Source organism: Oryzias latipes, chromosome 5 (genome assembly GCF_002234675.1).
Source record: "Oryzias latipes chromosome 5, ASM223467v1".
Lineage (NCBI taxonomy): Eukaryota > Metazoa > Chordata > Actinopteri > Beloniformes > Adrianichthyidae > Oryzias > Oryzias latipes.
Window position 1 is genome coordinate 5,570,823 of NC_019863.2, and position 72,089 is coordinate 5,642,911.

Here is a 72,089-nt window from a genome sequence, read left to right on the forward strand (position 1 = left end):
CTTAACTCATCTTATTGTCCTAGTCTCCTTCTGGGTTACAGCATCTGGGTCACTCTGAACTTTTGACAAACCATGACAGAACGAACTGGCCAAACTCCTGACCCAGCTGACCCGGAAGGGCTCCAACATGCCTTATCCATACAAGAAAATCTTCTTACTCATCAAGCGGAGGCCATCACTCTCCTGTCCTCGGCTCAGTGGGATCTTTTCCGTCGCCTCGACAGCATCACGCAATTCCTCAGTGCATCTACTAGCCAACATGCTAATTCCGCAGCCGCTGCTCAAGATCCCGATTCCGTCAACAAAGCCACTTCCGTTTCCGCCGACATCCCAGAAAATGTCCGCCTTCAGCCGGAACCTTTCTACGGCAATGTAGAGGCCTTTGGAGGGTTCCTACTACAGTGCCAACTCATTTTCCAGCAGGCTCCAAGGTATTACCATTCCGACCACAGCAAAATCTCATTGATTGTTAACTCTCTCCGCAGTAAGGCGCTACAATGGGCCCAAGCTTTTCTAGCCTCGCATCCTATCGCTCATCTCCCATACGACAGTTTCATTGGAGAATTCCGGCTCGTCTTCGATCAGCCCCGAAAGCAGGAAGAAGCAGTCCGGCGGTTACAAAGTCTCAAACAAGGTAACCGCCCGGTAAGCGACCATCTGATTGACTTCCGCATTCTAGCGGTCGAAGCTGGTTGGCCTGACTCTGCTCTAAAAGGGATATTTTATCAGTCACTTAACGAACGTATCAAGGATCATTTATGTTCTCAGCCAGAGGCGGACTCTTTTGAAGACCTGGTCACCGCAGCCCTAAGGTCAGACATCAGGTTACGGGAACGGTTCGCAGAACAAAAACGTAAGTCTCCGGTCAATCCATCTCCTCCTATGCATGCGGTTCAACCTTCTAACCGTGAAACTCTTGACAATGTTCCCCATGAACCTATGCAGATCGGTCACTCAAAACTATCCCCCGAGGAACGTGATAAACGACGGGACGAGGGCTTATGTTTCTATTGTGGCCAAGCCGGTCATATGGTCTCCGATTGCCGCGCACGTTTAAAACTCCCGAGCCCCCCGTTAGATAACAGGCCACGGGGAGGAGATGCTGAACTCATTCACAGTTCCAAGTTTTTATGTGTTCCAGTCAAGCTCAGTCACAAGAATCTGGTTTTCGAACTCGAGGCTCTCATAGACTCTGGGGCTGAACATAGCCTTATCGATCAACGTCTCGTTCAAGAACTCTCTCTTCCTGTTGAACCTCTCGCTAATCCTGTTAAAGCTGCCGGCCTAGGAGGCAAACAACTCACTCGCATTACTAAGCGCACTGGTCCCGTACTCCTTCTCACCTCGGGAAATCACCGGGAATACCTTCAGTTTTTCATTACTCACTGTCCTCAGACCCCGATAATCCTGGGGTTCTCCTGGCTCCAGATTCATAATCCACACATTGACTGGAGCTCGCCCCGTATTGCTAATTGGAGTACCTACTGTTTGGCTAATTGTCTCCATTCCGCCTTGCCCATTACTAACGTACCTGATTCAGCTCAAGAGGATATCGACCTGTCAAACGTTCCTGCCTGTTATCACGATCTTCGTACGGTCTTCAGTAAAGTTAAAGCTAGTTCACTTCCGCCTCACCGACCTTATGATTGTTCCATCGAGCTATTAAATGGCGCCCCCCTTCCCAAGGGGAAACTATATAAACTTTCGGATCCAGAAAAGACTGCCATGGAGAATTATATTCAGGAAGCTCTGTCCCAAGGTCACATTCGCCCCTCATCATCTCCTGTCGGTGCAGGTTTTTTCTTTGTAGAAAAGAAAGACAAGACTCTACGTCCCTGCATTGATTTCCGTGAGTTAAATCAGATCACGGTTAAGGACAAATATTCTCTCCCTTTAATCGATTCCGTATTTGAATCTGTCCAGCAAGCCAAAATCTTTACAAAACTAGATCTTCGTAATGCTTACCACCTCGTGCGAATCCGTGAGGGGGATGAATGGAAGACCGCATTCACTACGCCATTAGGTCATTACGAATATCTTGTTATGCCGTTCAGCCTCACTAACGCCCCCGCAGTATTTCAACGCCTTGTAAATGATGTTCTGCGGGATTTCCTTAACAGATTTGTCTTCATATATTTGGATGACATCCTCATCTACTCTTCCGATTCCTCCCAGCATAAACATCATGTTCGCCTAGTTCTAGAAAGATTATTGGCTAATCAGCTGTTTGTTAAAGCCGAAAAGTGCGAATTCCATGTTTCCACCGTTCCATTCTTGGGATACATCATCGAAGCAGGCAACATACGTCCGGATCCAGCTAAGATTGAGGCCGTTGCCCAGTGGGAAATACCCCAGACCAGGAAAAAGCTCCAACAGTTTTTGGGTTTCGCAAATTTCTACCGCCGCTTTATCCGTAACTACAGTAGTATTGCAGCGCCTCTCACTCAACTCACCTCCATCAATAAAACTTACTCCTGGAACCCTGCTGCCGATTCCGCATTCAAAAAACTTAAGTCCCTTTTTGTTTCAGCTCCCATCCTCATTCAACCTGATGTCACGAAGCAATTTATCGTTGAGGTGGACGCCTCTGATTCCGGCGTGGGGGCGGTTCTGTCACAACGGGAGGAAAGCTCTGGGAAGCTTAAACCGTGTGCTTTTTTTTCCCGCAAACTAAGCCAGGCGGAGCAAAACTATGATGTGGGCAACCGTGAGTTATTGGCTATAAAACTAGCCTTGGAAGAATGGCGCCACTGGCTGGAGGGAGCAGAAAAACCATTCATAGTCTGGACAGATCATAAGAACCTCGCCTATCTCCGCAGCGCGAAACGCTTAAACTCCCGCCAGGCCAGGTGGTGTTTGTTTTTCGATCGTTTTCACTTTACGATCTCCTACCGGCCTGGCAGCCGAAATGTTAAGCCTGATGCTTTGTCCTGCAAATACTCCTCCTCTGATTCCTCCTCTGACTCATCCATTCTCCCCATGTCCTGTTTCGTTGGAAGCCTCACCTGGGAGATCGAGAGCAAAGTCCAGCAAGCTCAAGGTGAGATTCCTGCCGGCACCTCCTGTCCTTCTGGTACACTGTATGTCCCCGAATCCCTCAGGTCAGAAGTCATTGCCTGGGGACACACGTCCCGCATCGCCTGCCACGGGGGAGTTTACAGGACCATCCGCCTCCTAAAGCGGCGTTTTTTCTGGCCCTCCCTGGAACGGGATGTCAGGGAATATATCTCAGCCTGCAGTATCTGCGCCCGTTCCAAGGCTTCCAACAGGCCCCCCTCAGGTCATCTCCTGCCTCTATCCACGCCTAGCCGTCCCTGGTCTCATATTGCGGTGGATTTTGTTACTGGGCTTCCTCCGTCTCAAGGCCATACGGTAATCCTTACAGTCATTGATCGTTTTTCAAAAGCCGCTCAATTCATTCCTCTGCCTCAGTTGCCCTCTGCCATGGAAACGGCCGATGCCCTCATCCATCACGTTTTCAGACACCATGGGATACCCAGTGACATCGTGTCCGACCGCGGACCTCAATTTACATCTCAAGTATGGAAGGCCTTCTGCTCCGCCCTCGGAGCCACAGTCAGCCTTACCTCCGGGTACCACCCACAGGCCAATGGACAAGCTGAACGGGCTAACCAGGAGCTGGAGGCGGCTCTCAGGTGTCTGGCGGCTCAGAATCAGGAGGACTGGTCCAAATACCTGGTGTGGGTAGAGTATGCCCACAATTCCCATTCGTCCACTGCCACCGGGATATCACCTTTTGAGGCCTCCTTGGGTTACTCACCCCCTTTGTTTCCTTCCCGGGAATTGGATCTGGCAGTGCCCTCGGTCCAGCTCCACCTTCAGCGGTGTCGTGACATCTGGCTGCAGACCAGGGCGGCTCTCCTCCGCACCAAGGAGAGCAACTGCCAGATAGCCAACCGTCATAGGGTGGTGAGTCCCAACTACCAACCTGGCCAGAAGGTTTGGTTATCGTCTCGTAACATTCCTCTACAGGCCTCGTCCCGGAAACTGGCTCCCAAGTTCATTGGACCCTACACCATTGACCGGGTCATAAATCCTGTTTGTGTCAAGCTACGTCTCCCTGCTGCCCTCAAGGTGAATCCCACGTTCCACGTCTCACAGGTCAAGCCAGTCACTGAGAGTCCGCTTTGCCCGCCGTCCGCTTCCCCGCCACCCGCCCGTACCATCGACGGCGCCCCGGCCTTTACGGTTAGTAGGATCTTGGATGTCCGGCGCCGTGGGCGGGGGGTGCAGTTCTTGGTGGACTGGGAAGGGTATGGTCCAGAGGAACGTTCATGGATTTCCCGCTCCCTCATTCTGGACCATACCCTCATCGACGACTTTTACCGGGCCCATCCTGACCGTCGTCTTGGACCGCCTGGTGGCGGTCGTTGAGGGGGGGGTACTGACATGGTGCCTCTGCCAGCTGCTCTCCCCCTCCCCTGCCTGCTCTGCTCCGGACGCGACCAGCTGTCTCCACTTACCCTCATCACCGCCATGGCCTCTTAAGGAGTTCCTGGACCTCCACTCGACGCCAGTTCGTTTTCCTCCCACGGAATAATCTACTCTGGATCTCACCTGGTCGCTGTCCCCTGGTTCCACGCTGTCCCTCGTCTGGAATCCTGCTGCTGCTCTCCTCCAGCCAGCTGCTGCGCCCCTGTTGGAAAGAAGCCTAAGACTCACCTTTCTATATAAAGACTTCTTAACTCATCTTATTGTCCTAGTCTCCTTCTGGGTTACAGCATCTGGGTCACTCTGAACTTTTGACAAACCATGACAATAAGTTTAATAAAACTTCATAAAGCCACTTTTTAGTTGTATTTTGATATTTTAATTTGCTACAATGTCACAAGTTTCAATGAAAATACCTAAAAAATTAAGCTTTTTACAGCAATTATGAGGTCAGATTAAAAACAGATTAATTTGATCAAGTACTTACAAGTCATAATGAAATATTTGCACAAAAATAATTGATTGCATGACAGCACTGGGTGAAACATTAGTTTATGTTTTGCCTTAACTCTCCAGATGTCAACTCACATAGCATCGTCAAGTACAGATTATTCTTGTCCCTGGGTGCAGTTTAAGAAACAAGTCCATCACTGCAGGACCCCTGCATGCCTAAAGTATTAAGAAAAGAAAAAAACACTTCTTCCAAAATAAATATCAGCAGACAAATAGAGTAGAATGTGCATCTGCTAGTATTTGCAACAGCCTACAGCACCTCTATAATACCCTAAAGTAGATGTGCATTATCAGCCATGTGAGGGTCTTTTGCATGATTGCAAACAGCAGTGTGAAGTCAGGATTTAGGATATAGGATGATCCACAGCAGCAAGGCTGAAAGACGGACAACCCTTAGGTGTCAGGACTTTTAGTTCATCTAATTTAAGAAAGTCCAAACTGGTGACAAATTCTGAATCCATTTTGTAATTTTGTTGCACAACACATGGAAACTGCATGAAGTTCTGTGAGTTCTGTTCTACCTGGTCATGTGACAGAAAAGCTTCAAATACTATCTGAGAAGTGTGATCCAGCAAAGTTTAAAGATTGATTTGAGAGCAGATCTGGACGTTTGGACTGCTACTTAAGGTTAAATCAATGTACTGTATTTGAATTCTGAACCACAACATATTTAGATGTAACTTCCATGCAGCTAAAGTCAGTAGCTTTTGTCCACCCATCCAAAGAATCACAGATGCATGCTAAACAGGGAAACCGGTTTTACACAGAATCTGTGCATGTGTGTGTGTGTGTGTGTGTGTGTGTACCTACACTGATTTCAGTGTGTGGGTTGTATTAGAGCTTTTACTGCAGCTAAACACTTCTGGGGTATGAATGCCTCAGAAATGTCCAAAGGATGCAGAAATGTAACATCAACACGCAACTATGTTCAATATCTTTTTTTAAGTGTTGTCAGTGGGTCAGATCCGTAGATCCATCAAAATGTTTGTTACTGGGGTCAAGCAGACATTCACATCTGAAAAGAGCTGGTTTGTTACCATAAATGAAGACCCCGACTTTGTGTCTGCTTGAAAGAAATAAACAAAGATTCACCTACAAGAAGATACAAGCCACCAATCACAAACTTGTGTGCACGTTGGACTGAACTTTTAAATAAAAATTCCCCTTGTGAAGAAAAGGCAGATTCTGACTCCTCCTTCACTGGTAAAGAAATGAACCAATTTTTATTCATTACAGAATCCTGAGAAATGGCAGACACACATGGAAAATGTCCACAATAGTTAAGTGTGTTGCTTATTGTGTGGGCTGAAAGTAAAAGGATTACATCTCACTGAATTCTGTTTCTTCTGCTGTAGATAGGTCTAGTTTGACTTGCAGGTGTGTGTGCTGAAGAATGTATCTGCGTGTATGTTTGTAAATGTGAGTGTACATGTAGTTGTGTGTTTGTGTCCACTTGGGGGAATGCACGTTTTCTGTAGATGTGTGCATTTTTTTGTGAGTGTGTATGTGCGTGGGGGTTTAGCTGGACTGCTGTTCGACGTGAGCGTCAGGTTGCAGTGATACAGCTGCTGTTTCCATGCTAATGTTAAGGCAGAGCTGAAGGACGTGGGAGGGGAGGGGAACAGGCCAAAGCCCACCCACACAATCACTCACACACAATTGCAAAATCCCAAAGTGGCGTTTCACACCTCTGCCAGTGCAGCATCAGAGCATCCCGGATGTGTCGATGCTTCTCTGCAGAGACTCTGGAGAATCAAACCCACAAAAGCAGACGACTGGTAAGCATTGCAAGATGTGGTAATATAATGCTTGGCATTTTCCACAGAATGGTTTTGAAAGTGGTTCTTTTTCAAGTGTCTGTGAACCACAAACTGCAGATCCCTTTTTCAAGGGTCCAGATGTGCCAGCTGACGGGAAGAGCACAAAAAAATAATGACTTTAATTTGATTCTATGATCCTTTTTCGAAGACAAACTTAGAAAAATCAAATTATGAATTTGCCTCTGGGGATTTGTAGCCTGTACAACAGACAGACACCACATTTATTCTGTCTATTCTTAGCATCCTAATTTCAATAACCACTGAAAGGCACCTCGACTGGAGCCACGGGAAGAATTTTTTTATTTTTTTTAGCACCAACCAACATGCATTTCGTTTGAAAAACAGTAAAACAAAAACCCAAGAATGTCACCAAAGAACCAGAATCGGAGGGGTTCCATGCAGCACAGCTGCATGATGTCACAGTCATGGTGCTGCACCAAAGACATCAAACTGTTAGCGGTTAGTGTTCAACCATACTCTTTGGCACATGGAGTTTCTTTTGTGCTAACTGTTTACTTCTCGCCGCTGATACCCCTCACCACAAACATGGTCAGGCTATGATCTAATGGGAGTGGTGAGACTCTGAGAGACTGTACGGACTGGGAGGAACTTTGTATCCTGTATTAAAGGAGATTTATTTGTCATTGTCAGTGAAACAACGGAAATGTGTTTGGAGCATCAACAACAAGAACCACTCAGTTCAATTCACCAAATAAATACCCAATAAATAAATAAGTAGATAAATAAATAAAGTACAGCATCAGTACAAAAGGGAACACAGCAAGGACTAAACATGAAAAAACAGTATAACAATATAACAATAAGTAAATAAGACATTCAGTGTACACAAGATCTTAAATTAGTAGCAGCAATGCAAAGTTCAGTTTGACAGTGTGCTCAGATGAGGAGATGGGGGGGGGGCAGTTCTGGGAGGGACTGTTCAGCAGCCGCACAGCCTGTGGATAAAGGCTGTTGCTCAGTCTGGTTGTTCTGGCCTTAATAGACCTGGACCTCCTTCCTGAGGGCAGCAGATGGAAGAGGTGGTGGGCTGGATGGTCCTGGTCGCGCAGGATGTTGTGGACTCTCTTTAGACAGCGGGTGGTGTAGAGGCTGCTCATCTCTGGGAGAGTGGTCCCAATGATTTTCCCAGCTGTTTTTACCAGTCTTTGCTGATCAGCCTTTGTGCAGCTGTTAAACCACACTAGGAAACCAAATGTCAGAACACTGCTGATGGCACAGTTGTAAAAATTCACCATTAGCTGCCTGGAGATTTTAGCCGTGTTTAGTTTCCTCAGGTGGTACAAGCGTTGTTGGGCCTTGCCCACCACTGAGGCAGTGTGTAGACCCCAGGATAGGTCCTCAGTCATTGTGACCCCCAGAAATGTAAAACTGGTCACCCTCTCCACCATCTCCGTGCCAATGGAAAGTGGCTGGTGGTTCTTACTGCATCTCCGGAAGTCAACAATAATTTCCTTGGTTTTTGTGATGTTTAGGACCAGGTTGTTATTGTTGTACCATGACGCCAAGTGTTGCACTTCTTTCCTGTAGTCCATTTCATTATTGATGTTAATTAGTCCAAGCACTGTAGTGTCGTCAGCAAATTTAACGATGAGGTTGGATGAAGATGATGAGCAGCAGTCATAAGTGAACAGAGAGTAGAGTAGAGGGCTCAGCACACACCCTTGGGGGGCCCCCGTATTGATTAAAACAGTGGATGAAGTGTACTTTCCCACTCTAACACTCTGTCTGCGGTTGGTTAAGAAATCTGTAGTCCAGTTGCACAGTGCGGTGTCCAAGGTGGTGTAGCTTGGCTCGAAGCTTGAATGGCCGAATTATGTGGAAAGCTGAACTGTAGTCGACAAAAAGAAGCCGTGCATAGGTGTTCTTATGCTCCAGATGCTCCAATAACCTATGGAGCACAATGGCGATGGCATCTTCAGTTGACCTGTTCTTCTTGTAAGTGAATTGATATCTGTCCAATGATGGTGGTATTGCAGCTTTGATGTGTTTTATGACCAGTTTTTCCAGGCACTTTGCAGTGATGGAAGCCAGCACCACGGGTCTGTAGTCATTTAAACATGTGACCTTCGATTGCTTAGGAATGGTGATTATTGTAGCAGATTTGAAGCTGGTGGGGACGCACGCTGTGGAGAGCAACAAGTTGAAGATGGTGGTAAAGATGTCAGTCAGCTCCGCTGCACACTCCTTCAGCACCCGGCCCGAAAGCCATCTGGCCCGGCTGCTTTCCTGGTGTTGATGTTTTGCAAAACACACCTCACCTCGTGTGTACTCAGGACTGGGGGGGTGTGGGTAGGATGGAAGGGGGGCAGGATGTGATCTGTATTTTCTCTGTCAAAACGGGCATAGAAGAGGTTTAAGTCCTCAGCCAGTGTAGGAGAGTCCACTGGGGGTGGTGGTGATTTCCTCTTATAGTCCGCGATTGCCCTTATGCCCTCCCAGACCTGTCTGGGGTTTGTGGGGGAGTCGAAGCTGGCTTCAATGCGCCTCTTGTATTGCTGTTTTGCAGTGTTGATGCCTTTCTTTAAAGCAGTCCTGGCTTTGCTGTATGCTTCCTCATCCCCAGCTTTGAGTGCGCAGTTCCTCGCTTGAATCAGTTGTTGCACTCTGTATGTCATCCAAGGTTGTTGATTTGGAAACACACAAAGCTGTCTCCAGTGTGTTACTTTATCCACGCAGAAACAGATGTAATCCAAAACAGTGGAGGTGTAATTATCCAGAGTTTGACGGGTTTTTCACCTTTTTGATTATGGGTGTATAAACTGGATGTAACAGAAGAGAAAGGTGGTCAGATTGTCCGAGGTGAGGATAAACTTGGGCTTTGTATGCTTTTGCTATGTTAGTGTACACCTGGTCTAGTGTCTTGTCTCCTCTGGTAGCACATTTCACATTTTGGTGGAAATTATGAAGGAGTGATTTTAAGTCAGCATGAGTAAAGTCCCCAGCTGCAATAAAAATACAGTCTGGATGTGCTACTAGGCCGTTGTTGATGCTGCTGTGTAGCTGTGCTAGCGCAGCTTAGCATTAGTGTCCGGTGGAATATACACAGCACAGATGTAAACACCAGAAAATTCCCTCGGGAGGTAAAACGGTCGACATTTTAGTAGCAGGAGTTCCACCTCCGGGCTACACAGCTTATCCACTACGGTGACGTTGGTGCACCAAGAGTTGTTTATGTAGATGCATAGCCCTCCGCAGCTCTTCTTACCTGAGTCCGCAGTCCTGTCGGGCCGGTAGGTGCGACAGGACGGTGCGGCTCTCCAGCTCTATAACCGCGTCTGGGATGGTGCTGTCCAGCCACATTTCCGAGAGAATCATGCAGCAGCAGTTGTTAAAAGTCCTTTGTGTAGCTGTCAGCAGTCGGATCTCATCCATCTTATTCCGGATTGATCGCACATTGGAGAGAAAGATGGTAGGAAGGGGCGGTTTAAACAGGTTAGCCTTTAGCCAAACCCCTATGCCCGCTGTCTTGCCTCTCTTCTATCTGCACACGCAGCGTCTCCTTCTCCGGCCTTCTGTTGTGAGTATATGGTCTATGGTATATGGTGAGTATAGGGGATGGTCTGGCGATCTTTGGGGGGAAGAGATACTCGGCTGACAAGTGACGTTCTCCTGTGTTTAGTTGTAGGAGTTCCGTACGACTGTACTTAAGTGATAGCGTTCTTGATATGTGCAAAGAGATGCAAATCACCAGAGTTAAAGTGCAAAAAAAAGAATTGACTGTGTGAGCTCCAAGCCACTGCGTCTGTACGCGCCGCCATCTTGGATCCAATTCCAATCATAAGCATCATGTATGCATCATGTATCTGTATGCATCATTGATCACATCAACTTCTGTGTGGAGAACACTGTTCCAAACAAGAAGGTACAGTGCTTCTCTAATAAAAAGTCATGGGTTACCATAGAACTGAAGGCCCTGCTAAACGAGAAGAAAAGAGCTTTCCCATCCGGTAACCGAGATCAGTTAAAGCAAAAAGATCTTAAATTTAAGCTCTGGGGATGCCAATCGCGCTGAAGGATGAAGATGGACGAAGAGCTTAAGCAGAGCAATGTCAAAGAAGTCTGGAGATACATGACAAAGATCTCTGGCAACTTCAAGGACAAGAGAGGATCAACAGTGTCTGTTGACCGAACATGGGCAAACGACTTGAATCTGTTTTTGACTCAGAGTCGGTAGTTAGCCCACACATGCCCCATGAAACATCAGCTCTCCGGCTCCTTCAAAGGTTGCCATATCAAAGCTGGTCTTAAGTGTGTTACCTAAGACACATGGGGAAGAGCAATTTCAAAGTTGGTATCTGTGATGCAACGTGAGTGTGCATCTTACTCTTATTGCTCTGTTTCCCCTCAGCTCTCTTAATGTTTCTTCAAGATGTAGTTGGAAAACGTTTGGATTCCAATGCAAAACCAAAAATGACAGAACTTTTGTGACCCCTCATTATCAAAGGACCTAAGACCCAAACAACAGTGTTCCTTGTGCAGTAAAAACAGAAGGTTGTGTCTGTTTACGCTCAAAGTGTTTACATTGTGATCCCTTTTGACTGAAGTAAGGTGGACCAACAAAGAGACTTCAACGAAACTCCCGCTTTACTTTGTCCTGTCAAGGGAGTAAACTTTTGTCAATTTGCCTGTCCCACTTCAGGCTGTGTTTTCCCTCTTTAGAATCATATTCACGTCGTAAGAGCTGAAGAAAAGCAAAACAACAAACTGACAATTATTCCCTTTTGGTTTTACAATGATTTTTTTTACCTTAGCTAGTAGCGTTAGCTTGTTGGATAACTTCAAAAGTATTTCGTTCTTTAACACAAAACACGTTACAAACATTAACACTTTTCTTAGAATGTTCTCTTACATCTTAAACATTACCTCCTATGAAATTACAGGCATCTTCAATGAAAGGAAATGTTAAACTATAATAAGAAAACCAGTAAATTGGTTCATTTACACTCTCACCAAACAATTGGTTTTAAATAACAGGTTGATAACAATAGAGGGAGCAAACACAAATGATTTCTAAATAAAATGACCAATGACCAGAAACATGTTCATTAAAGGGAATATTATAAATAAAGAGGTGTACACTCAGGACTTGTTAAGCATGTGTGCCTTGCTGCAATCTAATCACCTTCTAGCCATAAAACCAGTTTCTGAACTGGACGTTCAAGCAGCAAATGCTTGCTAATATGTTCACCCTTCTTGCTAAGTTTTCTGTCACCCAAACATGTCTTCGCTCTTCTAACACATCCATTTTTATCTGTTGTGGTCTCTAAAACTCAACCCAACCTCCATTCAGTCCTAGGCAGGTCATCATCTTTTATCATCACTACATCTCTGATCTGCAGATATCTTTTTGGAGTGTGCCAGAATTGTCTGATGGCGATACTCCAAAACGACTCTGCTAGGTATTGTACATGATGTCATCTCTTTAAAAAGAAAATTAAGCCTAAAACTGCATTTCTGAATACCTTTTAAAATCGTTATGAATTCGAAGAAGATGAAAAAATGTCTTTGGAATAAGCTTGTAACTTTGATGTACAAGTTACTACGGCAAGCTCCCTGCTCCGCTCCATTCTGATGAATCCACCTGCAGACAAATAGATTCATGTATGTCTTTGTTTTCCTCGTCTGGAATCTGAATCTACACTGTACGGCTGGATGGCTCTGATAATGCTCGCCATTTTTGTTGGAGCGGTAATGTTAGGTTGCTAACAGGACAGAGTAAAAGTAAAATGATGATGGAAAAAAATGCAGGCTTACTCCTCGCCAACATTCAGACAACTCGGAGGTGAATTTCAGAGGTGAATTTCTAACGAATTCCTGCTTCTCTGCAGAAAATATGTCCTAGAAAACAACACTGTTTTTATTTTCTCCTGTCTGAAAATGGCATGAACAGAATTTAAAGATTACTGGGAACACTTGTTTACAGTTCCTGGGTTCCTCAAATTAACATCACCCTACTGAGCTCCAAATAAACCTTATTCTCTGTTGTGTTGACGTGTCATTTTATGGACAGTGACACTGAAGTCCAGTAAGCTTCCCAGCTGGTGATGCCCTGACTCTGTTTTCAAATATACTTGAATAAATGTTGGACATTGTGGAAATTGCATAGGAAAAATACTTCTTACAAAAAGATTTGTGACCAGATTTTTATTTTATTATAATATATTAATATTTTCATGTGTCACAGCCAACTGCAAGCCACCACTGAATTTGGTCTGAAATATGTCCTAAATTTCTCCTGATGTTCACATATTTGTGTTCACATCTACTTGCAAACCCAAAATTTGACTCTGGTCATTTGCCTTTTGGTTTGTCATCAACCATCACAAAGCCTCTACATGTGAAAATGTGAATTGTGAAAGCTCTGCATCAGTTGAAGATCGGCTAATGGGCCCTCAACAATTGGTCGTTTCTTTTCAGCTGTAAACATTTCAGATGCAATAGAGTAAGGCCCTGCAGCTCACACCTGCAATTTGTGGGGATCCCCGGTGTTTTTGAGGTGTATACTTAATGTCGTAGCAGCGTTTCTTAATTCCTAAAAGCACATCTACCAGCACATCAAATGAAACATGTAAAAATGTGTTTCAACACAAAAGCACTCCTTAGACAACAGAGCTTCTGTCCTTCTGAAACAAGAATAGCCTAAACTCATCAGGTCCCACAGTCCCACAGTCTTCCGTTTCTGCAGTCGCCAGCCTTTCCTTAGTAAACTAAAGCTTTCTTTCTCTTCTGCACAGCTTTATGTCCACAAAGTGGAGCTCTTTTCACTTGTTTTATGAAAAAACGATTGTAAGTCTCATTTAAAGGATAAAGTGCATCTTCACAGTTTATCCATAAAGGTCCATTTCTGATGACATTGGACCAAACAGTATCTCATGTTGCTGTGGACTATGTTGCTTGAAAATATTTCTTTAAACCTTTACTTTGCAGAGAAAAGTTTTTCGACGTGTTTTCTTTTTACCAGTGCAGCAACCACACGACCGATCACCTCCTACTCTCTGCCCTGAAAAGCATGTCCCTGTTTCAGAGAAGGATTAGCCACATAAAAAAGCTCTAGTTCTTCATCTATTACCCACAAAAATCATTTCACCCATTTATAAACTCCAAACAGTCTCTTAGCAGAGTTATTGAGCCTCTCTGACTTTATTTTCTTGACATACAAAGCTGAACCTGTGCATTTCACCAACATGTTTGCATAAAGCTCAGGAGGAGAAAGAAGAGAGAAAGGATTTTGTGATAAAAATAATGCAGACTACGTGAGAAGGTAGTCATGGATACAGCATCCAGTCACCCTTCTCAGTGCATATATGGAGGGATTTATGTTTCCACCTCAAGTACTCGTCTAAATGCTGCGTGTTGTCAGAGAGCTGCAGTGTAGGAGGATACTGACCCCAGGAAGTCACAGTGTTACATAAGCCTGATGGATCTGAATCACCGCCTCATAATTAACAATAATGCTAAAAGTTCCTCCAGAAAACTGTTTTAGTTCATGTGATTTCTGCTCAGGGATTCATGCTGTTGCATATTCTGACAGAAAACTCTCCCACAGGAGACCTTATGGAAAGCCAATGAGTAGTTATTAAAGAATACCTCAACTGAGGTGTCAGACACTTGAGCCACCACCCTGACATCCTCCCTCAAGAACAATCGTCAGAACTGACAGAAAATCCAAACTTGATTTTGAACTTATTTGGCTCTTTTACAGGAGAATAAAGTCGAAAAAGGTTAGTCTCAATCAAAAAGTGAGACAGGATCAAAAGCATTGTGGATCAATCTTATACATACAAAAAGGTAAAGACTTATGCATTAGCAAAGATAACTTGGCTAAAGAAAAATAAAGTGACTTGAACAATAACTCTATGGGCTAACCTATGTGTGACCAAGGTGCCGCCATTGCAGAGTGGAGCCACCCAAAAAAATGGCTGGGAAAATAAAAACGTATAAAATTTTAATTTATCAACAATTTAAAATTTCCATTGTTGCAATTTTACTCTGACGATCTATACACAGACAAAACGATCATAATAAAAGGAAAAGAAGAAAAAAACCTGGAAGGCCGAGTCGACCGCCCATGCAGGAGGGGAGGGGAAGAGAGGGGCCGTGGACTAAGCCAGTACGAGACAGCGCACCTCACTCCACTTCATGCTGAAAACAAAACAATCCCACGCATACACAGTGAGAAACGTGCCAACGAAGCTTCCACTATGCATTGAAAAGGAATAGAAACAAATACAGTGAGGGAACTGGAGTGAGGAAAACGCTGCCAGCAGGGGCCCCCCTCACCAACACCGCACGCACCGGTGCCCAACCCAGACCTGTACAACAAGACAAATCAGAGTCATCCACACAGCAATGCAACTTTGCTCTAAAAACACATTAAAAATGTTTCAAAAAAAGGGTAGGTAAAGGACATGCAGTGGCTCATAACATCTGCAACACTTCCAGCCACTTCCAGCATCACCATTTAGGCAGGCAGGTGCTGTCTATCCACTCAATTCCTCTTCCTTATATAGGGACAGACACAGCTGAACCAAATCCCTAATCTAGCAGGCATGCACCTGTCACAGGCAGACCTGCAAGGTACATTCGCAACCATCTGTTAAAATCTACAAAGAATGTCTATTTCTTTGGGACAAAAGAAACAGGTAAGTATGCACTTTGTCCTGTCAGTCCACTCACATCTCCTTTATTCCATCATATGCTTCTCAAACAGGACAGCCTAAATAAAAGTGCTGAATCAACAGAAAATTAAAGGTGACCTTGACCAGAACAGAAATGTTTGTGCTTCTGCTCCAGAACCTCAAAAAATTCTGCCATCTATGAGCAAACCACAGAAACTCAGAACAGCGCACCTGTGTGGTAGTGTATGTGTTTTTGTGTTTGTATCTGTTGGTGTTAGTGTGTGTGTGGTTGTGTTTGTGGCTTCTTTTCCTTTGTGAGTGTGCACTTGCCTGTGTGTTATTTAACCCTTGTGCTATCCAAGGCACTTTTGTGGTCTTCACTGGTGTCCATGGATTACATGAAATCTTTCCACCTTTGTCCACCTTTGTCCACCTTTGTCATGGTAGGGAGAACACGTCAATGTAAGGGAGGGGTCATCTAAGATAGGACAAGGGTTAATGTGTCCCTGGGGGTGTAGTTTCTTGTGTGTTTTTGTTTCTGTTCATGTATTTGTGGGTGTGTATGCATTCCTGCTTTTGCGCCTGTGCGTTCACAAACAGCTGTAAACTCCTCTAACACCTTTTACAGGAACCATCAAATCAGGTTTCTCCGGCAAAACCATTGTACCGCCTGCCACTTGGTCCTGTCTTGGTCTACGAAGGACCAGGATTTCTTGTTTGGATCAATCATCTGACGCGATGGCACCAAGATAATCAAAACTATCAAAAGCTTCCAGTTTCTGACGCCCCACTTTGACGTTCTGTTGGATGCCATTTGAGTTGTTGGTCATGAGCTTTATGTTTTCTGCATTAATCTTCATGCCCTAGACCTGTGATGTTTTGTCAAGGAGCTCCATCAGAGTGGACAGTCCATCCTCTCTGCCCGCCAAGCCGTCAACATCATGAGCAAAGTGTAGATTGGTGACGGTTCTGCCACCAATGCCGACTGATCCTTCATGGTCTTCTAGTGCATCAGTTATCAGCCTTTCCAGGAAAATGTTGAAGAGGGATGGTAAGACAAGACAGGCTTGTCTGACTCTGAGAGTTGTCTGGAACCATTCACCTGTATTGCTATTCAATAATACAGCATTTGTGGCATGGTCATAGAGATGTTTTACTACTTTGAAAGGTTGGCATTGATTTTATACTTCCTCATGCTAACCCACAATGCAGTGTTCCATATCATATCATATCATTACAGATCTTGTTGGCAATAGATATTTTTCCCAGAGGATTCTAAGATTGAAGAGCTGTTCTTTTGTACTTCTTCCTGACCTAAAACAATCCTGTTCTTCTGCAATGATGGTCTCTGCCTTTGGTTTCAGCTTGTTCAGTTGCACCCTCAGCATGACTTTGCTGGCATGGCTTATGAGACTTACGGTGCAGTAGTTCTGGCACTTTTAAAAGTTCCCACTTTAGCAGGTTGGCCATTTTTATATGTGCCAGATCTTGTTGCAGATGTTGTAAGGGCATCAATCATGGCTTTTACACCTGCTTGGATCAGCTATGCTGGAACGTTGTCAACTCCAGGACACTTAAGAAGGCCCTGTTTCAATTCCCAGCTCAGTCCTGTCTGTATGACACTTGCATGTCACCGTTGTGCATGTATCGATTTCTTCTGAGCATTCTGGCTTCCTCCCACACCCCCGCCCTGCAATAGACTGGCGAGCTGCACAGGTGTTCCCATCCATTACCTTGAAGTAGGAGGATTTTGCACAATCAACTCCCATGACTCTGCAAAGGACACAGCAGGAACACAAGGTAAAAGGATGGACCTGTTTTCATCACACCTACATCATTATTCTCTCACCATCCTGTCTTCCTCAAAACATAAATCTTCACTTTGACCGTTGTTGTTACTATTTTTTCTACATTGTTGGTAAGGCTGCTCTCCTTTCTTTCCACCTCTTTGTGCCTTTGTGTCAGAAGTCAGTGCTCTGTCTCCCCCTCTGGTCACCAGTGGGAACCGTCTCCAGAGTTCCTGACGCACTACATCTCCCAGCAATCCCAGCATGCAGTTTCTGAGTACTGCACACCTGACTCTCATTCACCAAATCAATCACAGCATACGTAAACACTGCACTGAGCCTCACTCAGTGCAATGCAAAGAATTGTTTGTTCCACTCTGCTTTCTTTAGCAAGCGTTATATCTGGATCTGATCTTCTGTTTCCTGACCCTGTTCCTGACTCAGTTTGCCTGCGACCTGCCCTGAATCTCACCTGGATCCTGACTACTCCTGTTTCTGTCATAATTTTCTATGACTAGAACAGACCCAGTCGCTGGAACCCAGAAAGATCATGCAAACAGGAGTGGATTTATGGAGAGCTTTATTTTCCAAAGCTGATGATGGAGCCGGAGATCTGTGGAAGTTGAGACGAGGACCAGATGGTGAGCGAAATCTTCCTTGAGCTAGAGTGAGGCAGGGAACGTGAAACCTTGTGAAGGTGATGCGACTGCGTGGCGTGGATTTGTGGTGAGGCGGGGATTCTGGGCTTGGCTGGAGGCTTTGGATGAGAGGTGGAACTTGATGGAAAGGCTTGAGAGTAGACCCAGGTTGGCACTCGTAGATGATGATAGTCCTGATTATGAGGAATAATACTTGGTTACTGAATATTCGTGGGACATGAAATAACCTAAACATGGGACCAGGTAACTGCACCATGGAGGGCAAAGAACTGGCGAATAATGCTGGGGAAGGTCCACCATAAATAGGAGCAGGAAGGCTGATGAGGAGAGTGCCAACAGCCATGTCCAATCTGGGGAGGAAAAGCAGAGAAAGGGAAAAGGAAAGGAGAGGGCTCCCGGAGGTACCATGACAGTTTCTCCTTTAATGCTCACATGCATAGTATTGACCTTTGTCTGCCTGACCCTAATTTAGCGTTTTGGACCTTTAGGTGAGCCTATAAACCTGCTGCAATTGAAACCAGCCGTCTGCCTGTTTTGTGACAGAATTCTTCGGCAAACATGGATTCAGCAGCAGGAATTCCTAGCCTGGCAAACCAGCAGAGTTGAACCCACTCCAGGCATGTTGGTCCCTGTTCTCACGCTTTCAGTTTCAGATCACATATCGCCCAGGCTCCAAGAATGGAAAGGCTGATGCACTGTCTTGTCTATAAGACACCACTGCGGAAGGATCAGTCACACCAGTACCCGTCATGCCCTCTTCACTGATCCTAGCTCCTGTTCAGTGGGACATGATGACAAAGTTGTCAGAAATGAATTCTACGAAGGCTCCACAGCCATCCTGTCCAGCTGATAGGGTGTAAGTCCCTCCATCCAATCGGAAGCGGGTTCTCCACCTTGTACAAAACTTGCCAGGCATGGACAGCACACAACCGTAAACTCTTTTTGGTGGCCCACGCTTCAGGGAGACATGGCCCAGTATATAACCTGATGTGCATCCTGCCAAATGGCCAAGACTTCCAGACAGCATTTGCAGCATTTCCGAATGAAGCAACAAACTCCCTGTTTTGTGACACTGTGATTACCATGTTTTATTTTGTTAGTGCATTTACACTAAAGGTCCTTTCTGCATGAACACCATGTAACAATCCTGGGCTTGAGTCCAGCGCTTGAAGGGTGCTGGTTTTTCATCTCTTGAGACTGGTTTATTTCACGTCACCCTAGTTATTTTCTGTCATCTGAAGATAAATAGATAAAATGGACTCAAACTGTTTTGACACACAAAAGTAGTTAAGATGGCCGGGATACTCACAAGATTGTAACTGATTTTGTTTTTGATTCAGACAAAAAAGGGGGCTGTCACTGACCGGCTTTATCTGGAAAACGTGGAATGTTGGTTCAATCTTGAGTGCTACAGGGAAGTGAAGACGGAAGCAGGTAGGATTGATGACCTTCTCGATCTCATAGGGACCAATAACCGGGGTGCAAGTTTGCGTGACGTGGACTGGATGGAATGTTCCTGGAAGAGAGCCATACCTTTTGACTGGGCTGGTACATGGGTCCTAACACCCTGTGTCGATTAGCGACTCTACAGTAGTTTTTCTTGGTTTGGAGGAGTGTGTTCCTGGTCTGCCTCCAGGTGCACCTGCATCGGTGAAGGTGATTTTGGGCCGAGGGAACTGCCCCATTGACTTCCTGGGATGGAAACAGAGGTGGTAGGTACCCAAGGCGGGCCTCAAATGGAGAAATTCCTGTGACGGAAGAGGGAAGTGAGTTATTAGCATATTCAATCCAGACCAGACCAGGTGAGTAGACCAATCAGAAGCATTCTGGGCAGCAACACAACATATAGCCACTTTCAACTCTTGGTTAGCCCATTCAGCTTGCCCGTTGGACAGCGGATGGTAGCCTGAGGAAAGGCTAGTAGTAGCCCCCAACGCAGAATAGAAGGCTTTCCACACTTGAGAGATGAATTGGGGTCCTCTGTCAGATACTATGTTGGTAGGGTGGAAGGGGGTATACCGGTACGAAGTCCAGGGCGATATGTGACCAAGGCCTACTAGGAGTGGACAAAGGATGGAGGAGACCGGAGGGGGAAGAGGTAGAAGACTTGGACCGAGCGCAGGTAGAGCGGGCTCCGATATATTCATGGACATCTTTGTCCACAGTGGGCCAAAAGAAGCGATGACGAATTAGGGCTAATGTTCGGTGGACGCCCGCGTGACAGGAGATCCTGGATGAGTGACGCCAAGTAATGACGTCAGATCTCAGGGACGTGGGGACGTACAGAATTCCAGGTGGGTATGGTGCATGATTAGATTCCTCATCCTGGGCTTGTAACACACGGGTCTCAATCTCCAAAGTGAGGGTCCCTACTATATAGGTGGCGAGAATGATTCGGGAATAAGTGTCGCTTTCGTTGGTGCAGAATTTACGAGACAGGGCATCGGCCTTGATGTTACGGCTGCCAGGTCTATAGGTAATGGTGAAAGCTAACCAATCAAATAATAGGCACCAACAAGCCTGACGGGAATTTAGTCATTTGGAGGATCGTAAATAAGCCAAATTCTTATGGTCAGTCCAAATGATAAAAGGGTGAGTAGGTCCCACCAGCCAATGGCGCCATTCTTCCAGCGCAAGTTTAATGGCTCACAGTTCACGATACGCAATATCATAATTCTGTTCTGCAGATGACAGTTTCTTAGAAAAGAAAGCCCATGGTTTTAATTTTCCCGACCTTTCCGCTTTCTGCGATAGTACAGCACCCACACCAGAATCAGACGCTTCTACCTCGACAACGAACTGACGAGAGGGATCAGGTAGAATTAGTATAGGAACTGAAACAAATAGACTTTTGAGTTTATCAAAAGCTTCTTGAGCAGCAGAATCCCAACAGAAGGGTTTTAAATGAGAATTGAGTTTTATGAGAGCAGAAGGGATTTGACAAAAATCGCGGATGAACCACCGGTAGAAATTGGCAAATCCTAGAAACTGTTAAAGCGTCTTTCTATTGTTAGGAGCTTACCAATTGAGGACCGCTTCGATTTTTGTAGAGTCTGGGTGAATACTACCGGCCTCTAGTATGTAGCCCAGAAATGGAATGTCAGAGACATGGAACTCACACTTCTCGGCTTTGACAAAAAGTCTAATCTCCAAAAGACATTACAAAACACAATGAACATGAATCTTATGTTGGTCAGGATCAGGAGAATAAATGAGAATGTTGTCAAGATACACAAAGACGAAGCAATTTAAAAAGTCCCGGAGGACATCATTGACTAAACGTTGAAAAACAGCCGGAGTGTTGGTTAAACCAAAGGGCATGACGAGGTACTCAAAATGTCCTAGGGGGGTGTTAAACGCGGTTTTCCATTAGTCTCCTTCCTTGATACGGATGAGGTGATAAGCATTACGAAGGTCGAGCTCGGAAAAAACGCGAGCCCCTTGGACAGAATCGAAAACCTAGAATTTAGTACGGGCAAAGAATGTTTATCTTTTATGGTGATTTGATTGAGTTCCCGATAGTCCACACAAGGACGTAGTGTTTTGTCTTTTTTCTCAACAAAGAAAAATCCAGCCCCGACAGGGAAGGAAGATGGACAGATATGCCCATTAGCGAGAGCTTCCTGAATGTACTTTTCCATAGCCTCCTTTTCGGGTACAGACAAGTTAAATAATCTGCCCTTAGGTAAACTAGTCCCCGCAAGAAGGTCGATAGAACAGTCGTAGGGTCTATGGGGTGGCAATGAGTTGGCTTTAGTTTTACTAAGAATGGCTTGAAGATCGTGATAACAGGTGGGAACTTTAGACAAGTCTACCTCTTCCTGGTGGTGGGAAGAGGAAACAACGGAGGGAACTGCAGATTGGAGACAGTTAGACATACAGAAAAAACTCCAGTCATCAATGTGGCATTGAGTCCAGTCTAATTGTGGGTTGTGTAATTTAAGCCAGGGGAAACCCAAAACAATGGGGTTCTGGGGATTATTAGTGATGAATAGTTTTAGATGTTCATGATGGTTACCGGAAATAATGAGATGGATGGTCCTGGTGCGATGGGTGATACGGGAAATGAGTTGACCACCCAGTCCAGCAGCTTTAGCTCGGTAGGGATAGTTGATTGACCAGGTCTTGTCTTAATCGATGAAACTCTGTTCAGCTCCAGAATTCACCAGGGCCTGCATTTCATTAACTTCAGTCTGTAGGTTTAATTTGACAGGTAAATAAAAAAAGTTCTTGTGAGAAGAGTCCCCCACCCCCCGCGGCCTGTGCTCTAGCGGGGGGTTCTGCAGTTTAAACGAAGTTGGCATTGTGAGATAAAGTGATCCTTGTTTCTGCAGTAAAAACAAGCCCGTTCCTCCCTCCTCTTCTGACATTCCTCCCGAGTCAACTTGGAGTGACCGATCTGCATGGGTTCCTCAGGAACTTTTCAGGAGGTATCCTGTACTGGCGTGGAGGGAGGAATATTAGGCAAGGTTGAAAAATCTTACTTAAAAATCTGGCTTACATGATGTGTACATCTTTTCAGTTTGTCGTTCCGTTAAGCGAGCATCCGAACAGAGAGCTGCAAAAACTAGTTCTTCGAAGGCCTAAGCTTCAAGTTGAGAACAGAGATGATCCTTGATGGCTTTGTCAAATGATTGATAGAAGACTCCTTTTAGCACTTTGTCCGGCCATCCAGATTCAACAGCCAGGATGCGGAAGTCTATGACATGGTCACTTACTGACAGTTGCGTTGTAAATGGTAAATGGTAAATGGCGTATACTTATATAGCGCTTTCTACCCTCTTTTGAAGGCCCTAAGCGCTTTACAGTCACAGTCTCATTCACACATGCACACACACATTCACACACTGATGGCGGCTCCACTGCCAAACTCTGGCACCAACCTCCCACCAGAGGCAAGGTGGGGTTCAGTGTCTTGCCCAAGGACACTTCGACACATGGGCGTGCAAGGCGGGAATCGAAACTGCACTCTTACGATCATGGGTCGACCGCCCTACCGCTGCACCACGGCCTGTTTCAAGCTCAGTAATTTCCGTGTGGCTCACGACGTGGCAGATCAAAAACAAGTTTAAATTCTTCCAGGAATTTGTTAAATGGTAAATGAGAAATAGGATTGGAAGTTAAGTAAGCCTGAGCCCATTGCATAGCTTTATTACGTAAATAGTTTACTATAAGAGTTATCTTGCTGTGATCTGACTGATAACATTTGTGTGCTTGTTGCAAAATCAGTTGGCATTGTAACAAAAATCCTCCACAGTTCTCCACTTCCCTGTGGAATGGTTCTGGTTGTAAGCAGAATTTTTTGATGACGAAGTGGATGCAGCGACCACCATGTTCCCCGGGAGGTGGAGAGTTACTCACGGGAGTGGCTGTCACGTGACTTGTTAGGTCCAATAATGCCTGACAAATATTATCCATGCGGTGGAACAAATCTTGCTGTGCTGAAGCCATCTGGGATATTGCATCAGCCTGATGACAAGAGAACACCTTGTGAACACCCGGGTAGGACAAGAACAGACCCAAGTGCTGAAACCCAGAAAGACAAACACTGGAGCTGGCGAAAAAGGATTTATTTCAAAGTCTATGGTGGTTGAGAGGCTGGTAGCGGAGACATCACCGGAGATGGAGTAGTGAGACGTAGAAATGGAGGTAAGTTTCTTCTGAGGCAACGTTGAGAGGCAAGATGAAGGTAAGCGCAGCCTGGCGTAGAGAGAATGGGCTTGGCATGATCGTAGGATGAAGTCAGGGCATGGTAGTTACTTGGAGCAAGGAGAAGATCTTGTGACTGGACCCAGTTCGGCACTTGTGGATTAAAGATCTCATAGAGGGCAAAGAACTGGCGATGAATACTGGACTGGAGTCATCGTAAATACAGGAGTGGGGGATGAGGTAAATGCCGACAGCTGGATCCAATCTGGAAAGAAGCAGAGAAGGGAGGGGGAAGGAGAGGACTGCCGGAAGCACCATGACACAATTCAAATTCAAATTCAAATTTTATTTGTCACACACACAATCATACAGCGTACAATGTGCAGTGAAATGCTTAAGCGACCGCCCGCGACCTCAAACAAAGAAAGAATATCAATATGAAAATAGATATAAAATATAGAAATATAAAAACATAAAAACAGAATGTCCGAATGAGTGCAAATATGCTCTAAAGCAGGGGTCCCCACATCCAGGCCTCGAGGGGCCGGTGTCCTACATGTTTTCCAACCATTCTGCCATTCAAGCTCCTTATTGGCTAAACACACCTGATCCAGGTATTCACCAGCTGATGAAACAGGGTGTCTGGAAAACCAGCAGGAATCCGGCCCTTGAGGCCTGGATTTGGGGACCCCTGCTCTAAAGTGACATATGTGAAAGTGGCTTGTGTGTATGATGTCCATGATTACTGATTAAGAGACCGTATCGCCTCCTGGAAGAAGCTCCTCAGTCTCTCTGTGTTGGCCTTCAGAGAGCGGAATCGCTTTCCTGACCTCAACAGAGAGAACAGTCCGTTGTCGGGGTTGCTGAGGTCCTTCGTTATCTTCCTGGCCCTGGTCCAGCACCGCCTGCTGTAGATTGAGTGTAGGTCAGGGAGCTCGGTATGAATGATGCGCTCAGCTGAACGCACCACCCTTTGGAGAGCTCGTCTATCCCGTATGGTGCTGTTCCCGAACCAGGTTGTGATGTTTCCGGTCAGGATGCTCTCTATGGTGCAAGAGTAAAAATTCCTAAGCACCACAGAGGGCAGTCTAAAGTCTCTCAGGTATCTAGGTATTTATTTTTCCCCCAAAATATCAGAACTGGTGCAGCTAAACTACACCCCATTACTGAAAAACATACAGGACGATCTAACACGCTGGACCAACCTGCCTTTGTCCCTTATGGGCAAGGTAGCCACGGTTAAAATGAAAATCTTACCCAAAGTTAATTATCTCTTCTCAATGATTCCCACACAACCGCCATTAAAATGGTTCAAAACATTAGACTCATCCATATCAAGCTTTCTATGGAACAATAAACCTGCAAGAATTAGTCTAAAAACTTTAAAATCTGCAAAAAGCTGTGGAGGATTAGAATTACCTAACTTCCACAATTACTTTCTTGCAAATAGATTACAATACATCTTAAAATGGTTAAAAAATAATCCAGAAACCAACTCATGGTTAGACTTGGAACAGGCGTTATGTGGAAAGATCAACCTGTCAGATCTTCCATTTATTAGTCAAATAGTTAAAAAACAGGATTGTTTCAAAAGTATTAATATAAATGCCACTTTAACAGCCTGGTGGGAATTTCTCAAAATATCAAAATCATCAATTCAACCGTGCAAAATGACACCCATCTGGAACAACCCAGACATCCTCATAAACAAAAAAATTATCCACTTCCCAGCTTGGCAAGCAGGGGGCATAAAACAACTAGAGCACATAATTATTGATAGAAGATTCATAACTCCCCAGGAACTTCAACTCCAAAATATACAAACTTTTATGTAATTTAGATAACAATATTTCACTTCCGACAACAGAATGGGATGCGGATTTGAGCATCAGCACAGATGAAAGTTTTTGGTCAGAACTTTGTCTAAACACCTTTAAAATGACAAAAAGTCCAAATCTGCAGCTAATCCATTTCAAAACTCTTCACAGAATTTACTACACTGGACAGAGGATGTTCAAGATGGGTCTCAGTAACTCAGACATTTGTCAGCACTGTGACAGTAATCTACCCGACAATTACATGCATGCACTATGGTTCTGCACGCCTGTCCAGGCTCTCTGGCAGCAGGTATGTGCCGATCTATCAGTCTGGCTTAAGGTTTCAATCACAGCTTCACCGTCACTTTGTGTGCTTGGTGACATGAGTGCCATCGATGTAGAAGGAGGATTAGGCTCTATCATTTTCATAACTCTTTGCATTGCTAAAAAGACTATTTTAATAAATTGGAAAAGCAAAACAAATATAAATATAAGTCAACACAGAAATCTGCTGCTTGATCATATCAGCTTGGAAAAAATGTCAGCCCAAAGTTCAAGTAACTTTGAAAGAATTCGGTCTCTCTGGTCTCCCATAGCTAACTCCGTGACTTAGGGGGTGGGGGGGGCATGGTCGTCACTGCTCCTTGCCGGGGCCTCCGGTGCCTGGCCGGGGGTGGTGGGGGCTCCGTTGGTCGGGGGGTCGGGTCCGGCGCCTGGGTGGGGCGGCCTGGGGCGCTGCGTGGTCCTCTGGGCTTGGGTGTGGGGGTGCGTGGTGGGGGGGTGGGGTGGTGGTCTGGCTTGGCTTGGGGGGGTGGTCCCTTTGCCTGTGCTGGGGGGGGTTGGCGGGGGGCGCTGCTCGGGGGGGGGGGCCAGCGGCGCTGGATGGGCTTCCCGTCTACACCTGGGGCTGGGATCGGCCCTTCCCTGGCTCTGGGGCGGGACGGGACAACCCTCTTGGGGCCCCCGGTCGCTCTGGGTGTCATCCGCTTCGGCTGCTGGGTCTGGGGGTGGGGTGGGGGTCTTGTCGGCCCTGTCCTGTGGGGGGGGCATTCTGGGGGGGGGGGGGGGGGCAGTATTGGTACGGGGCAGGGGGGGTTGACGGGTCGGGGTCTCCGCTGAGGCCATCGGCGGTTTCCCCGGCCGGTTGGCTACCTCGGTCAGGTCGAGGCCTGACCAGAGCTCTTCTAGGGCCGGCGTTTGGGGGTGGGGGCCTGGGCTTGCTCCGGGGGGGGCCGGCGCTTTCTGGCTCCCCTCTCTCTGTGTGGGGGTGGTGGTGCTGGGCCTGGGGTGTCTGCGCCTCCGGGGGTGGGGCCCCGGGGCGGGGTGGGCCTGGCCCCCTTGCTGGGGGGGGGGCAGGGGACGGCTGTTTGACCACCGGGGGACAGTCTATCATCTGTCCCCAACTTACCCCCTTCCTCATATAACCTCATAATAGGGTGAGGGGGTGGGGGGCTTAGCCTGCGATGAGCCTTGGGGGGGGGGTTTACTAGGCAGTGGCCCCCCTCCTGTGGTTGCCGTATGGAGTGGGCCCCCCCTCTTTCGGTTTTATTTGCACCTTAGACATGTAGGGCCCTTGGTAGGGGGGGTGCTTGGACATCACTGCCAGCAAGCAGCGGATGTCCTCCTAGCACCCTACCCTTCAATTTTAACCGCACCTTAGACATTTAGGGCCCCTTGGTGGGGAGGGTGAGGGGACGTCACTGTGAGTAATCAGGAGATGTCCCCTTAGTGCCCTACCCGCCAATTTTAACCGCACCCCCCTTAGTACACACACCCCTCCCCCTCAATATATACATCCCAACATAAACACACACACATGCACACACACACTATCTCAAACACACATACACGCACACACATTTTGCAAGGAAGGTGGGACCTAGGACCATCTGTCCCCTGCCTCTTCCCTGGTGGGGGGTACGGGCCCCTTTGCAACGGCGGCTGTGTCCCCGGGGTGCCGGCTTCCTGGGCCCGGCGGTGCTCTCTCCGCGCGGTGGGGGGGTTCACATTACATCTGAGCCGGGGGTGTTCGTGTCCCTGGGGGGTGGGTTCTGGTCCTTGCTCCTGAGTGCTGGGCCCCGCCAAATTTCCAACTGTGGCCGAGCCTGGTCGGGCCATATTTACAACACCCCTTGTGGGCCCTCTTTTTTCCCCGGGGTTCCCCCCTCCTGGGCGGGGGCGGCGGGCCCCTGCCTCGCTCCTCCCTGGACCAACCGTCGGCCGGGCGGATGGCTGCCTGGAGTGCGGATCGGGTCTCCCTTGGGGGGTCCTGGCTCGTACCTGGGGTTGGGGCGGGGGGATGCCCGGAACTCCTGGGTGGTGGTGGGGTGCTCGTCTGGGGCTGTGGGCGTCCTTCTCCGGTGGGGCCCTGCGTTGGGTTCTCCCGGCGCGGCGGGGGGGCTGCTCTCCTGGTTGGGCTGGGGCGGCGCCCTCTTTCCCTCCGTGCCTCCCTGCTCTCTGGCTCTGGGGGCCTTGCGGCGGCCCTGCTGGCCCTGGCCTGGGTGTCGGGCTTGGTCGCCCGGGCGGCGGTTGTTCCCTGCCGGTTCCCGTGTGGCGTTGGGGGGATTCCGGCTGCCGCTGCTGGTGCGGTGGGGGTCTTGGGGTGGGGATGGCTGGGCACTCTCCCTCCTTCTTTTCACGTTCCACCATCCATTTAAGAAGAACATCAACACTCACCTGAGCACAGGTGTTAGCTCAACAGACTGAATTGTCATGATCGGACTACTAGGGAGACCCAGATGCTGGAACCCGGAAGAAACTCAGGAAGGCGTTGTATTTAACAGGATGTTTTAATTATAGAAGTCAGGGAACGTCGTGGATGCAGGAAACTGCTGTGGCGAGGTGGAGCGCCGAGGACGGCGTTCACAGTCCGTGACGTGGTGGAGCGCCGAGGGCGGCGTGACCGGCTTGAGGCGAGACGTGGACGCTGAGGACAGCGTAATCAGCTTGAGGCGAGGCGTGAACGCTGAGGACAGCGTAACCAGCTTGAGGCAAGGCGAGGACGTCGAGGATGATGTAATCAGCGTGGAGCGAGGAACCAGCGTGACCAATGGAGTGAAGACCTGAAGACGTGAGACAGACGGTAAGTACAAACTAGGATTACTAAAGCGAGAGTAACTTAACTTGAGGCCAGGCGTGATCACCGGAGTGAGTATAACGGACTGGCGTAGTATGCTGGGATGGATCTCCTTAAGAAGGTCTGCCAGGTGATGAGATGATGCAGGTCAGCTGGTTCCAATGAAGGAGCAGGGAGGGGAGGAGTAGCAGCCGGAGGAACCGTGACAGTACCCCCCCCTCAACGACCGCCCCCAGGCGGTCCCGGACGACGATCAGGGTGGTCCCGAAAGAAATCGTCAATGAGGGTACGGTCCAGAATGAGGGAGCGGGAGATCCATGAGCGCTCCTCCGGACCGTAACCCTCCCAGTCCACCAGAAACTGGAAACCGCGCCCCCGGCGGCGGACGTCCAACACCTTGCTGGCGGTGTAGGCAGGAGCGCCGTCGATGACCCGGGCGGGCGGTGGGGAAGCGGACGGCGGGCACAAAGGACTCTCCTGGACAGGCTTAAGCTGCGAGACATGAAACGTGGGGTGCACCTTAAGCGCCGCCGGGAGCCGCAACCGCACACAGGAGGGGTTTATGACCCTCTCGACGGGGTAAGGTCCAATGTAGCGTGGAGCCAGTTTACGGGAGGTGGCCTGGAGCGGTATGTCCCGTGAAGACAGCCAAACCCTCTGTCCCGGTTGGTAGGCGGGGCTCTCCACCCTGTGGCGATTAGCGATCCTGCAGTTCCTCTCTCTAGTGCGCAGGAGAGCGGCCCTGGCCTGAGTCCATATACGCTGGGCGCGTCGCAGGTGATGCTGAACCGACGGGACCGCCAAGTCCAGCTCCTGGGAGGGGAACAAGGGTGGAGAGTATCCGAGGGACGCTTCAAACGGGGACATACCGGTAGCAGCAGACGGATGGCTGTTGTGGGCGTACTCGATCCATGCCAGGAATGAAGACCAGTTGGAGGGGTTTTGGGCGGCCACACAACGGAGGGCGGCCTCGAGCTCCTGGTTTGCACGCTCCGCTTGCCCATTTGACTGGGGATGATGACCGGATGTGAGGCTAACCGTGGCACCCAGAGCAGAACAGAAAGCCCGCCAGACCTGGGATATGAACTGGGGCCCGCGGTCGGAGACAATATCACTGGGGATGCCGTGATGCCTGAATACCTCTCGAACCAAGACGTCAGCCATCTCGGTGGCCGTGGGCAGCTTGGGAAGGGGAATGAAATGGGCAGCCTTGGAAAAACGGTCGACCACTGTAAGAATGACGGTGTTATCCTGAGAGGCCGGCAACCCAGTGATGAAGTCCATGGCGAGATGGGACCAGGGCCGCTGCGGAACAGGTAAAGGATGGAGGAGACCAGCAGGCGGCGAGTTGGAAGACTTAGAGCGGGCGCAGACGTCGCAAGCCGCAACGAATTCCCTCACGTCCCGAGCCATGGAAGGCCAGAAAAATCTACGTTGCACGAGCCTCAGGGTTCTATGAATGCCGCCATGGCAAGCAATACGCGACGTGTGCCCCCAAACCAGGACATCCGAGCGGAGGGAGGAGGGGACGTAAAGAGTTCCAGGGGGGGCCGGAGGATGGTCAGGTTCCTCTCCCTGAGCTTGGATGACCCTGCTCTCAATGTCCCATGTCAAATTACCCACAATACATGTGGGGGGAATAATGGGAGAGCTGTCCTGGTCATCCCCTGAACAAAATAAACGTGAGAGGGCGTCTGGTTTAATGTTCCTGCTACCCGGCCGGTAGGTGATAGTGAAATCAAACCTGTCAAAAAAAAGGCACCAACGGGCCTGACGTGAATTAAGGCGTTTAGCTGTACGTAGGTAGGCGAGATTTTTATGATCCGTCCAAACGATGAACGGATGTTCAGCCCCCTCGAGCCAGTGACGCCATTCCTCCAGAGCGAGTTTAATGGCGAGGAGTTCGCGGTTACCGACGTCATAATTTCTCTCCGCCGTAGAAAGCTTCCTAGAGAAGAACGCACATGGTTTCAGTTTCCCCGAGCCAACCTCCCGTTGGGAAAGAATCGCTCCCACACCAGAATCGGAAGCGTCGACCTCGACAACGAACTGTCGGAGAGGATCAGGCTGTGTTAGAATGGGAGCGGAAGTAAAGAGGTGCTTAAGTCTAGTGAATGCGGATTGAGCTTCGGGGGTCCAGAGAAACGGTTTAGTAACGGAGGTGAGTTGAGTCAACGGAGCGGCAATGCTGCTATAGTTCCTTATGAAGCGACGGTAGAAATTTGCGAAGCCGAGGAACCTCTGAAGTTGTTTACGGGAAGTGGGAGGTTCCCAGCTGGTGACGGCCGCGATCTTGGCCGGATCGGGGCGAATGTTACCAGAGTCAATGATGAAACCCAGAAATGAAATGGTGGGTACATGAAACTCGCACTTTTCGGCTTTAACATATAGTCGGTTCTCTAAAAGCCGTGAGAGAACCTGGCGGACATGGTGGGTGTGTTCATCCAGATCGCGTGAATAAATAAGGATGTCGTCAAGGTAAACAAAGACGAAGCGGTTCAAAAAATCACGAAGAACATCGTTAACGAGATTCTGGAAGGTAGCAGGAGCGTTGGTGAGCCCAAAAGGCATCACCAAATACTCGAAATGACCGAGTGGGGTGTTAAAGGCGGTCTTCCACTCGTCCCCCTCCCTCATGCGAACCAAATAATAAGCGTTACGGAGGTCCAACTTGGAAAAGACTCGAGCGTCCTGAACAGAATGTAGAGCAGAGTCAATAAGCGGAAGGGAATATTTATTTTTAACAGTAATTTGATTGAGGTCGCGGTAATCAATGCATGGGCGCAAAGTTCTGTCCTTCTTCTGGACGAAGAAGAACCCCGCACCGACCGGAGAAGATGAGGGGCGAATATGACCAGCCGAGAGGGCTTCCTGGATATATTTTTCCATTGACAGTTTCTCAGGGCCTGATAAATTAAATAGCCTCCTCTTAGGCAGCGTAGCGCCTTTAACTAGTTCGATGGAACAGTCGTACGGCCTGTGGGGAGGAAGGGAACCAGCCCTGGTCTTACTGAAAACAGCCCCAAGATCGTGGTAGCACGGAGGAACCCTAGAAAGATCGATCTCCTCAGGATCTGGATCACAACGAGGAGAAACCGAGGGTATGGCGGAACGAAGACAATTAGCCATGCAGGTAGTGCTCCAGTTGGTAACGTGGAGATTAACCCAATCGAACTGGGGGTTGTGAGCGCGAAGCCAGGGGAACCCTAGAATGATGGGAGACTGGGGGGTCTTGGTAATGTAAAACTGAATGAGTTCGTGATGATTACCAGACGTGATGAGACGAACGGCCTTAGTACGGTGGGTTATGTGAGTGAGGACCTGACCACCCAATCCGGCCGCCCTGACAGGGATATCCAAAGGTTCTGTGGGAATGTTAAGCTCAGAAACAAGACAGTCATCAATAAAACTCTGCTCAGCTCCAGAGTCGATAAGGGCTCTACCTTCAAAAACACTAGAAGAAAAACTTAACTTGACAGGTAAATAAAGAAAAGGTCTCTCGGTAGAGAGAGAAGATTGACCCGCCCGTGGCCTGCCTTCTAACGGGGGGTTCGGGAGTTTAAACGAAGCTTACATTGATGAACGAGGTGACCGGTCTGGCCGCAATAGAAACACGCCCCCTCATCTCTTCGTCTCTGCCGCTCCTCAGGGGTGAGCTTAGAAAGTCCAATCTGCATCGGTTCCTCTGTGGAGAGTCCGACAGAATCGTGAGACATAACATGAACATAGTTAGCAGCAGGGAATGGAGGAGAAGCACTGGTAAGGAGTCTCTTGTCTTGACGGGGGCGCTCAGCATGACGTTCACGGAGACGCACGTCGGACCGCAAGGCCGCGGTGACGAGCTCTTCAAAAGAGCTAGCCTCATAAATGGTCTTTAATCGAGTCATTAAGGGATTGGTAGAACACCCCTTTAAGGGCTATATCCGGCCAACCCGCCTCCACAGCTAGAATCCGAAAGTCTATTAGATGGTCACTCACGGATCTGTGGCGTTGTTTGAGGGCTAGCAGTCGGCGGGTGGCCTCCTCCTCCTTGCGGGGTTGGTCGAAAACCAGCCGGAACTCGCCTAAAAAGCGTTCGAAAGGAACTTGAGAGATGGGATTAGCGGTCAGGTAAGCCTGAGCCCATTGAAGCGCTTTACCCCGGAGAGAGTTCACTATAAGGGTGATTTTGCTGTGGTCTGCATGATAGTGCCGAGGTGCCTGCTGGAAGATCAAACGACATTGCAGGAGGAATCCCCCGCAGGCTCCTACGTCACCCAGGAAAGGCTCAGGAAGGAGCCGGATGTTTTCGTGAGCTGCTTTGTCTGCAGCGGGGCCCGGGCTTCCGGTGGCGGAACCCGTGTTGCTGGCTGAGGCGTTAGTAGGTCCTCGGGAGGTTAAATCCGTCAGAGCCAGAGAAATACCGTCCAAGCGACGGAAAAGATCCTGCTGGGCGGCGGCCATCTGGTTGAGGGATTCAGCTTGCCGTCCCAGAGCGATGCCTTGGTGAGTGACGGCCAAGCGGAGTCCCTCCGGGTCAGCTGGGTCTGGGTAATGGCCAGTCCGTTCTGTCATGATCGGACTACTAGGGAGACCCAGATGCTGGAACCCGGAAGAAACTCAGGAAGGCGTTGTATTTAACAGGATGTTTTAATTATAGAAGTCAGGGAACGTCGTGGATGCAGGAAACTGCTGTGGCGAGGTGGAGCGCCGAGGACGGCGTTCACAGTCCGTGACGTGGTGGAGCGCCGAGGGCGGCGTGACCGGCTTGAGGCGAGACGTGGACGCTGAGGACAGCGTAATCAGCTTGAGGCGAGGCGTGAACGCTGAGGACAGCGTAACCAGCTTGAGGCAAGGCGAGGACGTCGAGGATGATGTAATCAGCGTGGAGCGAGGAACCAGCGTGACCAATGGAGTGAAGACCTGAAGACGTGAGACAGACGGTAAGTACAAACTAGGATTACTAAAGCGAGAGTAACTTAACTTGAGGCCAGGCGTGATCACCGGAGTGAGTATAACGGACTGGCGTAGTATGCTGGGATGGATCTCCTTAAGAAGGTCTGCCAGGTGATGAGATGATGCAGGTCAGCTGGTTCCAATGAAGGAGCAGGGAGGGGAGGAGTAGCAGCCGGAGGAACCGTGACATGAATGACTGAAATATTTCACACTAGTTGGTTTTAAGGCATAAGTATGCGTGTGAACACTATCTGTTTTGTGTACATGTCGACAGGTGGACATTTTTGCAACTACAGGTGTGTTTATAACATTTGAGTGTGTGTGTAGACAGGCTCCGCCCTTTTTTTTTTTTTTTACATTTAAACCTTACAATAATGATTAACAACCAGTAAACTTGTTGCTTTATGCTGCTTCATGGTCTTATCCCCCTTCCCCTCCTATTATCACCCCCTACCCCCCCTCTCTCTAACGTCCCTCTCTCTTCTTCCCCTCTTTCCTTTTCCGTCCGGTCCAACACCAAGATTTTCAGACATGTTTGAAATTAATAAAGTTTGGCCTCAATTACAAAAGGGGTTTATTCAGACATACCTTTGGTTTGTCTGAAGATTAATAACCCCTCTTGTTAAAGTAAAATATGTCCAACCCAAGAGGCCCTCAGCTCTCATCTGACTGCCCAGCTGTTGGACAGGACAAGTTAAAAAAAAAAAAAAAAGAAAAAAAATAAAGTCTCTCAGGCGTCTAAGGTGGTAAAGACGCTGCCGGGCCTTTTTCACTACGGTGTTGATATGACAGGACCATGACAGGTCCTGCATGATGTGGACACCGAGGTATCGGAAGCTGTTTATTTATTTATTTATTTATTTATTTGGAGCCCCATTAGCTTCCACAAAGTGGACGCTAGTCTTCCTGGGGTCCATACGCAAAAATTACATACATTATACCAATTTCACAAAACCCAAAACTGATTTCACAAAATACAGTGACTAATTCATCATATTTACCTTAAAAGCTTCACATGTTAAAATAAGTTAAAACAATTTCATTTTTTACCAGCATATCAACACATAGCAACATAACATCAACAATAATACATTTCATACCAGCAAATCATTCAAATTCACTCTCTCCACTCTCTCCACTGGGCTCTTGTCGATGACGGGGGTCTGGTAGTTCCTCTTCTGCTTTTTGGCGAAGTCCACTATCAACTCCTTTGTCTTGCTGACGTTTAGGAGCAGATTGTTCCTCTCACACCAGTTTTTCAGATGTCCAATCTCCTTCAGGTAGGCCGACTCATCATTATCAGTCATCAGGCCCACCACAACGGTGTCGTCAGCAAATTTGATGATGGTGGTGGAGTTGGTGGAGGCCACGCAGTCGTACATGTACAGTGAGTACAGTAGAGGGCTCAGAAACCAACCCTGGGGGGCTCCAGTGTTGAGAGTGATGGAAGCTGAGACATATCCGCCCATCCTTACTGCCTTTGGTCTGCCAGTTAGGAAATTGGAGATCCACTGACACAGAGATGGGTTGAGTCCCAGGTGCTCCAACTTGGTGGTGAGTATGGAGGGAATTATGGTGTTAAATACTGAGCTGTAATCGACAAAGAGCATTTTAACATAATTTCCCCTTCTAGTGTCCAGATGAGTGAGAGAAGTATGAAGTAGATGAGAGATAGCATCATCCGTTGTGCGATTTGAACGGTAAGCAAACTGTAGTGGATCCAGTGTGTCAGGTAATGAGGAGATAATGAAGTCTTTGATCAGTCGCTCAAAGCACTTCATCACTACTGAGGTGAGGGCTACAGGTCGATAGTCGTTGAGGGAAATAGGATGGGGTTTCTTTGGGACTGGAACAATAACAGACTCCTTAAAGCATGTAGGGATCACCGACTGAGATATAGAAATGTTGAATATCTCTGTGAACACAGGTGCTAGCTGGTCTGCGCAGGCTCTGAGGACTCTACCTGAGATGCCATCTGGACCTGCTGCTTTCCTGGTGTTTACTCTCCTGAAGGCTCTCCTCACGTCATGCTCGGAGATGAAAAAACGCGTTTCTGGTACTGGTAGTGACTTCCTGTCTGCAGCCGTTAGTTCCACTAGCATTAGCGACGCTAGCTTAGCAACGCTAGCGTCCTTGGCTGCAGCCTCGAAACGAGCATAGAAGGTGTTCAGTTCGTCTGCCAGAGTCCTGTCCGCGTTCGTCACACCGGATGTTGGTGCTCTATAGTCCGTTATTGTTCTAGGGCCCTGCCACAGGCTCCTGGAGTAACTCTGTTGGAGTTGTGACTCTAGTTTCCTCCCGTCGCGCTTCTTCGCCTCTTTCACCGCCTTCCGGACATTGTATGACGCAGCCTTATACAGGTCCATGTCCCTGGACGCGAGTCCCGTGTTATAGGCAGCGGTGCGAGATCTCAGAGCGTCACGGATGGTTTTATCCACCCACGGCTTCTGATTGGGAAACGTTCTGATTTTAGTTTTCTGTACGATGTCATCCGCTAGTTTCCCAACAAATCCCACAACCGCTTCCGTAAACATGTTGATGTCATCGGAGCTGTTTCGAAACATGTCCCAATCAGCGTCCTCGACTGCGTCCTGTAAGGCGGCCACTGATTGGCCTGTCCAGTGCGCGACCTCTCTCTGAACCGGAACTTCCTGTTTGAGCCTTTGTCTATATTTTGGCATGAGGAAGATGGCGGCATGGTCAGATTTCCCAAACGGTGGATGAGATTGTGCCTTGTAGCCATCCTTAACTGTTGTGTAACAGTGGTCCAATGTCCTTTTGCCCCTGGTCGGGCAGGTGATGTGCTGATAGAAGTTCGGCGCTGCGCGTTTGAGGTTGGGACTGTTAAAGTCCCCTGCCACAATAAGCACAGCGTCCCGGTGTTGAGTCTGGTGCTGTGTGAGTGCCTCATGCAACTCACATAGGGCAGCGTCCGTGTCCGCTTGTGGTGGAATATAAACGGCACTGATTATGACCGATGTAAACTCCCGGGGAACATAAAAAGGACGACATTTGATGGTCAATAGTTCCAGGTTGGGTGTGCAGGAGCGTGTAAGAGGAACAACACTCGCGCTGTTGCACCAGCTGCTGCTCACCATTAGACACACTCCACCTCCCCTTGTCTTCCCCGAGTCGCGTGTCCTGTCCACTCGGTGAACCGATAAAAACTCGGCCGGCTGTATGGCGTGGTCTGGCACCGCTGGATTCAGCCATGTCTCGGTGAAGCAGAGGAGTTTGCAGTCCCGAATGTCTCTCTGGAACTTTACCCTGGCCCTGAGGTCGTCAAGCTTGTTCTCCAGTGACTGGACGTTGGCGAGCAGGATGCTGGGCAGAGGTGTGCGGTGTGCACGGGCTCTCAGCCTGTTCCTGACGCTGGCTCGTTTCCCTCGGGGGCACCGCTTCGGGTCGCGTCCTTTGTTCTCTCTCAGGATCTCTCTCGGCCAACTCGGATCTGGAGTTAGAAACGTCGAAACGTGAGTAGGTTGTAAAGCAAGAGAAATGAGAGCATTTCGATCGTACCTAATGTATAATAGGTAAATAGGTAAAATAGGTCGGAGCAGTCGCGTCGGCTGCCGACCTCACCTGCGCCATTCTGTTCAATATTCATATATATGAAAATATGTTACCGTTTGCTCACTAACTTTATGAAATATGTGTTATTTTCTTACCTCATTTTCCTACTCAGTAGTAAGACAACTCGATCTCTGAGGCTCCGCCTTTCTCTCTTTGTTGGTGCCGCCCATTTCATGAGGTCTACCTAGAGTCGGCCATGGCAGCGTGTCTGCTTTTTGTCCACGAAAAAGAACATGCAATGGAGGTGCATTTTGTGCTTAGCCGATCATGCTAGCTCCGCAGAGAAAGTGGGTGTGTCTGTTAGCCTGGGGGCGATGCTGAACTCGTCCTGGAAGGGCTGTTTTCACTTTGTGACGTCACAATGTGAGGACTCACTGGTTTTCATGGATTGGGAAGGGCCGGTGCTCAGAGAGCAGGTTTTTAGAAAAATACTTAGAAATGCCTAAATGGATAAAAATACCACTTTGGGGTGGGGTTTTTTTAGGAATAAACATTATAAAACACTTAAAAATTCAAAACATTGACATTCGCCCTTTTGTTTAAGTTACTCACTTTATATATTTGTTGCAATAGTCATCATTATGTTTGCCACCTGGTTTTTCTCGTTTTGCTTCTCTACCTTCAGAAACCTTGCTGTCCCTTTTGGATTTAGTTTCCCGGTCCTGATTGGTTGTGTTATGCCGCACCTCGGGTTTTTAATGTGAATGAGATTTTTTTTAAATTACCGGTACTTTTTGTCATAAGCAGTAGACACTGAGGAAGAAAGGAACTTCAGTGAAGTTACCAAAAGGCTGCAACAACCAGAGGCCTGAATATTGCCTGATTGTACTGTTTGGCCCTTTCTACGGAATTCAACTTGGCTGCTGCCTGTGCAGCAAAAACTCCAGGCAGCAGGTGGAATTAGTCTCCTGCAGCAAGAAAACTGCAGGGCGGAAGCACCAATAACACATCACATGATGATGTATGAAGCCATTACTCTGCAGATTGCGAGATCAGTCAGCAGCCTGCTTCCCTGCGCATTGCAATGATTATTTTCAAGTTGCTGCAATGTCTTTAATCAAACCATAACAAGTGTTGTTAATTAACATTGTAACTTTGCATTGCTTTTAAAATAGGATCTTCCACAGTTCATTATCACTAAGCAATGAAATAACTTACTGAGAAATAAATGATGAAGGACAGAATTACAAAATTACATTTTTCCTGTATTTTGTCCTGATTGCTTTTCTATTTCGAGATGTTTGAACCAGATAAAAAGACAAAACCATTTTTAGAACTGGAATTAAACCTGAGGCAGTGAAAGCCCTTCAATTGTGAATGTGTGAACAAAAAATGATGTGTGAATAAAGTCGTATGATTGAAGTTATTTAGAAGTCACCTTCACAAAAGCGAGCCTTTCTGAGCCTTAGAAATGCTGTAATAATCATTCCTCTTGTCTCTCTAATCAAAGGCAAACAAGCAGCAGCCAACATGGGGGAATCAAACTGTATAAAGAAGCACAGAAATTTAGCAGAAGGTTTCATAACAGCAGTTGCAGGGTGATGCAGAGACGAGCTGAAAAAGAAAAAAGTAATCATTTCTTTAAGTCAGAATAATGCAACAAAGGTTAAGTTTTAATGTTTTTTTTCTTTTTATCAAATAATCACATGATCACCAGCAAAAATTCCTGATGAATTCCTCAGCAGCAGCAGAGATTCCGTTTTTCACAGTGGGAAGACTGTTAGTTTGTTGCACCAAAAACCAAACTTTTAAGATAAGTTTTAAAACCTGCAGTCATTTCTGCTTCTGACCACATAAGGAAAAGCTGTACAGAAATACACAGAAGCAAAACTGAGAGCTACAAAACTGCATCAGGAAAAAAAACAAGTCTTCTGAGAGGATACAGCCCAATTTTCATGACGAACAACTCACACTGCCTGATTTGGTCTGTGCTCACAAGATCTACTACTTTGTGGTCACTGAGATAATCCTAAACTCTGCCCTTCAGGTACATTCAAACGCAGAGGCATGTGCCCAGACGTGTCAAAATTCACGTGTGAAAAAGCTTTGAATGGTCATTGGATACGTCAGCGCTGACCACGCACAATTGGGTGGCCGTGGTGCAATGGTATGGCTGTCGACCCCGATCAGAACATTGCAGGTTTGATTCCTACCTTGCCATGTGTCGAAGTGACCTTGGGCAAGATACCAAACCCCACATTGCCTCTGGTGGAAGGTTGGCGCCAGTGTTCGGCAGCGGAGCCGCCATCAGTGTGTGAATGTACAGTATGTGTGAATGTATGTGTGAATGGGTGAATGGGTCTGTGACTGTAAAGCCCATTGGATCTTTGAGGAAGATGGAAAAGCGTAAGCATACGGCAATTACCATTTTACAATCATTGGCCTGAACATTATTGAAAAAGCTGCAAATGTCCAAAAAACAGCTTTTAAGGTCGTTAAGAATACCTGAAGGCTCTCAGCAGATTGCTCCACTGCACGATGTTTGAAAGTGTAACAGTGAAGGATTTTCACTGACAAGAGTTGAACATGATGTGTAGTTTGTTTGGTCAATCAAGCAGCTGGTGCATATAATACGTGGAATCCAAATTCCCTTAAGCAGAAAGACCTGGCACATGCTTTTATTGTAGCGGGCCTGTTGCTATCTGTAACGGCTGCTCGATCAGACTGCACATGCGCACATTTTACATCACTTCCTTTATATGGCCAAAATTATAACAGTTAAGCAATTTGATTTATATTTATTCCTGTAGCGGGAATATTTTATTCGTTTTTGGTTTAAGATTGCAAACCTTGTAATTAAATATCACAAGATTTAAATAAAAAATGTTTTCTATAGATCAGCTGTCAGTAGCGTTTCCCGAAAACGATGCCTGCTTTACGACTGTGAGAGCCTTTTTAACAGAGGGTAACTCCGTGATGACAAGAATTTATGTTTTCCTCAACAATAGAAAGTTCCCCCCAACTGGATTACAGCGCAACAAATAAAAAAACCTCGCCTAAATGCAAAACTGTATAATCGTAAATTGTAGTCATCACAGACAATGGAAATCTCAAAGATGCGTCATGGAATGACAGCCGCAAGGCTGTATGTGGCGCTGGATCCTCTTACTTTGGGAAGCAAACTGCTCTCAAACAAAACAGAAGAAGAAGAAGACATTTGTAGTCCGTTTATAGTCCTTAACAGGATTGCGCAGTCCTGAGCATTAATATTTCTTCTTTCATTTTTATCAACATTAAAGTAAACTTTTTCATTGTTACAAACATTTTAATTTTTATGAACATTTTAATAGTTTATTGTTGTTGTTAACATCCAAAGACATAAACCACAATGGAGGAAGTGATGTATATAGATCAGGTAGCCATCACAGATTAGACAGACAGAGAGACAGAGACAGAGCGCTCTCAAACAAACTCCTGCTCTTCTGGTGTGAGATGATGAGACATGAATGTGGTTGTCGTTCCCATTACACCTCACATGCAGCATATATTGACATTAGCCACTCAGTGGTGTTGTGACAACATTCTGGAATCAAGCAGGTAAGGGCTGACACTGCTGCTTCTCATTCAGCAGCAGCAGGATGCGGGCTCTGAACCAGGGATGCCATGTATCCTGATCCCAAACACACAGAAACAGCTGACCTCAAATGCACCACAAGGGTTTTTAGTCATTTCCATTGTGGAAGGTCTAAAATGCACCAGATTTCCTTTGTCTCAGGATGGTTGGATGGAAACAAGATTTACTGACAATCAGCTACTTCCTGAAAAGTATTGATCCACCATCCCATCTTTATGTCTTACAAACTGTCTGTGAGGGCACCATCTTCGTCATCTTAAACTCGGAAATCTCCATCATCAAACACAGCAGAAAGAAGGTTTACCCTGGTGAATAAAATAAAGAATACACACCCGGGGAAAATGATGCAAACTGACACAACAACACACACAGAGAATCACAGTCAAATCCTGCTTTTGTGGATTTTATGGGCTGGAACCCTAGTTTATGTAAAACAATTAATACTTGACTTAACAGTGGGCCCTGTACGGAAGAGGATTAGGGCCATGGAGAGAAAAAGGATATAGAAAATTCTGACTTTTTTCTCAGAATCATGACTTTAATCTCAGAATTATGACTTTTTTCTCAGAATCATGACTTTTTTCTCAGAATTCTGGCTTTAATCTCAGAATCATGACTTTAATCTCAGAATTATGAGCAACAGGTGGATGTGAGCCACTTCCTAAACACAGCACCTCAGTGTAAATGTCTGATACCACAGCTATCAGACATTTACACTTACATGAAGTAATTTTTTTAAATGTGCAGAATGCTGTTCATTTATCGGAGTTAAATATGTGTACCTGGAGCAAAAACTACAGTTTTACCGAGTTGTAAATTGTAGGCTATTTTATTAATCTACGTTATGCACGTTTTACCGTCAGAATCGAAGGGTTCTGTCTAGACACATTTAGCTACCCCCATTGTGCCCATTTATATGAACAACTACCTTAAAATGTAATTTTTATAGTCTTCAGAAGATACTATCGCCAAATGTCTGACAGATTGTTGTGTTTTTAACAATGCGAGATACCCACCGATCTATATTTACACTCCAGTACAATAACATTACGCTCTCAGCCTTCTCGTCACGTAACACCATCTCTCTTTTTTTCGTCCTAATGGTTAACAAAGACTCTGCATGTGACCGTTCCCCATTACTGAATCATCCCCTTTCAGACCATTTAATACAACACCACGCAGTTTTTGTAATACTGTATGTGCACGAGTTTAAATAAAGCTCAGGAGGTGGAAGTAACGTGACACCCCAGAGTAGCGTTGCGTCTCCACGGCAACCACCGCTTCTTCTTTGCGGAACAGAGAACCTCGGATAACCAGATATAAAGTTGTTTTTTTTTAAATGTACAGAATGCTGCATGTATCAGGGTTAAATATGTGTACCTCTGGAGCACAAACAACAGTTTTACTGAGTTTTAAAGTCTAGGTTATTTTATTAATCTATTTTATGCACGTTTTTCAGAATCGAAGGGCTCTGTCTAGACACATTTAGCACCCCCCATTGTGCCGGTTTATTTGAACAATTAAACCGTTTTTTCCCTTTTGGGTCATGGGGCTGCTGGAGCTTGTCCTGGTCTCTCATTCCTTTCTGTGAAATTTAAAGAAATATGTATATTAAAACCCTTTTTTTTATTTTATTTGGTTACTTACTTTTAATTTTCAATGTTTACATAACAGATGCAACAAATGATAGTAACCTATGATCAAAGGTATTAAATTAACAAATTTTTCATTATATGATTTATTTGTATCCGTTTGCAATATTCAGTAGCTTGCATTACATGGGTTATGGTTCCAATAAATGGTTCCAATAAATTCATGCAAAAACTTTCAGAAGAAAAACTTTTATTCCAGACATATATTGTTTATGACAAATTTGAATTACACATCTGATCTGTTAAACTGAGTTTGCTCTGCACTTATATTTCCCCACAAATGTTTTAAAAAATCGAGGTTTTACAGGTGTGAAAAGTATTTACAAGTCAACCCAAGTTTGATTGAGATATACAGTAATATCCTCATTGCTTCATCAAAGGTAATAAATACAATGGTACTTCGGGCATACAACAAATTTTGTAAAGTCATTTTCAACAGCCAATTCCTTCCAGAGCATGTATCAAGTGGCAGGAAAGAAAAACAGTATAATATATTATACCAATAAAAAAAAAAACATAAGAAAGCTTTAAAGAAATTTTAGGATGGTTTTTGGTAAGAAATCAATGATTACTGCTGCTCTGTTTAGTGGCTTAAATGTTTTCAAGTAGTTTCCACCAAGTTAGAAGTGAGCACCAACATGAAGTTGGATTTACACAACTCACCATAAGTTAGAGATAGTGTGAGAGACTCAATGTCAAGTATTCAGTGTTACTTTCTTTTCAGAGATTTTCGGGATAGGATGGCAATTGTATTAGTGTGATGCCATTTAGTGTTTCCATGTCTTAAGACCAAACATTAAGTTACAATAACTATATAGCATTGATAATGGATAATTAAGATAAGCCACTGTGACAGTCTGCATGGCACATTTTGAATACTCCACTTTGGAAACATATTTGCAATATGTTGACCTCATCTTCTGTACATTTCATATTTCCATCGACTTGGAGCTTGTAATCGAGCTATTGACAGTCTCAAGTGCAAAGAGAGAGAATGGAGATAGAAGCAAGGAGGAGGTCAAAAGGAGGACCAGTCAGCATGATCAGGCGAATTGTCCTAATTGTGACCTTGTTTCATTTATTCAGGTCATGCATGGTCCAGTTGAATTGTGTGTGTGTGTGTATATGTGTGTGTGTATGTTGTTTCCTCTAATTAAAATAAAATTTTCCTTTCTTGTTGGTCCACAGCTCTTCCAAAAGAGGGTCAAAATTGCTGAGAAGATTCTCAATCAAGAGGATCTGTCATACACAAAAGGAGCCAATGCAAACTATCGAGGAAAGTGACGAGGACAAACCATCTTATTATCAAGCCTCGCCAAAGTGGCGCTCCACTAGGCTTACCAGGGTGATGCTGAAATGCCGAAAAGCCTTGGATGAAAACCGAAAGAGTGGAATTGAGCCAAAATTACGGACGAGACACTCAGCTGGCTTTACTGAAAGAAACCCACCCACAGTCAAGAGCTTCTATCTGGAAGAAGAGAAAAAAAGGATGCATGTTTGTCTGTGGTGTTTGACTTATTTATTTATTTATTTATTTATTTATTTATTTATTTATTTATTTATTTATTTATTTATTTATTTATTTATTTATTTATTTTTAACTTGTCCTGTCCAACAGCTGGGCAGACAGATGAGAGCTGAGGGCCTCTTGTGTTGGACAGATTTTACTTTAACAAGAGGGGTTATTCATCTTCAGACAAACCAAAGGTATGTCTGAATAAACCCCTTTTGTAATTGAGGCCAAACTTTATTAATTTCAATCATGTCTGAAAATCTTTGGTGTTGGACCGGACGGAAAAGGAAAGAGGGGAAGAAGAGAGAGGGACGATAGAGAGAGGGGGGGTAGGGGGTGATAATAGGAGGGGAAGGGGGATAAGACCATGAAGCAGCATAAAGCAACAAGTTTACTGGTTGTTAATCATTATGGTAAGGTTCAAATGTAGTACAATAAGGGCGGAGCCTGTCCACACACACACTCAAATGTTATAAACACATCTGCTAGCTGCAAAAAATGTCCACCTGTCGACATGTATACAAAACAGATAGTGTTCACACGCATACTTATGCCTTAAAACCAACTAGTGTGAAATATTTCAGTCATTCAGTCATGCAAACTGTTAGTGCAAAGGTGAGCTAACACCTGTGCTCAGGTGAGTGTTTATGTTGTTCTAAAATGGATGGTGGAACGTGGAAAGAAGGAGGGAGAGTGCCCAGCCATCCCCACCCCAAGACCCCCACCGCAGCAGCAGCGGCAGCCGGAATCCCCCCAGCGCCACACGGGAACCGGCAGGGAACAACCGCCGCCCGGGCGACCAAGCCCGCCGTCCAGGCCAGGGCCAGCAGGACCGCCAGAGCCAGAGAGCAGGGAGGCACGGAGGGAGAGGGAGCGCCGCCCCAGCCCAACCAGGAGAGCAGCCCCCCCGCCGCGCCGGGAGAACCCAACGCAGGGCCCCATCGGAGAAGGACGCCCACAGCCCCAGACGAGCACCCCACCACCACCCAGGAGTTCCGGGCATCCCCCCGCCCCAACCCCAGGTACGAGCCAGGACCCCCCAAGGGAGACCCGCTCCGCACTCCAGGCAGCCATCCGCCCGGCCCACGGTTGGTCCAGGGAGGAGCGAGGCAGGGGCCCGCCGCCCCCGCCCAAGAGGGGGGAACCCCGGGGAAAAAAGAGGGCCCACAAGGGGTGTTGTAAATATGGCCCGACCAGGCTCGGCCACAGCTGGAAATTTGGCGGGGCCCAGCGCTCAGGAGCAAGGACCAGAACCCACCCCCCAGGGACACGAACACTCCCGGCTCAGATGTAATGTGAACCCCCCCGCCGTGCGGAGAGAGCACCGCCGGGCCCAGGTAGCCGGCACCCCGGGGACACGGCCGCCGTTGCAAAGGGGCCCGTACCCCCCACCAGGGAAGAGGCAGGGGACAGATGGTCCTAGGTCCCACCTTCCTTGCAAAATGTGTGTGCGTGTATGTGTGTTTGAGAGGGTGTGTGTGTGCATGTGTGTGTGTTTATGTTGGAATGTATATATTGAGGGGGGAGGGGTGTGTGTGCTAAGGGGGGTGCAGTTAAAATTGGCGGGTAGGGCACTGATGGGACATCTCCTGGATACTCACAGTGACGTCCCCTCACCCTCCCCACCAAGGGACCCTAAATGTCTAAGGTGTGGTTAAAATTGGCGGGTAGGGTGCTAGGAGGACATCCGCTGCTTGCTGGCAGTGATTTCCAAGCACCGCCCCTACCAAGGGCCCTACATGTCTAAGGTGCAAATAAAACCGAAAGAGGGGGGGCCCACTCCATACGGCAGCCATAGGAGGGGGGCCACTGCCTAGTAAACCCCCCCCAAGGCTCATCGCAGGCTAAGCCCCCCACCCCCTCACCCTATTATGAGGTTATATGAGGAAGGGGGTAAGTTGAGGACAGCTGGTAGACTGTCCCCCGGTGGTCAAACAGCTGCCCCCCCCCCCCCAGCAAGGGGGCCAGGCCCACCCAGCCCAGGGGCCCCACCCCCGGAGGCGCCGACACCCCAGGCCCAGCACCACCACCCCCACACAGAGAGAGAGGAGCCAGAAAGCGTTGCCCCCCCCCCCCCCCCCCGGAGCAAGCCCAGGCCCCCACCCCCAAACGCCGGCCCTAGAAGAGCTCTGGTCAGGCCTCGACGGGACCAAAGCAGCCGACCGGCCGGGGAAACCGCCGATGGCCTCAGCGGAGACCCCGACCCGTCAACCCCCCCTGCCCCGTACCAATAGTGCCCCCCCCCCTCCCCCAGAATGCCCCCCCACAAGGCAGGGCCGACAAGACCCCCAACCCCACTCCCCCCCAGACCCCGCAGCCAAAGCGGATGACACCCAGAGCGACCGGGGGCCCCAAGAGGGTTGTCCCGTCCCGCCCCAGAGCCAGGGAAGGGCCGATCCCAGCCCCAGGTGTAGGTGAGAAGCCCATCCAGCGCCGCTGGGCCCCCCCCGAGCAGCGCCCCCCGCCAACCCCCCCCAGCACAGGCAAAGGGACCACCCCCCCAAGCCAAGCCAGACCACGCACCCCCACACCCCCCCACCACGCACCCCCACACCCAAGCCCAGAGGACCACGCAGTGCCCCAGCCCGCCCCACCCAGGCGCCGGACCCGACCCCCCGACCAACGGAGCCCCCACCACCCCACGCCAGGCACCGGAGGCCCCGACCCCCACCCCAGCCCACGGCAGAAGGGCAAGGAGCAGCGACGACCAGGCCCCCCCACCCCCTAAGTCATGGAGTTAGCTATGGGAGACCAGAGAGACCGAATTCTTTCAAAGTTACTTGAACCTTGGGCTGACATTTTTTCCAAGCTGATATGATCAAGCAGCAGATTTCTGTGTTGACTTATATTTATATTTTTCTTGCTTTTCCAATTTATTAAAATAGTTTTTTTAGCAATGCAAAGAGTTATGAAAATGATAGAGCATAGTCCTCCTTCTACATTGATGGCACTCATGTCACCAAGCACACAAAGTGACGGTGAAGCTGTGATTGAAACCTTAAGCCAGACTGATAGATCGGCACATACCTGCTGCCAGAGAGCCTGGACAGGCGTGCAGAACCATAGTGCATGCATGTAATTGTCGGGTAGATTACTGTCACAGTGCTGACAAATGTCTGAGTTACTGAGACCCATCTTGAACATCCTCTGTCCAGTGTAGTAAATTCTGTGAAGAGTTTTGAAATGGATTAGCTGCAGATTTGGACTTTTTGTCAGTTTAAAGGTGTTTAGACAAAGTTCTGACCAAAAGCTTTCATCTGTGCTGATGCTCAAATCCGCATCCCATTTTGTTGTCGGAAGTGAAATATTATTATCTAAATTACATAAAAGTTTGTATTTTTTGGAGAGAGTTTTATTCATTGTGAAATTGATCAGAGTGGTAACTACATCTGGTAGCTTTAAATCGTTGTCTCTGTATTTAAACTTTTTAGTAATAATTGATTTAAGTTGCTGATATTCCAAGAAGTTATTTATTCCATGTTTGTCTTGAAGTTCCTGGGGAGTTATGAATCTTCTATCAATAATTATGTGCTCTAGTTGTTTTATGCCCCCTGCTTGCCAAGCTGGGAAGTGGATAATCTTTTTGTTTATGAGGATGTCTGGGTTGTTCCAGATGGGTGTCATTTTGCACGGTTGAATTGATGATTTTGATATTTTGAGAAATTCCCACCAGGCTGTTAAAGTGGCATTTATATTAGTACTTTTGAAACAATCCTGTCTTTTAACTATTTGGCTGATAAATGGAAGATCTGACAGGTTGATCTTTCCACATAACGCCTGTTCCAAGTCTAACCATGAGTTGGTTTCTGGATTATTTTTTAACCATTTTAAGATGTATTGTAATCTATTTGCAAGAAAGTAATTGTGGAAGTTTGGTAATTCTAATCCTCCACAGCTTTTTGCAGATTTTAAAGTTTTTAGACTAATTCTTGCAGGTTTATTGTTCCATAGAAAGCTTCATATGGATGAGTCTAATGTTTTGAACCATTTTAATGGCGGTTGTGTGGGAATCATTGAGAAGAGATAATTAACTTTGGGTAAGATTTTCATTTTTACCGTGGCTACCTTGCCCATAAGGGACAGAGGCAGGTTGGTCCAGCGTGTTAGATCGTCCTGTATGTTTTTCAGTAATGGGGTGTAGTTTAGCTGCACCAGTTCTGATATTTTGGGGGAAAAATAAATACCTAGATATTTTATATTGCCTGATTTAACTGGTATTGTGAGTCCTTGCTCCGCATTACTGTTCAGTGGTAATAAAACAGATTTATTCCAATTAATGGAATAGTCTGATATAGAAGAGAATTCATTAATGATTGTTGCCGTTTCATTTACAGAATGTATATTACTTAAAAACAGTAATATGTCATCTGCATAGAGACTAATTTTATGATGGCTGTGTTTGGTTTTAATTCCTTTAATACTCTCATTCTGTCTTATTGCTGCAGCTAGAGGCTCGATAAATATTGCAAAAAGAGAGGGGGAGAGTGGGCAACCCTGTCTAGTTCCTCTTCCAAGAAAAAACCTGTTGGAAGTCTGTTTATTAGTTCTAACTGATGCATTGGGGTTGTGATATAATATTTTGATCCAATTGATGAATGATTCTCCAAACCCAAACTTATGGAGGGCAGCAATGAGGAACTTCCAGTTTACTCTATCAAAGGCTTTTTCAGCATCCAGTGATAGTATAGTCATTTCCTGGTTTTTGATGGTGGCAAAGTCTATTATGTTAACGAGTCTGCGGACGTTGTCATCCGAGTGTCTGCCTTTGATGAATCCAGTTTGATCAAAGTGAATTATGTGAGGAGTGACTTTTTCTATTCTCTGTGCTAGTGCTTTGCAGATAATTTTTACATCTGCGTTAATTAAAGAAATGGGGCGATAGCTTGAAGGACTCGTGGGGTCTTTGTCTGGTTTTAGAAGAAGGATAATGTTGGCAGAGTTCATGTTAGGTGGTAGAGATTGGCTTTCATTGATAAATTTTACCGTTTTATAAAACGTTGGTGCCAGTTGTTCCCAGAATTCCTTATAAAACTCTGCAGGAAAGCCGTCAGGTCCTGGTGCTTTGCTGTTAGGCATAAGTAGCAGAGCTTCATGAAGCTCAGACAACGAGAGCGGAGAGTCTAAATTTGTGATTTGATCTTCGTTTAACTTGGGCAGGTTTATATTGTTAAGAAATGAGTTGATGCTTTGTTCTGATGGATTGATCTGTGGAGTGTATAAGTTTTGATAAAAGTCTTTAAACGCATTATTAATTTTTACCGGGTCATGGGTGACATTCCCTGTTTGGTCCATAATAGAAGTGATTGTTGATTTTTCTTTATTAATTTTAAGCTGATTAGCTAGAAATTTGCCAGATTTATTTGAGTTTTCATATCTTTCCAGTCGAAGCCTTTGTATCTGGAATTGTGTTTGTTTATTGATGATGTCATTAAACTGCAGCTTAAAATTTTTCAGGTCGCCCAGTATGTGAACCTGGGCAGAAGCAGCATAAGCAGTCTCCAGAGTTTTTATTTTATTTTCTAATTCTAATAAATCTGCTTTCTCTTTGCGTTTTTTATGCGTTGAATAAGAGATGATTTTCCCTCTCATGACTGCTTTTGCTGCTTCCCAAAGAATACTTGGTGATATTTCAGAAGTATTGTTGAATTCTAAGAAGGTTTCCCACTCTTTTTTAAAGAATTCAATAAATTCCTGGTCTTTTAACAGAGACGTATTAAACCTCCAGGTTGAACCCGAGGGTGTGGGTACTTCCCTTGAAATAGTAACAGAAACTGGTGCATGGTCACTGATAATAATTGGATGAATGTTGGAACTTTTAATTTCTTTCAAAAGGGAGTTACTGACTAATAAATAATCTAAACGAGAGTGTGAATGATGAACTGGAGAGAAAAAGGTGAACCCCTTAGTGTTTGGATGACATGAGCGCCACGCGTCGCAGAGACCCAGATCATTCATATACTGCTTTAGAATACTTGCAGACTGCCATGTACGCTGATTTGCTGCTGTGCTGAGTCTGTCAAGTTCAGGGTCCAAAACAAGGTTGACGTCTCCTCCTATAATGATTGTGGAGTCAGAGTGAACTGAGAGTGAGGTGAAGAATCTGTGAAAGAAGGAAGAGTCGTCAACATTCGGGCCATATATGCTTGCTATGCAAAAGTCCTTATTCTGAATGGATATATTAATGATTACAAATCTGCCTTCTGGGTCAGTAACTGTATCCTTATGAGTAAATGTAACATTTTTATTAATCAAAACTGCAACCCCTCTTTGTTTGGAGTTGAAACTGGCAGAATACATAACTGGATACTGGGAACAGCACAGGAGATGACCAGCTGATAAAGATAAATGGGTCTCCTGCAGCAAAGCTATATCTGCTTTAAGATCATCCAGGTGATTTAACACTTTCAATCTCTTTGGTCCAGAACCAAGTCCACGCACATTCCAGCTAACGATGTTAAGACTGTTCATAGCTGTTCTAACCGGGAGAGTGCAAGGCTAAATAGTGCGTGTGCCCATCCGTGTGCGCGTGCCCGCTGTGCGTACCTGCTACACTGACAAGCGCTGTGCGTTGTGGGTGGACATGTCTTGGCTGTGAGCTGCGAGTTACGTGTGTCCTGTGTGAGCCTAAGTGAGGTTTTTGCAGTTTATCAACGTGTGTGTGCGGGATCGCGTGTGCATGCTCTTATGCGCGCTAGTATGCGCGCTAGTATGCGCGCGCGCCCGTTCCGTGCATAAATAAATACTCACCGTGGTTGCGTTGACTTTACCTGTTTCACATATGAGGAGATGGGAAGGGGGGGGGGACAAGAGAAAAGAGAGAGGGAAAGAGAAAGAACAAAAAACAACGAAACAACAACAGAAACATGAATGTGAGAGAAAGAAAAAACACTTTTCCTGAGAGGTGTGGATTATTGATGATCCGATATTTCCTATTCAGTTAAATAAGTTTGCGGGTTTCTTCTGGGCGGCGCAGATGTCAGTGCACCTCTGAAAGCCTTCAGCACAGCCAGGGTGTTACCTCTGGGTCCCGGAACAGCTTGCCATTCACAAAAAGTTTGTCAACGGCAACCACCGCGCGGGCTCCAGCAGACAGATGCTTCCTCCTCAGCGGGAAGAGGATTTTCCGCCGGCGGAGGATCTCGCCTGGAAACTGATCATTCACGCTGTAATGTGTGCCTTTTAGCTCTCGCCCTCTGCTTTTTACCTGCTCCTTTTGTTTATAATGTTCAAATTTAGCAACAATAGGGCGGGGACGCTGATTGTCCGGCCTTTTTCCTCCGAGCCGGTGAACCCTGTGAAAGGAGATCTTCTGGACTTCCTCCTTGGGGAGCTTCAGATGGTCTTCCAAAAAGGACCTCGCCGTGGCCTCGGGGTCTTCTCCTGCCTCCTCTGGAACCCCGGAGATCACTAGATTGTCCCTCATGCTCCTCGACTGAAGATCCAGGAGGGTTTCCTTGATTGATCGGTTCTCCTCGGAGAGACGAGCGGTGTCGCTGCTCAGAGTCTTGACAGTCTGTCTGAGGGCCTGATTCTCCTCTGCGAGCTCCCGCACCTGCTGCTGGCTGAATTCCAGAGACTCCCGCAGACCTTGAAATTCTCTATGGAGGATCTCCAGCAAATTGAGGCGGCAATCAAAGCTGGAGAGCTTTTTGTCAATCGAATCCAGGATATCGCTCACTCCGCTGCCTGGAGAGGACACAGCCCCGGGAGAGTCCTCAGGCCGTTCTCGCTTGGCGGAGGGGGTGGTGGTGGCGGTTCTGGGCTTCACCATGTTGCAGGTATTAAAACACTCGTCAATGAAATTCTCCAGGTCCTCCAGGCTGACAGAAGCTTAATCTCTTAACAGGTTATGTTAGTTTGCCGGAAATATTTTAATATGGCGGAAAAATGAAACAAGATCGAAAATGTTTGTTCAAATGCTTACGCGCCGCCAAGTCAACTCACCACACTCGTCTCGCTGGGTCTCGCGATACTGCAGCATCACGTCCTCTCGTGTTAGGTTGGGGTTTATTTATTTATTTTTTAATAAAATATTTTTGAGTAATACTGGTTTTCTCTCACCTTTTATTTATTATATATTTTTGAGATGACTGGTATTTTGAAATATCCTGACTTACATCACTAGTGTTTGTTCTTCAGATATGTCTGCTGGCCATATGTTCCAAATCCTAACTTCAGATATGAATAGTATACGGACATCAGATATCAACAGATTTGACATGGATAGAATCTGGAAATATCCTGACCTTGGATATCACTAGTGACACATCTGATATCTGGAGAGAATCTCATCTCCAGATTCTATCAGAATAAAAGTGTCCCATACTTGGAGTTGATATGCTCAGGACATGAACTTAGAAAAAGTCATGTCCGGAGAGTCTCCACCATAGAGATCACCAGGTACGGGGTATTTCTGAGGATATGCAGACAAATATATCTCTTGATTCTGGGGGCTTTTGCACAGTGTGAGGGCAATTCCTACCACAATAATCACAGAAACCAATGAACTGGTTTACACTTCAGCAGCAGGGGTCCTTGAGATGCTTGGCTATAACAACAACCATGGGAGAAAACATAGCCACCATGGAAGCAATGGTTAGAGGCCGATCAGACCCACCAAGGCAAGAAACTGAACAGTACTGGAAAAGTTTATGGGACAAAGAGACAGCACATTACAGCCCTGCCCACTGGTTGGTCTCTCTGAGAAAAGAATATAGCAACCTCCCTGAACAGAATCCAGTAACCATCACTGTGGCAGACATTCAAGAAAGAGTCTCAGGTATGAAGAACTGGACAGCACCGGGCCCTGACCTGATACATGCCTACTGGCTAAACTCACCGCACTCCAAGAGCGCCTGGCAGCACAAATGAACCAGCTGCTAGGAGATGGGACTCACTCCAAATGGCTAACGGAAGGGCAAACAATCCCGATCCAGAAGGATCCCTCAAAGGGTGCAGTCTCATCCAACTACCAGCCAATAACCTGTCTCTCCACAACATGGAAGCTCATGTCAGGCATAAATGCAACCAAGATAAATAGGCACATGGATCAATAAATGAGCAACACACAGAAGGGCATTGGTAGAGACTCCAGAAGAGCCAAACACCAACTCCTGGTTGACAGAACAGTCACTCAAGATTGCAGGTCATGACACACCAACCTGTGCACAGCCTGGATTGATTACAAGAAAGCCTATGACTCAATGCCACACATGTGGATCACTGAATGCTCGGAGCTGAACAACATCAACAGGACTCTAAGAGCCTTCATAGGAAATTCGATGAAGCTATGGAAAACCACCCTTGAAGCCAATGGCAAGCCACTTGCACAAGTGTCCATCAAATGTGGGATATACCAAGGTGATGCTCTGTCCCCACTGCTGTTCTGCATAGAACCCCCTCTGCCAAATAATCAACAAGACTGACAATAGATACAGACTCAGAAATGGGGCCAACATCAGTCACCTCCTCTACATGGATGACATCAAGCTATATGCTAAGAGCGTGCCTGACATTGACTCCCTGATCCACACCACCAGGATATACAGTACTGACATTGGGATGTCATTCAGGTTCGAGAAATGTAGCCGGATGGTGACACAGAGAGGCAAGGTAGTCCACACAGGAGGGGTCTCACTCACAGAAGGAACAATAGCAGACATTGAGGACAGTTACAAGTACCTTGGAATTCCACAGGCAAATGGCAACCTGGAGCAGGCAACAAGGAAAGCTGCAACAGCTAAATACCTCCAATGAGTAAGGCAAATCCTGAAAAACCAGCCCAATGGCAAGAACAAGACCCGGGCAATAAACATATGCACTGTCAGTTATCAGATACCTGCAGGAATACTAAGATGGCCAAAGGAAGAGATACAGATCATGGATGTTAAGACACAAAAGCTCCTCCCCATCACCATAAATGGAGGGTTCCATCCCAAATCCAGCACCCTGAGACTGTATGCTAGCCGTAAGGAAGGAGGCCGAGGACTAGTGAGCGTAGAAGCCACTATCCAGGATGAAACATCCAAGATGCATGAGTACATCAAGCTCAAGGCCCCAACTGAAAGCGTGCTCAGTGAATGTCTCAGGCAATGGAAAGCAGAGGATACAGTGCTGGAGGACAGATCCTCATGGGAGGACAAACCACTGCATGGGATGTACCACTGGACCATAACTGAAGTGGCTGATATCAAGAAGTCCAACCAATGGCTAGAAAGGGCTGGCCTACAGGACAGCACTGAAGCACTCATCCTGGCAGCTCAGTAACAAGCCCTGAGCACCAGACCCATGGAGGCTCAGATCTACCACACCAGACAAGACCCAAGGTGTAGGCTGTGTAAACAGGCACCTGAAACAATCCAGCACATAACTGCAGGTTGTAAGATGCTGGCAGAGAAAGCATACATGGAGCGCCACAATCAAGTGGCTGGAATAATAAACAGGAACATGTGTGCAGAATATGGACTGGATACCCCAAGGTCAAAATGGAAAACACCTGAAGGTGGTAAAGAATGAGAGGGCAAAGATCCTGTAGGACTTCCAGATCCAGACTGATAAGATTATAATGACGTAACAGAGAAAAGCCGTTGTGGTGGATGTGGCAGTGCCAAGTGATGGGAACATCGGGAAGAAGGAACATGAGAAACTGGAGAAATACCAGGGACTCAGAGAAGAACTGGAGAAAGCCTGTAAAGTGAAGGTGACAGTGGTGCCTGTGGTAATTGGAGCACTCGGGGCAGTAAGGAAGAACTTAAAGCTAGTCAGGACCATAAATATTTGGACAGAGACACATTCTTTCTAATTTTGTTTCTGTACATTACCACAGTGAATTTTAAATAAAACAACTCATTTGCCATTGAAGTGCAGACTTTAAGCTTTTGTTCCATGGGTTGAACAAAAAGATTGTATAAAAATGGTAAAAACTAAAGCAGTTTTTAAACACAATCCCTTCATTTCATGGACTCATAATTAATTGGACAAATGAAATAACTGAAAACAAAATGGTCATTACAAATATTTGGTTGAAAACTCTTTGTTGGCAATGACAGCCTGAAGTCTTGAACTCATGGACATCACCAGATGCTGGGTTTTCTCCTACTGAATGCTCTGCCAGGCCTTTACTGCAGCGGCTTTTGGTTGCTGTTTGTTTGTGGGCGTTTCTGTCTGAAGGCTGGAATAATATACAGGAACATGTGTGCAGAATATGGACTGGATACCCCAAGGTCAAAATGGAAAACACCTGAAGGTGGTAAAGAATGAGAGGGCAAAGATCCTGTAGGACTTCCAGATCCAGACTGATAAGATTATAATGACGTAGCAGAGAATAGCCGTTGTGGTGGATGTGGCAGTGCCAAGCGATGGGAACATCAGGAAGAAGGAACATGAGAAACTGGAGAAATACCAGGGACTCAGAGAAGAACTGGAGAAAGCCTGTAAAGTGAAGGTGACAGTGGTGCCTGTGGTAATTGGAGCACTCGGGGCAGTAAGGAAGAACTTAAAGCTAGTCAGGACCATAAATATTTGGACAGAGACACATTCTTTCTAATTTTGTTTCTGTACATTACCACAGTGAATTTTAAATAAAACAACTCATTTGCCATTGAAGTGCAGACTTTAAGCTTTTGTTCCATGGGTTGAACAAAAAGATTGCATAAAAATGGTAAAAACTAAAGCAGTTTTTAAACACAATCCCTTCATTTCATGGACTCATAATTAATTGGACAAATGAAATAACTGAAAACAAAATGGTCATTACAAATATTTGGTTGAAAACTCTTTGTTGGCAATGACAGCCTGAAGTCTTGAACTCATGGACATCACCAGATGCTGGGTTTTCTCCTACTGAATGCTCTGCCAGGCCTTTACTGAAGTGGCTTTTGGTTGCTGTTTGTTTGTGGGCGTTTCTGTCTGAAGTTTAGTCTTCAACAAGTGAAATGCTGCTCAATTGGGTTAAGATCTGGTGACTGACTTGGCCATTCAAGAATATTCCACTTCTTTGCCTTAATAAACTCCTGAGTTGCTTTGGCTGTACTTTTTGGGTCATTGTCCATCTGTATTATGAAACGCCGCCCAATCAGTTTGGCTGCATTCACCTGGATCTGCGCAGACAGTATGTGTCTGAGGTGTTCAGAGACACACTGTGCAGACAGTATGTCTCTGAACACCTCAGAATTCATTGGGCTGCTTCTGTCCTGTGTCACGTCATCAATAAACAATAGTGTCCCAGTGCCACTAGCAGCCATGCACGCCCAGACCATCACACTGCCTCCACAGTGTTTTACTGATGATGTAGTGTGCTTTGGATCATGAGCTTCTCCACGCCTTCTCCATACTTTTCTCTTGCCATCATTCTGGTGGAGGTTGATTTTGGTTTCATCTGTCCAAGGAATGTTTTTCTAGAACTGTGCTGGCATTTTTAGATGCTTTTAGCAAAGTCCAATCTAGCCTTCCTATTCTTGAGGCTTCTGAGTGGCTTGCATCTTACAGTGTACCCTCTGTATCTACTTTCATGCAGTCTGCTTTTGATGGTAGACTTGGATATTGATACGCCTACCTCCTGAAGAGTGTTGTTCACTTGGTTGGATGTTGTGAACGGGTTCCTCTTCACCGTGGAAATGATTCTGCTATCATCCACCACTGTTATCTTTCGTGGACGTCCAGGTCTTTTTGCGTTGCTGAGTTCACCAGTGCTTTCTTTCTTTCTCAGGATGTACCACACTGTTGATTTTGCCACTCCTAATACTGTAGCAATTTCTGGCATGATTTTTTCTGTTTTCTCAACTTAATGATGGCTCCTTTCACCTGCATGGAGAGCTCCTTTGACCGCATGTTGTCTGTTCACAGCAAAATCTTAAAAAATGCAAGCACGAGTCCTCTAATCAACTCCAGGCCTTTTATCTGCTTCACTCATAATGACATAACAAGGGAATTGCCCACATCTGCCCATGCAATAGCATGGAAGTCAGTTGTCCAATTGCTTACGAGTCCATAAAATTAAGGGATTGTGTTTAAAAAATGCTTTAGTTTTTCACAGTTACAGGCAATCTTCTTGTTCAACCCATGGAATAAAAACTGAAAGTCTGCACTTCAATGGCATCTGAGTTGTTTGATTTAAAATTCACTGTGGTGATGTACAGAAACAAAATTAGAAAGAATGTGTCTCTGTCCAAATATTTATGGACCTGACTGTAATTAGGTTTTAACCTGCGTTCACACCGAAAGGGATTTTTGCATAGGCGGCCAGTTTCAATGTTAAGCCAACAGTACAAATGGGATCTAAGTTCCTGCAGCGCGATTTGAACGGTGCGGCACGATTGGGCAGCAAGCCACAGCAGGCCAGAGTTTACAAATCTGATCTTTGGCAAGGTCACCACGTCAACCAATCAGGGACTTAACTTTGTGCATGTGACGTTTACAGTGTTTCGATCGGCGGGTAGAATACATTTCCAACATGTGGATCAGTCCGATAGTTCAACTAAGCGTCCATCCATTTTTCAATCTAGCTGTATCCCTTTCGGGCCAGCGAGGTTTCAGGAGCCTGTCCCGCTACTATTGCGCAAAGGCAAGTAAACCCTAGACAGTCTTTCACAAGGCCCATGGGGCTGGAGTGATCGCGTTTGCTAAGCCGGCTTGAGGTGGCAGCCAGCCAGAGAACCGCTGCGGGATGCGGAGCCAGCCTGCTTGGGCCTCTTAAACTTTATGACATTTTTCTTATTTTAAATGAGACAATAATAAAAAATGTCCCCTGATTTTATTATTGCTTTTATTTTCTTTTTTTTTTTTTTTTTTCTTTTTTTTTTTTAACTTGTCCTGTCCAACAGCTGGGCAGACAGACGAGAGCTGAGGGCCTCTTGTGTTGGACATATTTTGCTTTAACAAGAGGGGTTATTAATCTTCTGACAAACCAAAGGTATGTCTGAATAAACCCCTTTTGTAATTGAGGCCAAACTTTATTAATTTCAATCATGTCTGAAAATCTTTGGTGTTGGACCGGACGGAAAAGGAAAGAGGGGAAGAAGAGAGAGGGACGCTAGAGAGAGGGGGGGGGGTAGGGGGTGATAATAGGAGGGGAATGGGGATAAGACCATGAAGCAGCATACAGCAACAAGTTTACTGGTTGTTAATCATTATGGTAAGGTTCAAATGCAGTACAAAAAGGGCGGGGCCCGTCCACACACACACTCAAATGTTATAAACACACCTGCTAGCTGCAAAAATGTCCACCTGTCGACATGTACACAAAACAGATAGTGTTCACACACGCATACTTATGCCTTAAAACCAACTAGTGTGAAATATTTCAGTCATTCAGTCATGCAAGCTATTAGTGCAAAGGTGAGCTAACACCAGTGCTCAGGTGAGGTTTTATGTTCTTCTAAAATGGATGGTGGAACGTGAAAAGAAGGAGGGAGAGCGCCCAGCCATCCCCACCCCAAGACCCCCACCGCAGCAGCAGCGGCAGCCGGATTCCCCCCAACGCCACACGGGAACCGGCAGGGAACAACCGCCGCCCGGGCGACCAAGCCCGCCACCCAGGCCAGGGCCAGCAGGGCCGCCGCAAGGCCCCCAGAGCCAGAGGCCAGGGAAGCACGGAGGGAAAGAGAGCGCCGCCCCAGCCCAACCAGGAGAGCAGCCCCCCCGCCGCGCCGGGAGAACCCAACGCAGAGCCCCACCGGAGAAGGACGCCCACAGCCCCAAACGAGCACCCCACCACCACCCAGGAGTTCCGGGCATCCCCCCGCCCCTACCCCAGGTACGAGCCAGGACCCCCCAAGGGAGACCCGCTCCGCACTCCAGGCAGCCATCCGCCCGGCCCAGGGTTGGTCCAGGGAGGAGCGAGGCAGGGGGCCCGCCGCCCCCGCCCAGGAGGGGGGAACCCCGGGGAAAAAAAGAGGGCCCACAAGGGGTGTTATAAATATGGCCCGACAAGGCTCGGCCACAGTTGGAAATTTGGCGGGGCCCAGCACTCAGGAGCAAGGACCAGAACCCACCCCCCAGGGACCAGACACCCCCGGCTCAGATGTAATGTGAACTCCCCCACCGCGCGGAGAGAGCACCGCCGGGCCCAGGAAGCCGGCACCCCGGGGACACGGCCGCCGTTGCAAAGGGGCCCGCACCCCCCACCAGGGAAGAGGCAGGGGACAGATGGACCCAGGTCCCACCTTCCTTGCAAAATGTGTGTGCGTGTATGTGTGTTTGAAATGGTGTGTGTGTGCATGTGTGTGTGTTTATGTTGGGATGTATATATTGAGGGGGGAGGGGTGTGTGTACTAAGGGGGGTGCAGTTAAAATTGGCGGGTAGGGCACTAAGGGGACATCTCCTGATTACTCACAGTGACGTCCCCTCACCCTCCCCACCAAGGGGCCCTAAATGTCTAAGGTGCGGTTAAAATTGAAGGGTAGGGTGCTAGGAGGACATCCGCTGCTTGCTGGCAGTGATGTCCAAGCAGCCCCCCTACCAAGGGCCCTACATGTCTAAGGTGCAAATAAAACCGAAAGAGGGGGGGCCCACTCCATACGGCAACCATAGGAGGGGGGCCACTGCCTAGTAAACCCCCCCCCAAGGCTCATCGCAGGCTAAGCCCCCCACCCCCTCACCCTATCATGAGGTTATATGAGGAAGGGGGTAAGTTGGGGACAGCTGATAGACTGTCCCCCGGTGGTCAAACAGCTGTCCCCCGCCCCCCCCCCAGCAAGGGGGCCAGGCCCACCCAGCCCAGGGGCCCAACCCCCGGAGGCGCCGACACCCCAGGCCCAGCACCACCCCCCCCACACAGAGAGAGAGGAGCCAGAAAGCGCCGCCCCCCCCCGGAGCAAGCCCAGGCCCCCACCCCCAAACGCCGGCCCTAGAAGAGCTCTGGTCAGGCCTCGACGGGACCGAGGCAGCCAACCGGCCGGGGAAACCGCCGATGGCCTCAGCGGAGACCCCGACCCGTAAACCCCCCCTGCCCCCTACCAATAGTGGACCCCCCCCCTCCCCCAGAAAGCCCCCCCACAGGTCAGGGCCGACAAGACCCCCCACCCCACCCCCCCCAGACCCCGCAGCCGAAGCGGAGGACACCCAGAACGACCGGGGGCCCCAAGAGGGTTGTCCCGTCCCGCCCCAGAGCCAGGGAAGGGGCCGATCCCAGCCCCAGGCGTAGATGGGAAGCCCATCCAGCGCCGCTGGGCCCCCCCCCGAGCAGCGCCCCCCACCAACCCCCCCCACACCCAAGCCCAAAGGACCACGCAGCGCCCCAGCCCGCCCCACCCAGGCGCCGGACCCAATCCCCCGACCAACGGAGCCCCCAACAACCCCCGCCAGGCACCGGAGGCCCCGACCCCCACCCCGGCCCACGGCAGAAGGGCAAGGAGCAGCGACGACCAGGCCCCCCCCCACGCCCTAAGTCACGGACTTACTATGGGAGACCAGAGAGACCGAATTCTTTCGAAGTTACTTGAACTTTGGGCTGACATTTTTTCCAAGCTGATATGATCAAGCAGCAGATTTCTGTGTTGACTTATATTTATATTTTTTTTGCTTTTCCAATTTATTAAATAGTTTTTTTAGCAATGCAAAGAGTTATGAAAATGATAGAGCCTAATCCTCCTTCTACATCGATGGCACTCATGTCACCAAGCACACAAAGTGACGGTGAAGCTGTGATTGAAACCTTAAGCCAGACTGATAGATCGGCACATACCTGCTGCCAGAGAGCCTGGACAGGCATGCAGAACCATAGTGCATGCATGTAATTGTCGGGTAGATTACTGTCACAGTGCTGACAAATGTCTGAGTTACTGAGACCCATCTTGAACATCCTCTGTCCAGTGTAGTAAATTCTGTGAAGAGTTTTGAAATGGATTAGCTGCAGATTTGGACTTTTTGTCATTTTAAAGGTGTTTAGACAAAGTTCTGACCAAAAACTTTCATCTGTGCTGATGCTCAAATCCGCATCCCATTTTGTTGTCGGAAGTGAAATATTGTTATCTAAATTGCATAAAAGTTTGTATATTTTAGAGAGAGTTTTATTCATTGAGAAATTGATCAGAGTGGTAACTACATCTGGTAGCTTTAAATCGTTGTCTCTGTATTTAAACTTTTTAGTAATAATTGATTTAAGTTGCTGATATTCCAAGAAGTTATATATTCCATGTTTGTCTTGAAGTTCCTGGGGAGTTATGAATCTTCTATCAATAATTATGTGCTCTAGTTGTTTTATGCCCCCTGCTTGCCAAGCTGGGAAGTGGATAATTTTTTTGTTTATGAGGATGTCTGGGTTGTTCCAGATGGGTGTCATTTTGCACGGTTGAATTGATGATTTTGATATTTTGAGAAATTCCCACCAGGCTGTTAAAGTGGCATTTATATTAATACTTTTGAAACAATCCTGTTTTTTAACTATTTGGCTAATAAATGGTAGCTCTGACAGGTTGATCTTTCCACATAACGCCTGTTCCAAGTCTAACCATGAGTTGGTTTCTGGATTATTTTTTAACCATTTTAAGATGTATTGTAATCTATTTGCAAGAAAGTAATTGTGGAAGTTAGGTAATTCTAATCCTCCACAGCTTTTTGCAGATTTTAAAGTTTTTAGACTAATTCTTGCAGGTTTGTTGTTCCATAGAAAGCTTGATATGGATGAGTCTAATGTTTTGAACCATTTTAATGGCGGTTGTGTGGGAATCATTGAGAAGAGATAATTAACTTTGGGTAAGATTTTCATTTTTACCGTGGCTACCTTGCCCATAAGGGACAAAGGCAGGTTGGTCCAGCGTGTTAGATCGTCCTGTATGTTTTTCAGTAATGGGGTGTAGTTTAGCTGCACCAGTTCTGAAATTTTGGGGGGAAAATAAATACCTAGATATTTTATATTGCCTGATTTGACTGGTATTGTGAGTCCTTGCTCCGCATTACTGTTCAGTGGTAATAAAACAGATTTATTCCAATTAATGGAATAGTCTGATATAGAAGAGAATTCATTAATGCTTGTTGCCGTTTCATTTACAGAATGTATATTACTTAAAAACAGTAATATGTCATCTGCATAGAGACTAATTTTATGATGGCTGTGTTTGGTTTTAATTCCTTTAATACTTTCATTCTGTCTTATTGCTGCAGCTAGAGGCTCGATAAATATTGCAAAAAGAGAGGGGGAGAGTGGGCAACCCTGTCTAGTTCCTCTTCCAAGAAAAAACCTGTTGGAAGTCTGTTTATTAGTTCTAACTGATGCATTGGGGTTGTGATATAATATTTTGATCCAATTGATGAATGATTCTCCAAACCCAAACTTATGGAGGGCAGCAATGAGGAACTTCCAGTTTACTCTATCAAAGGCTTTTTCAGCATCCAGTGATAGTATAGTCATTTCCTGGTTTTTGATGGTGGCAAAGTCTATTATGTTAACGAGTCTGCGGACATTGTCATCCGAGTGTCTGCCTTTGATGAATCCAGTTTGATCAAAGTCAATTATGTAAGGAGTGACTTTTTCTATTCTCTGTGCTAGTGCTTTGCAGATAATTTTTACATCTGCATTAATTAAAGAAATGGGGCGATAGCTTGAAGGACTCGTGGGGTCTTTGTCTGGTTTTAGAAGAAGGATAATGTTGGCAGAGTTCATGTTAGGTGGTAGAGATTGGCTTTCATTGATAAATTTTACCGTTTTATAAAACGTTGGTGCCAGTTGTTCCCAGAATTCCTTATAAAACTCTGCAGGAAAGCCGTCAGGCCCTGGTGCTTTACCATTAGGCATAAGTGACAGAGCTTCATGAAGCTCAGACAACGAGAGCGGAGAGTCTAAATTTGTGATTTGATCTTCGTTTAACTTGGGCAGGTTTATATTGTTTAGAAATGAGTTGATGCTTTGTTCTGATGGATTGATCTGTGGAGTGTATAAGTTTTGATAAAAGTCTTTAAACGCATTATTAATTTTTACCGGGTCATGGGTGACATTCCCTGTTTGGTCCATAATAGAAGTGATTGTTGATTTTTCTTTATTAATTTTAAGCTGATTAGCTAGAAATTTGCCAGATTTATTTGAGTTTTCATATCTTTCCAGTCGAAGCCTTTGTATCTGGAATTGTGTTTGTTTATTGATGATGTCATTAAACTGCAGCTTAAAATTTTTCAGGTCGCCCAGTATGTGAACCTGGGCAGAAGCAGCATAAGCAGTCTCCAGAGTTTTTATTTTATTTTCTAATTCTAATAAATCTGCTTTCTCTTTGCGTTTTTTATGCGTTGAATAAGAGATGATTTTCCCTCTCATGACTGCTTTTGCTGCTTCCCAAAGAATACTTGGTGATATTTCAGAAGTATTGTTGAATTCTAAGAAGGTTTCCCACTCTTTTTTAAAGAATTCAATAAATTCCTGGTCTTTTAACAGAGACGTATTAAACCTCCAGGTTGAACCCGAGGGTGTGGGTACTTCCCTTGAAATAGTAACAGAAACTGGTGCATGGTCACTGATAATAATTGGATGAATGTTGGAACTTTTAATTTCTTTCAAAAGGGAGTTACTGACTAATAAATAATCTAAACGAGAGTGTGAATGGTGAACTGGAGAAAAAAAGGTGAACCCCTTAGTGCTTGGATGACATGAGCGCCAAGCGTCGCAGAGACCCAGATCATTCATGTACTGCTTTAGAATACTTGCAGACTGCCATGTACGCTGGTTTGCTGCTGTGCTGAGTCTGTCAAGTTCAGGGTCCAAAACAAGGTTGACGTCTCCTCCTATAATGATTGTGGAGTCAGAGTGAACTGAGAGTGAGGTGAAGAATCTGTGAAAGAAGGAAGAGTCGTCAACATTAGGGCCATAGATACTGGCGATGCAAAAGTCCTTATTCTGAATGGATATATTAATGATTACAAATCTGCCTTCTGGGTCAGTAACTGTATCCTTATGAGTAAATGTAACATTTTTATTAATCAAAACTGCAACCCCTCTTTGTTTGGAGTTGAAACTGGCAGAAAACATAACTGGATACTGGGAACAGCACAGGAGTTGACCAGCTGATAAAGATAAATGGATCTCCTGCAGCAAAGCTATATCTGCTTTAAGATCATCCAGGTGATTTAACACTTTCAATCTCTTTGGTCCAGAACCAAGTCCACGCACATTCCAGCTAACGATGTTAAGACTGTTCATAGCTGTTCTAACCGGGAGAGTGCAAGGCTAAATAGTGCGTGTGCCCATCCGCGTGCGCGTGCCCGCTGTGCGTACCTGCTACACTGACAAGCGCTGTGCGTTGTGGGTGGACATGTCTTGGCTGTGAGCTGCGTGTTACGTGTGTCCTGTGTGAGCCTAAGTGAGGTTTTTGCAGTTTATCAACGTGTGTGTGCGGGATCGCGTGTGCATGCTCTTATGCGCGCTAGTATGCGCGCGCGCCCGTTCCGTGCATAAATAAATACTCACCGTGGTTGCGTTGACTTTACCTGATTCACATATGAGAACATGGGAAGGGGGGGGGGCAAGAGAAAAGAGAGAGGGAAAGAGAAAGAACAAAAAACAAAAACAACGAAACAACAACAGAAACATGAATGTGAGAGAAAGAAAAAACACTTTTCCTGAGAGGTGTGGATTATTGATGATCCGATTATTTCCTATTCAATTAAATAAGTTTGCGGGTTTCTTCTGGGCAGCGCAGATGTCAGTGCGCCTCTGAAAGCCTTCAGCACAGCCAGGGTGTTACCTCTGGGTCCCGGAACAGCTTGCCATTCACAAAAAGTTTATCAACGGCAACCACCGCGCGTGCTCCAGCAGACAGGTGCTTCCTCCTCAGCGGGAAGAGGATTTTCCGCCGGCGGAGGATCTCGCCTGGAAACTGATCATTCACGCTATAATGTGTGTCTTTCAGCTCTCGCCCTCTGCTTTTTACCTGCTCCTTTTGTTTATTATGTTCAAATTTAGCAACAATAGGACGGGGACGCTGATTGTCCGGCCTCTTTCCTCCGAGCCGGTGAACCCTGTGGAAGGAGATCTTCTGGACTTCTTCCTTGGGGAGTTTCAGGTGGACCTCTATGAAGGACTATGCTTTTATTTTCTCCCTCTCGGGTTAATGCAGGACACCTAGCCTTCAAATACCGGTCAGCGACAGATGTAAAGACTGCGGAAGCAGCTGTCTTTCAGACACAGCAGCTGGAATGAAGATCACTGTACCAGTAGAGTCTCTGAATGATCTTATGAACCCAGACTTGGAGACGTGGTTACTGATGTTTTTGTGGAACTTTTTAAAATCAATAAACCTGATCTCTAAACATCATCTGGGTCTTCCATGCATTGTAAATTAGATAAACGCAGACACAGACTCCATAAAGCAATCAGATTAAAAATATGAGCTGGTAGCTCCTCCCACAGTTTGAACATATGTTTGGAGAATTTGCTGTAAATGCAGCTTTATAGACCTTAAAAATAAATATTATTTTATTAATGTTTTAGAGCCAGAAATGTCTAAACGTTAGATGATCCTTTAAACGGTGTAATCAACCATAGTTTTTAAGGTTGATTTTGTGAGTCTAAACCAAATTTTTGCTTAACAGTACGGTTTTACAAAGCAGCTTCCAAAATTTTGAAATGTATAATCTGTTACGGTTTGAGTTCTTTGCTTTTGTTTTTTGGTTCTAATTTAGTTCTGGTTCCTGTTTTATTTTGAAAGGTTTCCTGTTGTGTATCATGGTTTCGAGTTTTGCCTTTGGTCGCCATCTGTCCTGATTGCTTCCACCTGTGTCTCGTCTGTTCTGTGTCTGTTTAAGTCCTGACTTTCCCTTCCTCCTGTGCTGGTCCATATGATGCTGTTCCCCTTTTTCTGTGTAGTTTGTTGTTTTGAGTTTCTAGTTTGGTTTTCCTACATAGCAGTGGTTTTTAGTTTTTAGTTTGGATTGGGGATGGGAATAGAAGCCCCATGAAGCTTCCCTTGGGGTTCATGTAATTGTGCCAGAAAAATGACCCAACCATTCAGGGCTTTGAAACCACACAGAACAGCAGTATCTGGTGGCGGACTGGATGTATATCTTATGCTTCAACTAAGCTCCCTGTAACACTTCAATGTGAAAATGATGATGAAAAAACGTAAAACAAAACAATGTTGTTAATGATGATGATGAACATGTGACATTTCTGTGAGAAGTGCTTGACACAGCAAAACACACATCACATGAAGAAAATTAATGCAAAGCAAAAAAAAAAAATTGTATAATGCTGATCTGGAACCCTGGACCTCAGGATGCAAATCCCATAGACTTTTCCAATGAGCTATCTCTACTGATACCAAGTTGCAGTGCTATTGTAGATTCATTTAAGTATTTTTTTTCATATACACCGTTCATAGTGTTTTTTTTTTAGGAGAAATTGAGTTGAAATGATTCTGAGCCACAGTATGTTTTTTAATAGGAGCCATGGTAAAGTGCATTGAACTGACGCTGATTCCAATACAGGGGAAACAATAGAACTGGTCGGGAAACGTTTGGGATTCATTTCGTATTTCTAGAGAATAGCACGGCCAACTGTTCGAACACAAGTGACATCTGAACTGTGGTTCAACCAAACAATACATTTGCCGCTTCATACGTCATCAACCACGTGATCTGCACTAGTTGACACACGCCCCGAAACATTGTGCCGTACCGCTCTGTTTCACGAAGGTAAAACGCGCGCCGAAGCACCGTGTCAAACGGGCCATCCCTAGGGCTTGTCGGCCCTGTCCTGTGGGGGGGCGTTCTGGGGGGGAGGGGGGGCCCATTATTAGTACGGGTCGGGGGGGCTAGCGGGTCGGGGTCTCCGCTGAGGCAATCAGTGGTTGCCTCGGCCGGTTGGCCTCCTCGGTCCCGTCGAGGCCTGACCAGAGCTCTTCTAGGGCCGGCGTCTGGGGGTGGGGGCCTGGGCTTGCTCCGGGGGGGGGCGACGCTTTCTGGCTCCTCTCTCTCTGTGTGGGGTGGGTGGTGCCGGGCCTGGGGTGTCGGCGCCTCCGGGGGTGGGCCCCTGGGCTGGGTGGCCCTGGCCCCTTTGCTGGGGGTGGGCTGGGGGACGGCTGTTTGACCACCGGGGGACAGTCTACCAGCTGTCCCCAACTTACCCCCTTCCTTATATAACCTCATATTAGGGTGAGGGGGTGGGGGGTTTAGCCTGCGATGCGCCTTGGGGGGGGGCTACTTGGGAGTGGCCCCCCTCCTATGGTTGCCGTATGGAGTGGGCCCCCCCTCTTTCGGTTTTATTTGCACCTTAGACACGTAGGGTCCTTGGTAGGGGGGGTGCTTGGACATCACTGCCAGCAAGCAGCAGATGTCCTCCTGGCACCCTACCCGCCAATTTTAACCGCACCTTAGACATTTAGGGCCCCTTGGTGTGGAGGGTGAGGGGACATCACTGTGAGTAATCAGGAGATGTCCCCTTAGTGCCCTACTCGCCAATTTTAACTGCACCCCCCTTAGTACACACACCCCTCCCCCTTCAATATATACATTCAAACATAAACACACACACATGCACACAAACACCCTCTCAAACACCCATACACGCACACACATTTTACAAGGAAGGTGGGACCTGGGTCCATCTGTCCCCTACCCCGTCCCTGGTGGGGGGTGTGGGCCCCTTGGCGATGGCGGCCGTGTCCCTTGGGTGCCGGCTCCCTGGGCCCGGCGGTGCTCTCTCCGCACGGTGGGGGGGTTCATATTACACCTGAGCCGGGGGTGTTCGTGTCCCTGGGGGGTGGGTCCTGGTCCTTGCCCCTGGGCGCTGGGCCCCGCCAAACTTCCAACATGGCCGAGCCTGGTCGGGCCATATTTATAACATCCCTTATGGGCCGCCCTTTTTTCCCCGGGGTTCCCCCCTCCTGGGCGGGGGCGGCGGGCCCCTGCCTTGCTCCTACCTGGACCAACCGTGGGCCGGGTGGGTGGCTGCCTGGAGTGCGGGGCGGGTCTCCCTTGGGGGGTCCTGGCTCGTACCTGGGGTCGGGGCGGGGGGATGCCCGGAACTCCTGGGTGGTGGTGGGGTGCTCGTCTGGGGCTGTGGGCGTCCCTCTCCGGTGGGGCCCTGCGTTGGGCTCTTCCGGCGCGGCGGGGGGCTGCTTTCCTGGCTGGGCTGGGGCGGCGCTCTCTTTCCCTCTGCGCCTCCCTGCTCTCTGGCTCTGGGGGCCTCGCGGCGGTCCTGCTGGCCCTGGCCTGGGTGGCGGTCTTGGTCGCCCGGGGGGCGGTTGTTCCCTGCCTGTTCCCGTGTGGCGCTGGGGGAATTCCGGCTGCCGCTGCTGCTGCGGCGGGGGTATGGGTGTGGGGGTGGCTGGGCGCTCCTCCTCCTTCTTTTCACATTCCACCATCCATTTTAGAAGAACATAAACACTCACCTGAGCACAGGTGTTAGCTCACCTTTGCACTAATAGTTTGCATGATTGAATGAATGAAAGATTTCACACTAGTTGGTTTAAAGGCATAAGTATGCGTTCGTGAACACTATCTGTTTTGTGTGCATGTTGACATGTGGACATTTCTGCGGCTAGCAGGTGTGTTGATAATATTTGAGTGTGTGTGAACAGGCCCCGCCCTTTTTGTACTACATTTGAACCGTACCGTAACGATAAACAACCAGTAAACCTGCCTGCTCTATGCTGCTTCATGGTCTTACCCCCCTTCCCCTCCTATTATCACCCTCCTACCCCCCCCCCTCTCTCTAACGTCCCTCTCTCTTGTTCCCCTCTTTCCTTTTCCGTCCGGTCCAACACCAAAGATTTTCAAACATGATTGAAATTAATAAAGTTTGGCCTCAATTACAAAAGGGGTTTATTCAGACATACCTTTGGTTTGTCTGAAGATGAATAACCCCTCTTGTTAGAATAAAATATGTCCAACACAAGAGGCCCTCAGCTCTCATCTGTTTGCCTAGCTGTTGGACAGGACAAGTTAAAAAAAAAAAAAAAAAAAAAAAAAACGGGCCATCCCTAGTTTGGATAAAAGACTTTCTTCACCTGGAACTCCTGCCTCCTCCTCTCTGTTCTGGGGTACCTAACCCCCCTCCGTGACATAATAACATTTCTCAATAAAGGCATGAATGGTAAAACAATGTATGGTATGGAGTGGTCTATGGAATTGTTGTTTGAATCATGTGCATTTATTTTAAGTAGTCAAACATGCTGCAGTAGGTCAGAAGTCCCACACCACTGTAACAAAGGTCATGTCACTTTAGACTGGTGACATTCTGGTAAAGTTGGTCACTTTTGGTAGATGGACTGAAATTCTGTCAATCTGTTAAACGTGAGGAAACAAATTAAATGAAACGTACACTTAAATACACTGAGAATAAAAACATGAGTGAAGACAGCTGAAGGAAATGAACAACTTGAACCTGGTGTGACAAGTTTCTGACACATTTGTGGTGATGTCAAAGCTCCGCCCACACATGCACACATGTGCACATCACATGCACGCGCTAAAGGATCCCTATATTACTACTATTAGCTAACAGATGCCATATTAAGCAGATCTCCATATTATCCTTTAACATACTTTCGACAAAAGACAAAATAATATTTCCCCGTTGTTCCTTAAAATCCTCGCTTAATGTAACAAACCAAGATGTTCTAAGACTGCGCACAAATTTCTTGTCGTTAGTTTTGGTTCCTAAAAGGAAACAGGAATTTGGATTTTCTGCTAAACCAGCTTTTTTACTTGTCCTCAACAATTAGCTGAGCCAGACAGATAGTGATGAGCTCAGCAAAAGTGAGCTGCTAGAAAACCAGAACTATGAAGGGAATGAATACTTGTCTCATCATGTAGGCACTAACACCATAAAAACACCAACTTTAAGATCTTCTGTGGATTCATGCTATTTTCATTCTCAAAGTCAGTTCTTCATAAATGTGGAAGGATTCATAAAGCATAGCTTTCCGTAAACGAAACCAACTAATTTAGCTTCCTAAATTTACAGATTATTTTTGTGTTTTTGTCAACCGTTGGTTTTATTACAGCAACATATTGGAAATTAATTGATAGAGTAGCAGCTGGATGGCTCAGTTGGCTGCATGTAGGACTGGTGATTGGGATTGCGAGGGGTCTCAATGAGCTTCATCCAGTCTGGGTCCTTAAGCAAGAAACCCTTCACGCTACTGCTTAACTATGTAACCACAAGGGGGCCCAAGTCCGGGGGTAAAGATCTCTGGCAAACCACCTGTCGGATCAGTGAAAGCTGATTCGCTGTGACAATGTCATGATTTGATTTTGTTGTCTTGTTTTTGGTCCTTGTTCTGTCTTGTTTCTGTTTCCTGTTTTATTTTGAAAGTCTCCTGTCTTGTCTGGTTTCTTGAGTTTTACTTCCTTTGGTTCCCATTCAGCCCTGATCGTGTCCACCTGTGTCTTGTCTGCCCTGTCTGTATATAAGTCTTGTCTCTGCCTTCCTCCTGTGTTGGTCCATTACCCCTGTTATGGTGTTCATGCCTTGTTCTTTGTCCCTCGCCATGCCACAGTAAGTTTTAGTTTTGTTTTGTCATCCTGCTCTGCAGCGCTTTTTGTTACTATTAAACCCCTTGCCCTTGAACCGTGTGCCTCCGCCTCTGCATTCTGGGTCCTACCGGCTTTCGAGCCTCCTTACCTTGACAGAATGGACCAACCAAGTTTTCTGGACCCAGCAGAGCGGGACATGCAGCTTTTGGAGGCCTACTGCCTCGAAGCAGAGAGGACCAGGTCCTATTGGGACTTTAACACACTCCAGTTCTGCACTCCAGCTATGGAGGGGAGCCATCTCGCCATGAAGGGGGGTCGTCGCCGTCGCCGCCACCGTCCCCGTCCATGTCCCGTTCCTGTTCCAGAGGTGGTCCGGCACGCACCACATCGCTTTCCAGTGGTGGTGCCGGATGCACCCCATCCCCGTCATGTTCCGGTGGTGGTCCCGGATGCACCACAACCACGTTCAGTGGTGGTCCCGGACGCACCCCGACCCGTCCCGGCTCCCAGGGGGGTGCCGCCTGAACCCCAACCGGTCCCCACTTCCACGCCTGACCCGCCTGAGCTCGGCTCCACGCCCGACCCGCCAGAGCCTGACTGCTGGCCCGACCCGCCAGAGCCTGACTGCTGGCCCGACCCGCCAGAGCCTGACTGCTGGCCCGACCCGCCAGAGCCTGACTGCTGGCCCGACCCGCCAGAGCCTGACTGCTGGCCCGACCCGCCAGAGCCTGACTCCAAGCCTGACTCCAAGCCTGACTCCAAGCCTGACTCCAAGCCTGACTCCAAGCCTGACTCCAAGCCTGACTCCAAGCCTGACTCCAAGCCTGACTCCAAGCCTGACTCCAAGCCTGACTCCAAGCCTGACTCCAAGCCTGACTCCAAGCCTGACTCCAAGCCTGGCTGCTCGGCCCCCCGGCCGTCCTCCGGACCTGCCTCGCCGGATCGCTCGGCCCCCCCGCCGTCCTACGGACCTGCCTCGCCGGACCGCTCGGCCCCCCGGCCGTCCTACGGACCTGCCTCACCGGACGGCGCGGACCCCCGGCCGTCCTCTGGACTCTTGTGCCCGTCGAGGTTTATCCTCCGGGGCCCCCCCCTCATGTGACTTTTGGAACCTCGGAGTGGTTCCTTGAGGGGGGGGTACTGTCATGATTTGATTTTGTTGTCTTGTTTTTGGTCCTTGTTCTGTCTTGTTTCTGTTTCCTGTTTTATTTTGAAAGTCTCCTGTCTTGTCTGGTTTCTTGAGTTTTACTTCCTTTGGTTCCCATTCAGCCCTGATCGTGTCCACCTGTGTCTTGTCTGCCCTGTCTGTATATAAGTCTTGTCTCTGCCTTCCTCCTGTGTTGGTCCATTACCCCTGTTATGGTGTTCATGCCTTGTTCTTTGTCCCTCGCCATGACACAGTATGTTTTAGTTTTGTTTTGTCATCCTGCTCTGCAGCGCATTTTGTTACTATTAAACCCCTTGCCCTTGAACCGTGTGCCTCCGCCTCTGCATTCTGGGTCCTACCGGCTTCCGAGCCTCCTCACCTTGACAGACAAGCCCTAAAGAGATGTACTGAAAGGTGAACAACACGTTTCTCCAGATACAGCACCTTCAACAGTTTTATATTGCAAGTTGTTGGATGTTTGGGGTCTACAACTTTTCCACACTGGTGTTGTTGCCTGACTTGTGGATAGCTGAGATCAATCACTCCTTAATCTGCAGACAGTTAATATTGAAAGAAAAGAAGTAAGGGTGTGCTGTTGGATGGCAGCTTCTACCTCCTCGCTGCCTCTGTGTCATAAGCATGGCGTGGGAGGCAGAACTGATTGAGTGGCCAGTTGGCAGTTGAAAGGATCCTTGCTTTTAGTTTCTTTGTTGTGCACTCCCATAATATAAAATAGAATACATGAATGCACCACTTTTGTAGTTTTAAAGAATTTTAGATTTTTCAGAACCCTAGAAGAGAACAAGAGTGGAATCTGCTCCTGAAACCGTCAAAAAGTCTAAGAGGGCTGCAACTGTCAAGGTTTCTCCTCAAGACAGTTAT